Source organism: Gekko japonicus, unplaced genomic scaffold (assembly GCF_001447785.1).
Source record: "Gekko japonicus isolate JY-2015 unplaced genomic scaffold, Gekko_japonicus_V1.1 scaffold287, whole genome shotgun sequence".
NCBI classification, from domain to species: Eukaryota; Metazoa; Chordata; class Lepidosauria; order Squamata; family Gekkonidae; genus Gekko; species Gekko japonicus.
In genome coordinates, this window is record NW_015167065.1 from 198,898 (window position 1) to 264,170 (window position 65,273).

General features: G+C 45.9%; 1 protein-coding gene across 1 annotated transcript; it reads right to left on the reverse strand.

Moving 5' to 3' along the window:
• Nucleotides 1-17,630: 17,630 nt before the first annotated feature.
• On the reverse strand, nucleotides 17,631-43,130 carry ZNF507 (zinc finger protein 507). The gene is made up of 6 exons (XM_015412661.1): nucleotides 43,073-43,130; nucleotides 32,941-35,057; nucleotides 29,736-29,841; nucleotides 25,544-25,658; nucleotides 20,100-20,234; nucleotides 17,631-18,078 (listed from the first exon to the last, which is right to left on the reverse strand). Exons 2-6 carry the CDS (start codon nucleotides 35,050-35,052, stop codon nucleotides 17,715-17,717), a joined length of 2,832 nt encoding a protein of 943 aa, XP_015268147.1. The 5' UTR covers nucleotides 35,053-35,057; nucleotides 43,073-43,130; the 3' UTR covers nucleotides 17,631-17,714.
• Between the last annotated feature and the right edge of the window lie 22,143 nt (nucleotides 43,131-65,273).

The following is a 65,273-nucleotide window of genomic DNA, read 5'->3' on the forward strand; positions in this document are numbered from 1 at the left end:
GAGAGGGAAGGGGGGGGGCCTCGCTTAGTGTGTTGGGGGCGCGCCAAGGGAGGAGGATGGGGGGGCGGGCGGGGGCGTTCGTGGTGAGTGAAGCGGTGGCCCCCCTTCGTGATTGAAAGGGGGCATCTCTTTGGATTCCGAAAGCATCATTTCGGATTCGGGATACTTAGGCGACTAAGGGGGGGCCGGGGGAGGTCCATGGTGGGTATAGCGTTGCCCTTCCATTCATAAGTAAAAGCATAATTTTGGAATGTTTGTGCAACTAAGGTGGGCCAGGGGAGGTCCGTGTTGGGTGTAGCATCATTCCATTCATGATTAAAAGCATGATTTTGGAATGTTTCTGCAACTAAGGTGGGCCAGAGGAGGTCCGTGGTGGGTGTAGCGTTGCCCTTCCATTCATAAGTAAAAGCATGATTTTGGAATGTTTGTGCAATTAAGGTGGGCCAGGGGAGGTCCGTGGTGGGTGTAGCGTTGCCCTTCCATTCATAAGTAAAAGCATGATTTTGGAATGTTTTTGCAACTAAGGTGGGCCAGGAGAGGTCCATGGTGGGTGTACCTTGGGCCAGTCATTCTCTCTCTCTGGGGCATTGCCCTTCCATTCATAAGTAAAAGCATAATTTTGGAATATTTGTGCAACTAAGGTGGGTGGGAGGGGGAGGTTCATGGTGGGTGTAGTGTTGCTCCCCCCTTTTAAAACAACTTTTTGAAGATAGCTATGTGGTGGTGGAAAGTGCCCTCAGGCCATGGGCCAGAATGATACCCAGGGACATCTTGCCACAAGACAAGCCCCAAGAAGATGAAAATGACAACAGAGCACCAGTGGTGGTCACCTACAGCTCACAACTCAAGCCAGTTCAATGCATTATTAATGACCTACAACCCATGCTGGGTCGTGACACTGCCCTCATACCGGGACTTGGGCAGCGACCTTTTCTTGCTTATAACCTGCTACCCTAAAACAATAACCTACTTAGAAACACTCTGGTACCAAGGTCTGCAACAAACCAAGATGCCGACTTTGCTCTCATATAGCTCCTAGCAACAACAACACTGGACCCAGCAACATCAGCCATACCATCTCACCAAAATTATGCTTTTACATGAATGGAAGGGCAATGCTACACCCACAAGAATGTGATTTATGCCATCGTGTGTCAGCGATGCTCTTCCGCTGTATATTGGACAAACAGGCCAGTCCCTTCAACAAAGAATTAATGGACATAAAGTCTGGCATCAGAAACTACAACATTCAAAAACCTGTGGGGGAACATTTTAACCTTCCAGGACATTCAGTTGCTGACCTAAAAGTAGCAGTTCTCTTACAAAGAAATTTCAGAGAGAAATGAGAGAGACTGCTGAATTGCAACTGGTAATGAAGCTCAAGACAATGCATCCACTTGGTCTGAATAGAGACCTAGATTTCCTGTCTCATTACCAATGCTGATTTCTCCATGCCTACTGCCTCTGTGCGTATCACACCTAATCCAATCACACCGGCAATTGTCATTTGCCTGCTAATGGCATCTGAAATCTCTCCACTTTCCAATATATAGGACAGATGGACTCCCATTGTAGCTGTATCTGGTGAAGTGAACAGTGATTCACAAAAGCTACCATGAATTTTGTTAGTCTTTAAAGTGCTACTGGACGCTTACTCTTTTCTAAGGCTACTTATGGTAACCCTGTTGGGTTTTCAAGGCAAGACGGCATCCAGAGGTGGTTTGTCACTGCCTGCGCTACCCTTGGTGGTCGACCATCCAAATATTAACCAGGGCCCTCTGATGAGATCTGGCTAGCCTGGGTTATCCAAGTCAGAGGTGTGTGCGTGTGTGTGTCCGATACATAGATGGAAATGAAGGAATCCGTGGTGCATTAGAGTCCCCCCCCTTCATAAGTTTAATGAATTAATTTTGTAAACGGTATTATGCAAGATGTATACAATTGGGGGCAGTAGGATTAATGGTGGGTGTAGAATTGCCCCCTATAAATAATTTTAAAAATTATTCCATAATTTATGCAACTGGGGCAGAAGAAGAAGAAGAGATTTGATTTATACCCCGCCCTTCACTACCCAAAGGTGTCTCAGAGCGGCTTACAAACTCCTTTCCCTTCCTCTCCCCACAACAGACACCCTGTGAGGTAGGTGGGGCTGAGAGAACTCTTGACAGAAACTTATTTTTTTCAAGAGCAGCTCTTATCAGAACTACGGCTTGCCCAAGGTCATCCAGCCAGGTGCAAGTGGAGGAGTGAGGAATCAAACCCGGTTCTCCCAGATTTAGAGTCCGTGCACTTAACCACTACACCAAACTGGCTCTCATGGTGGGTGTTGAATTGTTTCCCATTCATATATATGATTTTATATGGCTTACCCCACTGGAGGGGGCGTGTGTCTATGATCTATTTTGTTTATACTGCCCATTCCCCAATAGGGCTCAGGGCGGTGTACAACAAAACCAAGTTAATACCAAAAAGTTTTAAACGGATAACTATCACAATAAAATTCCAGAATACCAAAGTTCCTTAGTTCTATAGTAACCATACAGTTTAAAAAAGAGATGGTGATCAAAGTTCCAGTTGTGCTACCACACACAGCCACCGTGCGGGGGGAGGGGGGAAGCGTGCCGGCCAGACGGACACCCCTGCTGTTCTCAACTAAATCCCTGGCGGGACATCTCTGCCTTACAAGCCTTGTGGAACTGTAATAAATCCTGCAGGGTACGGATGTTACTGGTCAGAGAGTTCCACCAGGTTGGGGCCAGGGCACTAAAAGCCTAGTTGAGGACAGCCAGATTTCTCTCGGGCTGGAGACCACAAGCAAGTTCTTATCCGCTGAGCATAATGCTCTCCGGGGGGTACACTGGGATAGGCGGTCCCAAAGTTATGCAGGGACCTGACCGGTAAGGGCCTTAAAGGTTTTAAGAACCTTGAACCTACCTGACCCAATGCTCAATCGATTGATGATATCCATCCATCCTCACTTTAGGATACTTTAATGTAACTGGAGGCAGAGGAGTTCATGGTGGGTTTAAAGTCTTGCCCTTCATAATTTTTATGAATTAACTTTCTTAAACTGCAGCTCACGCAGCACAGGTCAAATATGTGCTGGCCGTGGGGTCCCAGTAAGGGACCAGCTGAAGTTTCCGGGTCAGTCTCAAGGGTGGGTCCATGTAGAGTGAGTTATAGTAGTCCAATCTGGAGGTGACCGCTGCATGGATTACTCTGGCAAGGTCAGGGCGGGACAGGTAAGGGGCCAGTTGCCTCACCTGGCATAGCTGGAAAAACGCCTGTCTGGCAACATTTGTGATCTGGGCCTCCACTGATAAGGAGGCATCCAGGATCACACCCAAGCTCTTGGTGATGCCAGTGTTAAGGACACACTTTTCAAGAGCTGGGAGTTGGCACCCCTATCCTGAGTTCCCTCTGCTCAGCCACAGAACCTCTGTCTTTGCTAGATTCAGTCTCAGCTTTCTCTGTTTCCACCATCCCACTATGGCCTCCAATCCCTCAGCCAAAGCTATCCATCTATCAATCGTCTATCTTCCTATTAATCGATTGATGATATCCATCCATCCTCACTTTAGGATACTTTAATGCAGGGGTCATTTCGTAGAAAAAGAGGTGCAGGAGCTAATTAGCATAACTCATTAGCATAACTTATTTGCATATGCCACACCCCGACATCACCGGAAGTGTGTCAGAAGGCAACACCCACTGTTCAGGCTCCACTGGACTGTTTTGGATTGATAACTATTGGGGGGGAGGACATGCAGATCTGTCCTCGCAGAGGAGGGAGAGCTTGTACCTGAATAAAACTTGGTCTTAAAGGTGCCACTGGACTGTTTTGGACCGGGGGGCCGGGGGGAGCTCTGCAACTTCCCTGGCTGCTTCTTGCTCTGACTGAGGGCTGCTGGGAGCAGGGGGGGGGGTTTGTTGCATGTGCCCGCCCCCTGGGCTCTTTACTGCCGGAGCTCTGCTCCTGTGCGCTCCTGCAGGAAAGACCCCTGCTTTAATGTAACTGGAGGCAGAGGAGTTCATGGTGGGTTTAAAGTCTTGCCCTTCATAATTTTTATGAATTAACTTAAAGAACATTTTATGTCTTATACCACTGGGGGGGGGGGAACAGGGAATTTACGATAGTTGGAACTTCCATGCTCCAAGGACATACAGATCTAAAAACAAGACCTTGGTGCAAGTGGCAGAGAACGCCTGTTGCTTTATAAGTTCCTTTTAAGATACTTAGAGGGCTCTGACTGGCCACAGCTGCTGTGCTGGACCAGATGAACCCTTGGTGTGATCTGTCAAGGATCTCTATTCTGTTAAAATCCTGCATAGCGGATGCATTCCCCAATTAAATTTAATTCCCCAGTATGCCTCCGTAGCACAACCTGCACTGCCGTCGACCTTGTCTCACCCTACTGCCGTGTTGCTAGCTACACATATTTCCTTCCGATTTTGATAATTAAAAGAAAGTGAGAAGATATGCAAGATTACATTGGAATCACGACATTGGGGAAGATGTCTTCCTGTCTGAGGAAACATGGATTACAATTCAAGAGGTCAAATAGTGGCAACGCTGGCTAGGAAGTGCTGTAATGTTTGTGAGGTTATAAGGAAACTTTCCGTTGCAGTCAGATGGCTGCAGAGAAATTTGGGGCATAAGAATGGTGCAGAGGTTCAGGGCGAGTGTTGAGTTAGGGGGCTTTATGAGTTAAACATGCTCATGGGGGCGTGCTAGAACTGGTCCTGCCTTTTTGTGGTGGATGGGACTGTTATATTTTTAATATCTGCAGGATATCCAGTCAGATGGCTGCAGAGAAATTTGGGGCATAAGAATGGTGCAGAGGTTCAGGGCGAGTGTTGAGTTAGGGGGCTTTATGAGTTAAACATGCTCATGGGGGCGTGCTAGAACTGGTCCTGCCTTTTTGTGGTGGATGGGACTGTTATATTTTTAATATCTGCAGGATAGGTAAGAATGTAATATGTGACGCTCCCCCTCTGTTGAATGGAATTGTAGTGGTGATGGTGGGTGTGATCCTTTGCTACCCACTGTACTCTCCCTCAGTCATTTCTTTAGTTGAAGAAAGTCCTGTCTTTTATTCTACAGGAGAAGAGTGCTGTAAAGCAGGCACTTAGATTTTTTGTTGCTGCATGTTATCTGATGAAGTGAGCTTTGATTCTCAAAAGAATGTAAGAGAAGTCATGCTGGATCAGGCCAATGGCCCATCTAGTCCATCACTCACTATCACACAATGGCCAAAACCCAGGTGCCTTCAGGAGGTCCACCAGCGGGGCCAGAAGCCCTCCCACCGTTGTCCCCCAAGCACCAAGAATACAGAGCATCACTGCCCCAGATACAGTGTTCCTTCTATAAAAGTTTCCCTTGCTTGAAAGCCACTCGAATCCGACTCTAGGGTTGCGGTGCTCATCTCCATTTCCAAGCCAAAGAGCCAGCGCTGTCCGAAGATGTTTCCATGGTCATGTGGCCAGCATGACTAAATGCCAAGGTGCACGGAACGCTGTTACGTTCCCACCAAAGCGGTACCTATTTATCTACTTGCAATTTCTTGCTTCCGAACTGCTAGGTTGGCAGGAGCTAGAACCAGAGATGGGAGCTCACTCCGTCATGCGGCACTCGGGTATCGAACTGCTGAACTAGCGACCTTCCAGCCACTAATAGCCACTAACAGACCTCTGCTCCATATGTTTATCCAAATCCCTCTTGAAGCTGTCTGTGCTTGTAGCTGCCACCAATTCCTGTGACAGTGAATTCCACTTCCTTTTATCTGTTCTAAACCTACTACACATTAATTTCATTGAGTGCCCACGAGTTCTTGTATTGTGAGAAAGGGAGAAAAATATGTCTTTTTCTACCTTCTCTATCCCATGCATAATTTTGTAAACCTCTCAGTCATCATTTCTCCAAGCTAAAGAGCCCTCTTTACCCTTTCTTCATAGGGAAGGTTTTCCATCTCCTTAATCATTTTAGTTGCCCTTTTCTATACTTTTTTCCAATGCTATATCTTTTTTGAGGTGCATTGACCAGAACTATACACAGTATTCCAAATGAGGCTTCACCATAGACTTATATAGAGGTGTTATGATGCTGGTTGATTTGTTTTCAGTCCCCTTCCTAATAATCCCCAGTATAGCATTTGCCTTTTTTATTGCAGTCGCACACTGAGTCGACATCTTCACTGAGTTATCTACCACGACTCCAATATCTCCTGGTCAGTTACTGCCAGTTTAGACCCCATCAACGTATATTTATAATTTGGATTTTTGGCTCCAATGGGCATTACTTTTCACTTGCCCCCCTTGTACCTCATTTGCCACGTTGACGCCAACTCGCCTAGCCTTGACAGATCCCTTTGGAGCACCTCACAGTCCTCCCTGGTTCTTACCGCCATGAACAGCTTAGTGTCATCCACAAGCTTGGCCACTTCACTGCTTACTCCCAACTGCAAATCATTAATGGACAAGTTAAAAAGCACTGGAGCTAGAACTAAGCCCTGTGGCACCCAACTGTTTACCACCTTCCACTGTGAAAACTGCCCGTTTTCACTCTCTGTTTCCTGTTAATTAACCAGTTTTTAATCCACAAGAGGGCTTGTCCTCTTATCCCATGACTGCTGAGTTTACTTAGGGGCCTTTGATAAGGAACTTTATCAAAAAAGCTTTCTGGAAGTCTAGGTAAACAACAGCTATTGGGTCAGCCTTATCCACATGCTTGTTCACTCTCTCAAAGAACTCTAAAAGGTTAGTGAGACAAGATCTTCCCTTACAGAATCCATGCTGATTCTTCCTCAATAGCTTTTGTTCATCAATGTGCCTACTAATTCTATCTTTTAACTTACCCAGTATCAACGTTAGACTGATTGGCCTGTAATTTCCTGGATCTCCTCTGGAACCTTAAAGATAGGGGTTACATTAGTTACCTTCCAGTCCTCGGGAATGGAGGCAGATTTTAGTGATAGATTGCATATTTTTGTCAGGAAATCCACAAGTTCACATTTGAGTTCTTTCAGAACTCCTGGATGTATGGGCCTGGTGATTTGTCAGTTTTTAATTTGTCCAACAGTCATAAGACCGCCTCTCTTGTCCCCTCAATCCGACTCCGGTCTTTTGATACCCCTCCTGAAATTGGCACTTCTGGAGTAAGCAAGCACCTACCATCTTCCACAATGAAGACGGAGGCAAAAAATGCATTTAGCTTTTCTGCCATTTCCCTATCATCCTTTAGTAATCCTTTCAAACCCTGGTCATCCAAGGGTCCCACTGCCTCCTTGGCTGGTTTCTTGCTAATGTATTTGAAGAAATTGTTGTTGGTCTTTATGTTTTTTGCAATATGTTCCCTTTTTGCCTGTCTGATCACCAACTTGCATTTTATTTGCCAAAGCCTGTGTTCCCTTTTATTTATCTCACTTGGAGTAGCCTTCCGCTGCTCAAAGGAATCCTCCTCCTTTTTAACTAGAATTTTTTTATTTCCCAACTTGCCGGAATCCTTCTTACCTTTTATTACTTCCATTACTTTATTTGTTAACCATGCAGGCTTTTAAAGTACCTATTTATACCTTTCCTAACCTGTGGTATACATTTTATCTGAGCTTCCAGGATTGTAGTTTTAAATAGTCTCTAAGAAACGGAGATGAGCACTGCAACCCTAGAGTCGGATTCGACTGGCTTTCGAGCAAGGGAACCTTTACCTTTTTTTAAGCTTCCCAAAGGAATTTGACCCTCCTTACCTTTACTTTCAGGTCCTTCTTCACAAGCCCTCCCATTTGAGAGAAGTTACCCCTTCTAAAGTTAAGTTCCAGCATTTCAGTTGTATTTTAAATTATTGGTATTTTATGTTATATGTTTATATGTGATGTTAATAGGTTTTAATTGTATTTTTATGAAATATTTGTAAGCTGCCCTGAGCCCGCCTTGGCAGGGAGGGTGGGGTATAAATTAAATCAATAAAAGAAATAAATAAAAAAACAAATAAGTGTGGTTGTGATGGGCTTTTTGGGCAACTCCCTAATTTACAGTTTAGCATTTAATAGCATTGTGGTCACTGTTCCCAACTGGTGCTATCAGATTTACATTTCTCACCAGGTCTTGAGCATTACTTTGGACCAAGTCCAGGATCGCCTCCCCTTGGTAGGTTCTGTGACCATCTGCTTCATGGCACAGTCATTGAGAGTATCTAGAAATCCAATCTCTTTCTCCTGACTTGAACACATGTTGACCCAATCAATGTGTGGGTAGTTAACATCACCTATTATGACACAGTTATTTCACCTAGTGACTTTCCTTAATTTTTTTGCTGTTTTAAAATCATCCTCTAAACTTTGATCTGGTGGGTGATAATAAACTCCGAGTTAAGCTTCCTTTTGGGCATACAGTTTACACCCATAGTGTTCTGTAAGTGAATCTATTTCTCAATTTTACTGGACTGTATACCCTGACATACAGAACCACTCTAACGCCGAACCTTCCTATCCTTCTGATATAATTTATATCCAGTGTATCCTCATCCCACCACGTTTCTGAAATCCCCACATCTATGTTTTCCTCTGACACTAAGCATTCCAGCTCCCACATTGTATCTCCGATACTTCTAGCATTTTTATATAAACATCTATAATTTTCCAGACACGTTAAGTCTGCAACCTTTCTCCCACAGCCTCTAGACCTTATCAAACAGTCAATATGGTTTGTCACCTTCTCAGAGGCCAGTTCTAGAACAGCAACAGCTACCCCTTCATCTCTTTGAGATGAGCCATCCCAAACCAGAGACACTGCATCTCCTGTCGGTCCATCCCCCCCCCAGGTTTAAAGACTGCTCTGCTGCCTTTTTGATTTTAAGCGCCAGCAGCCTGGTTCCTCCTTGGGACAAGTGAAGGTCATCTCTTTTGTACAGGTCCCGCTTGTTCCAAAAAACACCCTAGTGCCTAACAAACTTAAACCCTTCCTCCCTAAACCATTGTCTCACTCATGCACTGAGACTCCTAATTTGTGACTGTCTAGCTGGCCCTGCACATGGAACAGGCAGCAGTTCTGAGAAGGCTACCTTTGAGGTCCTGGCCTTGAGTCTCCTGCCTAGCAGCCTAATTTTTGCCCTCCAGGACCACATCACTACATTTCTCCACATTGTTGGTGCCATCATGTATGATCACCACTGGCTCCTCCCCAACACAGTCTACCGGCCTATCTAGACCGCACGTAATGTCTGCTACCTGTAGGGTTGCCAAGTCGAATCTTCTTACCGGAGGGGGAGCGTCGCCGGGCTCCGGGAGCTCTCCTCCGATGCGCGCCGCCAGCACGTCCCGGAAGTGACGCGCTGGTGACACAGCCACGCTGCGCTTCAAGGGGCGGAGTTCCCCCCGGGCCCCGATTCCGCAGCGGTGGAAATCGGGCCTCCAAAGTGGGGGTTTACCTGCCCCCCGCCCCCACTTGGCAGCCCTAGCTACCTTCATGCCAGGCAGGCAAGTCACCATGTGGTCAGTACCCATGGTACGCTTATACCTCCCCAAAACCCATTGGTCTCCAAGGTGCTACTGGAGTAAAATCTACCTGTTCTACCGCAGACCAACACAGGTAACCTCTGAAGATATCTTTTGTTTTTGCAATCCCTTTCATACTGATTGTAGTGAGTATGCTATTAATGGCAACACTGCAGAAGTAGTAGGTGTGTAGCTTGAGAAACATATATACACAGTAAACCTCTGAGAGTATCAGAAGCTAGGGATCAGCAGCTGTTTCTATCATGCCATGAGCTTCCTGAAGCACACAGCGGGAAACAGGATGCTGGATTTGATCCCACAAACGGTTCTTAGATAAAAGCAGATCAAAATAGCTGGAAACATCAGACATACCAAAGCTGGAGCTCCAGATGAATGGATTTACTTGTGACTGATTGGTCAAATCTTTTTTAAAAACCAAAAGGCTGTGGAATCTGTCACTCCCACAGAGATAGTGCTAAGTGGATTTACTTGTTTCCACGCTAGAAAAATCCAATACATTTGTCACTTCTGTATGCCTCAAACATTTGGTTTTTTTTACTATACATCTTGAGGTGTGGGTCAATGGTTTCCATATTTGTACTTGTTTTACATTTTAAAATATTTATCATACTAATATACTGCTTTTTATTGATTTTCCTAAACTTCCCATTCCTCAGCTCTTGGCACTAGAGTACACGGAACTACCAGCCAGAGAGTATCCGCCTTTCTTTGTACTTTAAACTCTCCATGATTAATCCAATTTTCTTTGGAAGGATGTTTCTTACGTTGCAAATGTGAGGAGAGGCATTGTGGCCAAATGTGGACAACGGTAATATTGCCTCAAAGGTATTACAAAGCTTTCATGGATATACCTCTTAAGGATAAAAGTGTTTGTGTTTTTAGTGAGAGAAGTTTGAAACAGGACAGTTCTAATTCAGCTCCTAACCAACGTCAACTGGCTGTCTTACCTGAAAATAAATACGTTAGAATCAGCAGAGAAACAGGCATTAGAAAGAAAGAAAAAAGAGAAACAGGATTTAGAATAGAAGGTAAATTATATCCTTTTTATATAATTATATCCCGTTTAGGTTAGGCCTACACCCTGACCTGGAGGGCCTAAGCTAGCTTGATCTCATCAGATCTTGCAAGTTAAGCAGGGTGAACTCTAGTTAGTACCTGGATGGGAGACCACCAAGGAAGTACTGTACTAAGGCAGGTGATGGCAAACCACCTGTTAATCTCTTGCCTTCAAAAACCTATGAAGTCACCATAAAGTCAGTTGTGAATTGATGGCACTGCACACATACTGTTTCGGCCTACACCGCTAATGAATGGCTATCAAACACAGCCCAGCAGTCATGTACTCCTCAGGTCAATGAAGCTAATAAATGAAATGGAAATGGATCATGTACTCCATGGATCATATGCTCCATGATCATCTTCCTGATTTCATAATCCACAGCAGAAACAGGCCAATGGACTCAAATGTAGCTGGGTAGGTCACAAATTGTGTCGGTCTAGCTGGAATCTCATCTAATATCGTACAAAATCCAGGATCATTGGGGGGAAACAATAAGATCTGATTTTGTGTTTCCTTTTCTTATAATAACTATTGATCCCAAAGGGGGTCGATTTTTCCGAGCAAAAGAAGATTCCCCTCTGCAGTTTTGGAGGGAAGTTACAAAAAGATCCCCATGAAGGCGAGAAAGGAGATGGTAAGATTGGGACTGTCTCCTCTGATATGTCCCCGGGAGAGCATTATGCTCTTCTGAGACCAATCTGCTGGTGATCCCTGGCCCCAAAGATATTTGGCTGTCCTCGACCAGAGCCAGGGCTTTCTCAGTCCTGGCCCTGACCTGGTTGAACTCTCTGCCAACTTCCATCAGGGCCCTGCGGGACTTAATGCAATTCCGCAGGGCCTGTAAAGCAGAGATGTTCCACCCAGCTTTTGGATGAGGGCAGCAATGGGTTTCCATCATAGCTGGCATCTTCCTCTTTACTCGTACCTTGCCCGCTTTGGCCTCCTCCTTAACCTGACCATGAGATGGAAGAACAGTAAAGGCAGTTCTCAAAGAGCTCTCACAGGGTGTCTGTTCTGGGGAGGGGAGGGGAAGGGAATTGTAAGATTGGGACTGTCTCCTCTGATATGTCCCCGGGAGAGCATTATGCTCTACTGAGACCAATCTGCTGGTGATCCCTGGCCCCAAAGATATTTGGCTGTCCTCGGCCAGAGCCAGGGCTTTCTCAGTCCTGGCCCTGACCTGGTGGAACTCTCTGCTGAACACCACCAGGGCCCTGCAGGCTCTTATGTAATTCTGCAGGGCCTGTAAGGCAGAGATGCTCCGCCAGGCTTCTGGTTGAGGACAGCAACGGTTTCCACTCTTGCTGGCACCCTTTTCTGATCTCTAGATCATTTTGTCCCCCTCCTCCTCTGCCCACAAGGTAGCAGGGCAGTCTGGAATGGGGGGGGAGGAATAGATGCCATCTGGAGACTGTGTAATTAAGTTTAATTGATAGTTGATTTTAATTTGTATTTCTGTATGTTTTAACCTGTTGTAAATAGCCCAGAGCCCTGTGTACTCAGGGATGGGGTGATTTAGGAAGGAAGGAAGGAAGGAAGGAAGGAAGGAAGGAAGGAAGGAAGGAAGAATATGGGACAGAAATCGATGAGGTTGGGGAAGCCACACTGGAGGGGAGTGGGCGGTCCTTTGGTGGGAATGGTTCCTGGAGCGCAGCTGAAGGAGAAGCCTCTCCTATGACTGGCAGTGGTTTCCAGTGGGGAGACACATCAGTCCTAATGGGACAGTGCTGCAGTCAAAGTGGAAGTCAAAGTGGAATTTACTTCCCAGTAAACCGGACTTCATGAAACTGAGCAAACTCCGGAGGACGGCGGAAGACAGGGGGGCCTGGTGTGATGTGGTCCAGAAGACCTGCGAACAGCCATCAGAATTCCACAAGGCTTGTCATGTTGGTCTGCCGCAGCAAAGCAGAATCTCCTGACACCTAACCAGATTTTATCCCAGCATTCCATGGAGTGGAGCCCACTTCATCAGATCCTCACTAGGCATGTATGTGGCTCTCGTCCACAAAAGTTTATGCTGGAATAAAAACTTGTTAGTCTTGAAGGTGCCAGGGGACTAAAGTTTTAAAAGGTATGTTCCTAAACAGATCCATTTATCCATTTATCCCCCCCATTTTAAAAAAAAATTGTCCCACATTTTCTATCATCAGCACTTTATGAACTTGACTGTATAACTGAAACGTCTTCGGACAGCGCTGGCTCTTCGGCTTTGAAACGGAGATGAGCACCGCAACCCTGGAGTCGGACTCGACTGTCTTTCAAGCAAGGGAACCTTTACCTTTTTACCAAGGACATACAGGGGTCTCCCTCCATTTATCCACAACTACCTCGTGAGGTTAGGTTAGGAGGGTGTGACTGGCCAAGAGTCACCTAGCAAGATTCATGGCAGACGGAAGGTGAACCCCCATCTCCCAGAATGCGCCTCTCCCCATACTGTTACCATTATGCCACACTGACTGATACCTCCTTTTGGAGCATGGTATGAAAGAATTCAATCTGTGTTGAAATCATTCCTTAATTTTTGTTACCCCCGCTTATAAAGAGCTCAAAACGTAACAAGATTTAAGAACATCCACATCAATAAGCGTGTCTCAATAAACCACCTGCTGGATTTCCATCTTGTCCTTTTTTCATTGCTGTCCCTGTAGCCTTTGTTCATGAAACACAAAACCCAGGTTTTGGCATGACACAAAAACAAAGCCAGTTTGGTGTAGTGGTTAAGTGCGCGGACTCTAATCTGGGAGAACCGGGTTTGATTCCCCACTCCTCCACTTGCACCTGCTGATGTGACCTTGGGTCAGACACAAGCTCTGGCACAGCTGTCCTTGAAAAAGAGCAGTTTGTGTCAGAGTTCTCTCAGCCCCACCCACCTCACAGGGTGTCTGTTGTGGGGAGGGGAAGGGAAAGGAGTTTGTAAGCCGCTCTGAGACACCTTTGGGTAGTGAAGGGCGGGGTATAAATCCAGTCTCTTCTCTTCTTCTTCTTCTTCTTCAACTCTGCATAGTAAAAACCAACGGAAAATATACATTCTCTCTGTTCAGTGCTTATATTTCATACAATGCAGACCAAAACATAGCACTGACTGAGCTTAACCAAAAAAAAAATTTCCCAGTTTATTACCAAAATACAGTTAGTCAATACATGACAAAAAACTTTTGTAAAGCAAAATAAATTATTTTAACAATGTACAGTATTTTCAAAGGTAGTCAAAAGTAGTACTACAAAGTTTGCCGGATAGCTCAAAACAGACAATCCAAAAGAAGAACTTAAGGCATGCAACTTAATGTGCGGGAAAGAGGGTTTTTAAAAATAAAATAAAGCCATCCTATCAATGATACAGCAAGAGATGTATCTGCAGTATTTTACATGTCAGTTTCTTTTTCATCCCTAGAAGTTTTATACTTTGGATATTAAAAAAAGCAACGCCACGGTATTACAATGTCTTTTTCTTAAAAAAATATATGTACCCATGCCCATGAATATCAAATGCAAGTTTCTATTAAATATATTTTAACATTACTTTGAGCACCAACGCGTACATTTATTTATTTTAATGATTAAATAAGTGCTTTTTTAAAAATGCAGTAACTGTCAGAATTCCACTCTGTCTTTCAAGCGAATAATGTGGAGAGAGCTGCAATAGTCGTCTTTTGTTAGCGAGGCATTTGAAACGACACTTAATTAGAAACTTGTAGTTCCATGTTTCCAAGCTGTATTATAACTGAAGGACTCGGTTCAGACAAACTACAGTATAGCCCATGTGAGAGGCCAGGGGAGGGGCAGGGAGGAGACCGTGGAATCACATCTACCCATCGGGGTAACTCTACCACTCTGGACCTACTGGGATGGCCCCATCCTGGACTTCACAACTGCGTAGGGCTTTACATCCAGACCACAGAAAGGCAACCACTACACAGTTTACGCCCACCATGACTAGACTTTATGTACCTGGGCACTGTGTAAACACTACTTGCATGGTGTAGATGTGTAGCGAGTCCTAAAATAGAATAAGTGGCCCAGTAGGTACAACAGCCAGGATAATTCCATTGCTCAACCTCACGTTCCCCTGAGCCTGTACTACACTGAGGTTATCTGAACTGGCCCAGAAGTGCAGGGTAGATCCATGAAAACAGCTACCTGTACTGACTACAGGTGGTTGAACACCACGCAGGAAGAGTGCCATCTGCAGTGCATCCATTTGGGAATAAGCCTCCTGATAGCAACAAAACTGGCTCCTGAACCTGTTCGCACAGGTGTGGCAACCAGAAGTGTAAGTGGAAATTGGGCTTGATCCAAAGTTTGCTTTCTGTCAACAGAAGGCGGAACATTTTGGCCTCCCCTTAAACCCCCTGAAAGAAGTAAAAATTTAGTTTGGATTCAACCCAATGTCTCTAACGGAGTCCTAACAGCTGGAGGAGAGACTGGAATTAAAATTCAAAGGACTAAAAGTGCACCTACCTAACCTGGGAGTGGGGAAGAAGGAAACATCGTATTTAGCATTATGCATCTGAGCATTTGTGTCCTGAAATCCTGTCGTTTCAGATCTTGGAACAGAAAAACAGGCCATATGTTTGAAAAGGGTTCTTACTGAAAAATAAACCCCAAAACAAACAACCACCTGGCACCCAAACCGATTACATCGCAACCCTTTCCAAGGAAGGTAACATGATCAGTAAACTGATTTCAACCTAGACTCTTCCACATGACAAATATGTAAATCTTGAGAGTGAACAGACAGCACTGCACGGACGCTTAAAATAAGGAAGCTGTCAGTATGCTTATTTCCTGTGCAAATGGATGTCAGATTTCTAGCATCAAGGTTACAGTCAGTTTGTTCGTTATTTCAGCAACAACAAAAAAGTACTCCATTTAACCATTTAGCAGTAAGTTTCACTAAAGACTACAAGTACGAGTGGTAAGGGGGGAAAACCATGCTGAATACATATGTCTTTGTCTAGCCCTCCAATTCATTTCACCTGCTCCTTGCACACTGTATTCTGAAAAACAAAACTTTCGCATGCGCAAAAAATTAAATCTGAAGCTTCAGATAAGGATATCACTAGTTCATTTCTTCACTGTCTTCCTGTAGTGAAATAGAGGTGTGATCCATAATGGAAAAAATATAATAAAGGGTCATGGCAAATGATCACAGTTTTGAAATGATAAATTAAAATAAATTGAGTGCTTTGGTGGTTTTTGTTTTTTTTTAATCGTGCTTTAAACAAATCGGAGAAAACAGACCCTGAAAAGATGGGAGGTGTGTTCTCAAGATATTATAGAGTTTACCCAACTATTTTCCAGTTCCCTATTACATTGGAACTCTATGCTGAGTTCACAGGGCCAAGCCCGAGGACCGAAGATAACAGTAACTAACAGCCAAACATTTTTCGTCAAAGTTTTATGAGCGAAGTTCATTCTGAATAATGAAAGAGCACATTTTTTAAAAAATCAAGTACAGTTACCTTGTATATCCAACCTTCCCTAATTGTTCTATTCTGCAAACAGAGTGCAAGAACATTCAACTTCTAAATCCCATTTTTCACAGGTCTGAAACATTCCTGTGAACTGGGTTAGAAGACCATCCTTTCAACATACTGATGCATATTATTTAGAAACAAATAATGGAAGAAATAGCTCAAGAAGGAGGGGGGAAGCTCTAGTTCTGTATGTCAACAAAACGAGTTGAAGTATTTCTGCACTTGATTCAGCATTTCACGCTTCCTGAAAAATTATACACAAAATTTGCCCAATTTCACAGGTTCAGAAAAGACGGGGCGGGGGTGGTGGTGTAGCACCATAAAACCTGTTAAGCTTTTAGCTTAATTCTGCTAACGACAACGTATAAATAGGTAATAAATACACAAGAAATATGTTCAGCAGCTCTTGGAAAATAATTCAGATTTGCATACCATGAATTGGCTCGAGTAAACGGAACTGCAACATCTTGGCAGGAACTGTGAGTGATTCCGCCCACGTGCAATAAGATGATGCCGGAGGCTGCCGTCTTGAGCACTGGCGTCTGAATTCTTACCAGACACCACGTAGCTGAATTGCATGCATTGTTCTGGTCAAAGAAACAGACCTAATACATTGCTCGAGGTAAGAAATGCCTCCTTCTAAAGAGGCAAGCACATGCAACCCTTCTTAGCGGTCGACAGGATTTCTTTGCTTATGGTAGCCTCAGTTGAGTTTCCATGGGATTCCAGCAGATGCAAGTCGATGATTTCTGCCCTGTTGAATGGTTATTTTGTCAACACAAGATAAGCCTCTCCTCAGAGTTTGTTTCAACGTTGGGTTCAAGGTCTGTCTATGACCACCTGTTCCTCCTGCTTCCTATGCTCCAAAATTATGGTACTTCCAACATATTGAAATGAAAAACCATTTGTGAAATGCCTGCTTGCACATAACTATATAGGTAGTATTAAACATGCTGATGAACCTTTAGGGTACCAACAAGAAACATTTAGACATACACCTCTTATTGTAACATCTCACAGGGGAGAGAGAAGATCGGACCAGACAAACCCATAGCAAAATACCAGCTTGTTTTATGCTGCTTATACCAGTAGGAAAAGAGGTATCTTTTCTGAGAAAGAAGCAGCTAAGCTAGGAATTGTAAGGCCAAAGACTTTGCTCCATCTCTCTCCCCTCTGGGAGTTTTAGGAGACAACTGCTTCATCATTGTACTTTCAGTCGTGTCAAGGGGGGGAAAATGCTAATTACCCGAAATGAATGTGACGTCCTTCTGGTAGTTTTGAGGCAGGAAGGTAAACTCCCATAATACCTTGGTGTGAATGTCTTATTACATAAACAGACTTTTGATTAATAGCAGGCATTGAAAATGGCTCTGTCCACATGGCATAGTGTAAAATGGACCTTTTCTCTACACAGAGTATGAAACTAAGCAATTACTTCGACAAGATGTGGTGTGACCTGCTTTCTTGTTGGTACAATGACATCAGAAGTCGTGAATATCACTACAATCCTACTCACAATCCCTCACTTTTGTAAGGATTTCATTTATTGAACGCGTATCACTACAATCCTACTCACAATCCCTCTCTTTTGTAAGGATCTCAGGTAACATTTATTGAACGTGGGAAGAAACAGCACCTGGAGCCACATTTGAAAAGGGGGAGCTTTGTTCAGCTTATGCTCTGTGCTGTACCATGGTCCTTGTTCAGGATTATGTTTATAATTTCCCCTTCATGTTCCTTCATGTGGTCGAGCAAGGTCTCTTTGTTGGTGGACTCAAATCCACAAATGCAACAGCAGAAGAGCAGAACGCAATACTCTGTGCCGAGATGGGGCAGACTCACATTTTTTTCTGAATCACACGAGGTATTCGCAGAAGAACTGAGGTTCTGATTGTCATCGGAACTCGTGGTTTTGTTTGCGGTGTGGCTGGAGGAGTCTGACGGGGACAAGGCCTCAGGATGGCACGTCAAAGGAACGGAATTATCCTCGGAGCCTTCAGCTACTGTCTTCCCAGGTAGCTGACTTGGAGACCTAGGGAAGAGGGGGTAGGGAAGGCAGGTTATTTTCATTACATTACTAAATAGGGGAGCGGTGATGAATTGCAGGGTGCAAGATAAAACCACTGGAGGTTTTCCTCTTCCCCCTATAGTGCAGAACAGATACTCTCCAAGCCTAGATGACTCCTGCCTGCCTAAGTCCTGAACCACTCAGCAATTTACTGATACACCAGAATGTGACTGATTCTCAATATTCCATCCCTTCTAGGGCATATTTAGATCTCATCAGACCATTTCTGTTTTTTTTTCTTTTGCCATTGGTTAAATTACAACGTTTGTTTGTTTGTTTTTGCACACCTTGGGAGTTATCCTGCGGTTGGCTTGATTTTGCTGCTCTCGTCATCTGTGCAGGGGCCAGCCAGTTTACTATTAGATACAGCGACAATCAGCAAGTGGAATTCTTCAGTGCTATACAATATTGAAGATAATCTCTAAGGATCTGTCCACAAAGTTTTATTCAGCCTTATCCTAATGCCCGCCTCCCAACCCTCAATGAGTCCCTAAATAATATCTTAAATCCCCTTGACTTTAAAGGGAAGTTCAATGGTTTGGCACTAGGGGTGTGCAAAAACAACAACAGTATTTTTCCGCTTAGGTCTATTGGACCCCAAAAAATGTCCGTATTTCCAAAAAATCCCGGATCCCAATACCAGTATGGTACTTGGATCCGGGATTTTTTGGAAACCGGAATTTTTTCAGGTCCAATAGACCCAAGAAGAAAAATACAGATTAAGAAGAAAAAAGCCAGCCCGACCTTGGGGCTGGCTTGGCTTCTCCTGAAGCACAGTTTAAACCACGCTGCAGGAGAAGCTGGCCCCAGGATCTGTGTATGGCCGGGAGGTCTCTCCCACTGCAAGCAGACCTGGCTGGGAGGGCTTCTCCTGTGGCACGGTAGCTGGCCCCAAGATCTGCATGTGGTGGGGAGGTAAGAAAGGATCAGCTGGGGCAGCGTGGAGCTCTCAGCCCCTGCCGCTCTGCCTGATCATGGGCTGGCTCTCAGCTTCCGCCGCCCCGGCCAATCCTGGGCTGCCTCCTCTTGTAGTTTGGTTTAAACCGAGCTGCAAGAGGAGCCCACCAGCCATTCAGTATAGCTGAATATACCTGAACAAGAAGAGGGACCCGTGATACTCATGGGGGGGGAGAGTATTCCCCATGGCTCCCGTCCTGCAGAAGCAGGAGGACCTCAGCGCTGAGGAAGTGAGGCCCGCGATTCCCATCGCTGCGCCCACCAAACCTTCTCCCCCGCCCACCCCAGCAGCGACAGCGAGGCGTGCGTGGCTCCCAGCTGCCGGTCACGCCAAGCCCCCCCTGCAATGGCTGCGAGACACCATTTTCAGTGCGTTCCCTGCGCATGCGCAGGGCACACTTTTTTACTTTTTGGGGAATTTAAGTATCCCCTGTACAGTTTTTTATAGATTTCAGATTTTTCTGCACATCTGGGGATTGCCCCAAATGTGCAGGAAAATCTCCCTGCCTCCCAAGTGCCCTCGATGTGCGGATTTAGATATCTGCACGGAGGGGGCAACTTGACTATTGGATATATAGATAAAACAAACAAACAAACAAAAAATGGCTTTATTCAGGCTTAGGTATACTGGTAGCCGATCAGAGTCTCAGGTCTGTATTCAGCTTAAATAAAACCTGAAAAATACCGGTAAGGTATTTTCCAGGTATTTTTTCAGCTTGGTTTATGCCGAATGCAGACCCCTATTTGGCACCAGTTTTGTCACTTGAGAAACTGCATGCAACGCATATATAATCCCCCCCTCCCAGCAACTATATATACCATAATGTTGGGCACCAACCTGCTCTTTGAACTCAGGGACTGAAAAACTTAGTTTTAAATCTTTGTTGGAATTCCAGAGCTGCCAATAGTGAAGCAGTCCAGATACTACATTTATACTGTAAAATCAAGGTTATATCCTGTGCATGCCTTGGGCTTTGTGTTTTATATCATGGTTGCAAACGATAACTCTAAAATACAGATGCACGCACCGGCCACTTTGCGAGATTGCATCGTTAATAGCTTTGTTCACTTGTTCATAGTTATAATTTTGGTCGCTAGCATGTTTCCACATATGAGACTTTAGAGAAGGAGGATGGCTACACACATATCCACATAGGGAACATCTGGAAAAAAAAATTGAGAGATGTGATTACCAGTAAAAAAAAATAAGCACATCAATGTGTTATCCAAAATCTAAAAGAACCTGTCCATCGGCTAGTTCCTTACCACATATTACATCTTACTTCTTGAGAGAAACGGTCATGTTAGGAGACACACGTCTTCACAGAATGAGAACTATAACTATGGAACAAATTTCCCTGATGAAGCTCAGTGAAATGTTGGGAATGATCTATTCAACAACTGTGGTTATTATAGTATTAAAGCTTTTTGTATTTTTTTTCTGAGCTGTGGTGCAAGTATTCTCTTTATGGTTTGCTGTACACAAACAGACACAAAACCAGACAGAGGTGGTGTGTATAAGTATGATACTACACAGTCATTTGTTCCAGATTCAGTGCCAAATCAGCTTGTTTTAAACTCATGTTGCATGTTACAAGAACTAGGTACTGTACTTCTATGTCAAATCACATGTACAGAACTTTAAACATCGCACATTGCAAGACAAAGATCTTAAGGCAAGTGCCATCACCTGAGTGATTAAAATGAAAACAGAAAGAATCAGAGCAGGAGGCAGAAACAGAAGATGCCTAGAAAATCCCCACTCAGCTAGGATTTGACATATTTTCAGAGCACCAAAGAGTAGCTCCAAACAATGATGGGATCTAAGGAACAAGATGGAGGAGGAGGAGGAGATTGGATTTATACCCCGCCCTTCGCTACCTGAAGGAGTCTCAGAGCGACTTACAATCTTCTTTCCGTTCCCCTCCCCACAGCAGACACCTGTGAGGTAGGTGGGGCTGAGAGAGCTCTTTCAAGAACTGCTCGTGAGAGAACAGCGCTGAAGGAACTTGTAACTGACCCAAGTTCACACCAGCAGCTGCATGTGGAGGAGTGGGGAATCAAATCTGGTTCTCCCAGCTTAGAGTCTGCGTTCCTAATCACTACACCAAATTGGCTCTTCTCTCAGAATAGTAACGGGGACGTTCTTAAATTCACGGAATAAATGGACACAATGTTAACTTCAGCTCTTTGTTGAATAGGCTTCTCAAGGGGAACACGTTACATGCAAAATATTGATCAAATTGTACATCTTTTTAAAAAGATGTTTTATTTCAGTCTCCCTTACCTAAGCACTACCAACCCTGGTTTCCAGTGTTTCTGTACCAATGGATCAGGATGATAAAATGAGCTTCCTTACATCCCCCAGATCTAGATATGTCTTCACGCTTGCAAGGTTGAATGTTTTTCCAACTGTAGAGCTAAGTGGCCGTTTTGCTAAAATACAGTACTCAAATAGATTGTGTGATTGTGGATCAGGTGCAATAGAGACCTTAGATCATCTTATGTTATTTTGCCACCAATGGATTGACCCCAGATCCTGCTGGATTACTCCTATTTTACAAAGATATCACCTCCCTATGGAACCCTGGGTGATAACCATACTATTAGCTGATGAGGACCCCGAAACGACTCGCTTGGTGGCAAAATATCTTTCGACAGTGCTATTTTCAAAGCGGCTTTGAAATGTTATAAGTACCTTTTGCATACAATTTTAAAATTTTAAAACTAATTTCCATAATATCATGGGATTTTATAGAATTCATTGAAGTTTATAAAATGTGGTCTGATACTACTGATCGAGGGCATGTTTATTAGCCTTTATTGTAAAGACGTTCTGCCTAAATTTCTTGTAATTTTATGTAATGCGTTTTATAGTTGTTGTTTGCATGTTTGGCTTAAGACCTTGGGTCAATGAAGCTAATAAATGAAATGAAATGGAAACTATATGCTTCTGAACAAGTGCAAAGCACTTAGCAAGTGCAGTCCGCTTGAATGTGTTTAGGGGGACAAGCACAGTGGTGGTGGAAAGTGCCATCAAGTTGCAGCTGACCGACAGCAGCCCCCTGCAGGGGGTTTGGCCATTGCCTGCTTCTCTATAGCGGCACCAGTCTTCCTTGGAGGTCCCCCATCCAAGTATTAACCAGGACCGACCCTACTTAGCTTCTGAAATCTGATGAAATCGTGCTAGCCTGGCCCATCCAGGTCAGGACAGAAGCACCATGACTCCCTGAATATACCTAGGGCTCCCGGGCAGGCTGAGATTCCCGGACCCCTCTTTTTAAAGAGGCAGAACACGGCACAGAGCCACCAAAACCACCAACTGTAATGACCAAAAGGTATATTAAAAATCAGAATTAATTAAAAAAAACCAAACAACCTTGATAATCTATGTGGCGGAACGGGCCTGCTCCGGCTTATAGGCCCTATTCCGCCCTGCCCTCCAAGGTTCTCCCAACACCTGTAGAGGCTTTACCTCTCTCTCCGGTAACCCGCTACCGCCACCTGACCTTTGTAAGGAATTGCCTGCTGGGAGGGTCAGGACTCCCAGCTTCCCTTCCCATATCCGAGGCCTTGCCTCTGTGTCTCCCGCTGCCCAGCACCTGGTCACCACAGGGACAGTTTACTGCCTTGTGCATCTTTGGAAGAATAGCCCCTTGCCAATGGCCTGCTTTTCCCCGGTGCTCCTCTTAAAATACTGTGTCCAAGACAGTGGAGGTCTATGTGGTACAGAGAAGCACTACCAGCACCAAAAGTTATTAAGTATTTATTAAAAAGAAAATGTTCACAAGCATACTTTTAGACTGAGCAAGGGATTCAAAAGAAATTGTTAAAATGCAAATCCTCTGTCCCTCTCTCTATACATGCCCTATCAGGTGCTAAAATATCGGACAGGCTCCTAAAGCTTAGGAAGTCACAAATCTCTACAGAGTATCCATTACCTTGAAGCTTTCTGTAGCTCTCTGGGCCAGCACATGGTTAATGGCCAGCTCCTCCAGACCTCAGCTAAAAGTTCTGTGTGCCCTGATGGATCCAGCACAAAAGAGAACTTCCTCCTTGCTCCCTGAGTTTTATCTCCTCTCTGTTCCCCACCCACTGACCAGGCCAGGCCAGGCCAGTGAAGCTTTTCATGATGTCTCTAGAATTTTCCTTCCTGAAGCCTCTCTAGTATCTAATTCCTCCAAACCTCTGTTCCCTGGGGAAGGGGGAGAGCTTGACCCACCCATTATCTCTCCTGCTAACTCTAGTGGCATTTCTTTAGAGGTAGCTGAGGTGAGCCTGGAAAGCCATTGACTGACTTCCTCCTCCCTGCATATTCTCTGCCCAGAGGGGGATTTTTTTTTTTTAACTCAAAATGAAGGTTTTGCTCATTTTAAACCTCCAAAGAAAAAAAAATGCATTTCTTCACAACCTATGCTAAGGAGCTTGTGAGTGGAGGTACAGCCGACGTTCCAGCGACCCAATGCCCAACTATTTATGCATCGCAAACAAGACCACAGCCTTGGCTGAGCAGCCATCGTTACCTACTTGAACTGTTCCATTAGCTGCACTGCCTGATGCTCCTGGGGATGCCGCCTCATGTGGCATTTCAAACTATTCATATTTGTCGTGGCGAAGTCGCACACTCGACATCTGAAGAGACAACAACGAGTGAATGGTTCCAGACCCGCTGACTCAAGCCGCCAGCACGAGGAAAGAATGATGGGGATTTTGGAAGGATGACCATAGCTTGGGAAGCGGCCTTATATCGAATCAGACAGACCCACAGACCTATCAAGGCCAGTATCGTCTCCTTTGACTGCTAGTGGGTCTCTATGGGCTCAGGTGGAGATCTTTCACATCACTCGCTGCTTGATAATTTTAACTGGAGGTACCGGGGACCAATGTTCCCTCTAAGCTGTGGAATCTTGTGAGCAAAAATCCTACTTTGTGAGCTACAGGCATTAAAGTTGTGAGCGAGCAATTTGGCTGCTGCGTAAATGAGTTTGCCCTGGAGCCATCCTTTCTGAGCGAAGTCGAAAAATGTGTGACCCAGAGGCTAAAAAACTGTGAGCTGGCTCACACTAACTCAGCTTAAGAGGGAACACTGCCAGGGACCGAACCTGGGCCCTTCTGCATGCAAACCAAATGCTCTGCTGGGGACTGGACATGGGACTTTCTGCAAAGTACATGCTCTGCCACTAAGCCACAGCCCCTCCCCTACAAAAAGTTCAAAGGATGTTTAGCTATTTAGGTCTCGTTCTGGAATCTTTATCAATCCAGTTGGCTAAGGATATGCAAGTTGTTTGCCATATAAGGAAGATGTTCAAGTGCTCATTTGTTACAGGCCTTCTGTGGTGCTGCCTTCCTTTAAGAACTTAAGAAGAGCCTTGCTGGATCAGACCAGCGGTCCATCTAGTCCAGCATCCTGTCTCACACAGTGGCCAAAGCAGTGCCTCTGAAGGGCCAACAACAGGGCACAGAGGCCAAGGCCTTCGTAAGAACACAAGAAAAGCCTTGCTGGATCAGACCAATGTTCTATTTAGTCCAGCATCCTGTATCACACAGTAGCCCAACCAATTCCTCTGGACAACCAACAACAGGGCATAGAGGCCAAGGCCTTCCCCTGATGTTGCTTCCTGGATCCGGGATTCAGAGGACTGGTGCCACTGAGCGCGAAGGTTCCCCTGAGTCACCATGGCTAGTAGCCACAGATAGACCTATCCTCCCTGAATCTATCAAATCCCCTTTTAAATTTGTTTATTCCTGTGGCCATCACTACATCCTCTGGCAGCAAATTCCACATTTTAATCACTCTCTGTGTACAGAAGTATTTCCTTTTGTCTGTCCTGAACATACTGCCCATCAGCTTTGTTGGATGCCCTCGCATTCTAGTATTTTGGGAGAGGGAGAAAAAATTGTCAACTCTCTCCACCCCATGCATAATGTTATAAACCTCTATCATGTTCTCCGGTCTTTCCAAACGGAAGAACCAGAGCTGCTGCTTGTGAACAGTGGGATTTTTGGGGAAGTGGCCCTTACTTCCAAAACAATTGGGGCTGCAAACAAATCGAGTCCAGAGTATGACCTGAAGTCACGTGATGCAGCAGGCAGGTCAGGGCCTGGATGGCAGATGTCCCAGGATCTCTTACGTACACCTCCCCAAGTTCTACAGAAGAGGGCAAAATACAGAGGGAGTAAATGAATGACTTCTTTTTATGACTTCTCTACCAAGTGAACTGAAAAATGAAGGAACCGCATGACAAGCTCAAAGATGCTTATGAAGAACGTCGGTGGATTCTAAAAATGCTGTCAGAGTGAATCAGTTAATGACGCATTGCTTCAAAAGTCGGCTGCTTGAAATTGCCCCCCGTTTTCTATCTTTAGAATAGGCAATGGTGGGAGGAAACAACCTTATGGGGAAGAAATTCCTTTAAAAAACAAAACAAAACAAAGTACCCACTTTCATAACCGGGAATACTGAGAAACTCACCGGTACGGTTTGTCAGAGCTGTGAATCCGTCTGTGGTTCCGTACCCCGACGTACGTTGTGCTTGTGTAGTCGCAAGTGTCGCATCTGTAAAGCTTCTGGACTGAAATCCTATCCCCTGTACGGGACACAATAGACGAAGTTTATGTATGCAGAATTACTTTCACTTCAATGCAGAAAGATTCCTTTGTGGATAAAGGCAGCTTATCTTAGCTAGGCTGTAACCTCCCGATCCAAAAGGGTCCCCCGACTCCCCACTTGGAGCTGACCTATAAAGATAGGTTTGAATCAAAAAATATTTGTCATGTTTCTGTTTTCTGATAAAGTAATCAGACCTGGCCCAACGTCACAAGCAAACCAAGAAAGTGGTGCAGTCGGGTCATTTTAAACTTCGGACTGAACTGGTCTTGTGCTTGTACAGGGGAACACAGACGTCAGATGTGAAACTTTAACCTGCTCTCAGGGGCTATCTGCTGATCACTGGATGCGGGAACCCAAAGTCCTGCCTTGACAGCACCACTGACCCCAGCAATTGATCTGATACTTGCAAGACGACCTCCTCTCACATTGTCCAGCCCGCCAGTGAGTCTGCCTTGCAGGGCCTGACCTCTGTGCCCTCGCCTTCAGAGGTGGGATGGGCGGCAACCAGAGATGGGGTATTTTTCAGTAGTGGCCCCTGCAGTGGCTGCTGGTGTGACCTTGGGTCAGTTACAAGTTCTTTCAGAGATGTTCTCTCAGGAGCAGTTCACTAGTGGCCCGACGCCTAGACTGCTTTCTGTTAGGCACCAGGCCAAAATGTTTTTGTTCGCCCAGGCGTTTAACTGTGGAGTTGATCCTTCAGAATTATTCTATCATTTGCTTTAAGTCTGAAGTACACTGTTAAATTCACTGTGTGCTGCTCAACGATTTAATTTTAAATTCTCTGGCTGTTTTTTGGGGTTTTAAAATTTTAATTTTAAATTCTCTGGCTGTTTTTTTGTTTTTGTTTTTTAAATTCTGGGTTTTAATGTGTGACTTCTAATGTTATATTGTTTTGTAAAATGTCAGTGGCGGGTTCCCCAGGAGAGGTGAGGTAAAAATTCCCAAAATAAATTATTTGCAGCCATATTTTTCAGGATACCCAAAGCAACTGGCTGCAACTGAGAGCTGCTTCCCAGGATCCCACAGTTCGGTAGGTGCTCTCAGACGCTGAAGAAGTAGTAGTGTTGTTTTTTTATACCCCTCTTTTCTCTACGCGAAGGGGTCTCAAAGCGGCTTACAGTCGCCTTCCCCTCCTCTTCCCACAACAGTCAGCTTGTGAGGCAGGTGGGGCTGAGAGAGTTCTGAGAGAACTGTGACTGGCCCAAGGTCACCCAGCAGTCTTCATGCACTGGAGGAGTGGGGAATTAAACTCAGTTCTCCAGATTACAATCCGCCACTCTTAACCACTACACCATCCTGGCTCATGCTGCAGGAGATTCTGGGTATTCCTTTTGGATCATGGGGTGTCTCAGCTTGGGATGCCAAATTCTCCTGGGCCAGCTTTTTGAGCAATTAAGCCTTTCATTGCATACAGCAAGAAAGGAAACACCACTTGATGGCAACCAATAATACTGCCCAGATGATAAGTATCGAGTTACCAGCAGCAAGACATTTGCACGCTGTTATATCTGCAATTGCTAGCTTAATTTGTGGCTTTTACAAAATGCAATGGTATATCTGCCTCCCTTCATGCTAATCCTATAAAGTTACGTCCTTCAAAGCCCATTGACTTTGAGGGTGTAACTCTGCTTAGGGCTGGACGGTGAGATCCCTAAATCACTCCTTGGGCAACAGGAAAGTCATGTTTCTTAGAAGGACGTTCACAAGGAGACTTCTACATGCCATTAGAAGAGCGAGCGTTTGTCCCCAAATGAGTCATAGAAGCTTGTTTTATTCTCTAAAGATTCCCTGGATTTGTATAGGTTATCTTTACCAGAAAAAGAAAAGTGAATATTTTCAGAACCTACTCTGAGCTCTGGCAGGCGATGAATAAAATTTGAGTCAGCTGCACATTTCAGCAAGATGATCCCTCTGTGCTGTTACTCAGGTCAAGAGTTTTGAGAATTGCTTCTATCCCCCTTTTTGGGGGGTGGGTGGGGGGGAGGTGTAGAAAGGGAAGAGCCAGCTCCATGATGTATACCAGAGCAACTGATTCCAACTGAATAACAAAAGCAGGTGTTCCTTTAATGCACCTTCTGATGATGGTCCTCTGTTATTAGGCATTTACAAGGCAACTGTATGCAGTAAACACCCTTTATGATTTCATATGTGTGGAATGAACGCTCCCCGCACAGCTCCCTGGCACGAAAACAGATGCTGAGCCATAAACCTCTTGGGGCTCAGGCTGTTTTATAGAGGTGACATCTGTCTGACAAGAGGACTTCCTCCCTGCGACGCTCCTGTAATTTGACTGCCAAGAGCTTCCCAAAGACTTCTGAAAGCTTAAATTCTCATTTAATGAATGCTATTAAAAGCAGAACGTTTGCACTCCAGCCTCATGTTCAACCCTGGCTTTTGATTTATTATTGTTATTTACGGAGAGCTTTAAAATTCAGAAACGACAACCACCGCCGCCCTGAATTCAGAGTTGGGGGGCACTTGCAGCCCTTTTCTTCCTTTTTGCAGACAATTAACAGCATTTCCTTCTGACTTCAGGATTCCCAAAAGGCCAGACCGGCTTCCTTAAAAGGAGGTGTGGGTGGGGGCAAATGCAAGCTTTTTCCTGAACCTTTTTGGCCCAGTTTCAAAGCCTTGAGCTGCTTGGGGGAAAGCACCTTCCTTAGACCATTTTCTATGTGGTGGGTGTAACCTTTAAAGGCTCCCGTCTTACACTGCTCCAGCCTGCAAACAGCATCTCTGCATGCCAGCGTTTTCTGTTCCGGGTCATGTTGGCAGTGACGCTCAGACGCTGCATTTTTTAATCTTAGTAATTTCAGTTGCTGCACGGCGTATCGTGCTGGACAAAGGGTTCTTCAGCAGCCTGCCAATGGGAGGCCGGGACATATAAAATTTGGTGTGGTTCCTGGTGCATTAACAGCCCAAGGTGGCTGCTAGGTCTCAGCCCTCGATGCTCCTACACCTGCATCTTACATCCAAGGACTTGGCATAACCTCAAGTCTCTAAGCACAAATGAACGCTTCCCCACCAACACAAAGTAACACAGGGGGAATGGAGCAGGGAGGCTTCCATTTGTGACCAGCACAGTCACACAGGATCTCAGCCTCCGGCTCCATTTGACTTTGGCAGCAGCACTAGCATGTCTTGAAATAAGTGAGGAGACCTTGCCCAAGTAGATCAACAGAAAAGCAAATTAATGAAAGTGTCAACTTGAAAGTTACATGGAATGTAAGATTTCTATATAGGATTTGTTCCTGAGGAAAGACCAGAGGTCTGAAACACTCAATATCCGGAATAAGTGTTGATTGATTGAATTTGGAGCAGACTGCCTTTAAAAATACAAGACTATTAGAGGGATATAGACTTTGAGAGTCTGGAGCAGACTGCTATGTGAAATGTTATTGACCTTTGTAGCATGCCAACCGTACGGAAGCAAGCTACACTACCTCCTTACTTCTCGAGATTCGGAGATTATTGAATTGACTGCCAAGTTCTTTTATGGTCTTATAAAACGGAAAAATGTCCCTGATCATTCTAATTGAGTTCAATGAGTTTGTATAACTTAATTCAAGGTTTTGCGGTTGGGAAAATTTTTTATCTTGCTATAATTTAAGCTCATACAAATAGACATACCTTTGTAATGTTTTAGAAGTTATCTATTTTTCACAAATTTTATAGGATTGTTTTACCCTATGGCAACTGTTTAATATTTTATGCTAATAAAGGTATTTGTTTGTTGTTTGTATTGACCTTTGTAATTTTTCTGTGAAAGAATAAGTGGTTGTTTTTTTTCATTACCCGACACTAAATGATGTTACGGCTTTAAAACAGTCTCTTTGGTTATTGTATTGTTCTACGGGCACCTAGCACGCATCTGTATATATATATTTTTTCATTTCTGACTGCTCTGGACTATTGCCAGGACTGATCAGTGGAGGACTTGGGGTGGTGGTGCACATGCACACAGAGATGAGCACATGAAGCTGCCTTGTACTAAACTAGCGCTATCGTCAAAATCCAGTGCTATCGTCAAACAAGTCAAAAAGACAGACAGTACCAACACTTTCATCCATTTCGCTGCAGGTTATCAGTTTGTTAGACGACGATGTCGAATACACCTCTGGAAGGCTGTGCTGCTCCCGCTCATGGCTTCGTAGCTGACTCTGGAATACCAAAACAAAGAGCGAGAGATGTTAAAGAGAAAGTTTGTTACGGAGCGGTAAATCCCTGGCACTGAACTTGTAACTACTGTTTTCACATTGCATCCACTTCATCCCTTCCACCAAGCAAGGTGCTGTGACTCTCTTCCACAGGTTTCCCTTCAGGGTCTTCCGCTGACTCTTCGGTATCAAAGGGACACTTAGCAAAAAGAACTCATCAGAACTAAACCTTTATGTCAAGTGTTACCTGTTTTTTCTTATACGTCAGGCATGTACGTACGCAAGGGCTCTCATGTCACAACCAACTTATGGTGACCCCAGCAAAAGGATTTCAAAGCAAGTGAGAAGCAGAGATGGTATGCCATTGCCTTCCTCCGCAGAGCCTTCCTTGGTGGTCTCCCGTCCAAGAACTTCTGAGATATCTGATACGACAGGGCAATGCCATGCTGCCTTCCCTCACTATATGTCAGGGAGCCCAAACAAATGGCAGCGAGTTTACAACTGAAATAGACTTTAAGAGAGTTTAACAGCATGCTTGGAGACTATGGAGGTGGTACAAGTCTTCGTTTCTTGAAGCTTTATTGGCTGCAAGAGAGAACTGGGAAAACCGGGTTTGATTCCCCACTCTTCCACATGCAGTTGCTAGTGTGATCTTGGGCCAGTCATAGGTTCTTTCAGAGCTGTTCTCTCAAGAGCTGTCTCAGCCCTGCCTACCTCACAGGGGGGAGGGGAAACGGGAGTGTAAGCTGCTCTGAGACTCCTTCAGGTAGTGAAGGGCGGGGTATAAATCCAATCTCTTCTTCTTTTTGTTTACAGAATTAAGCAAAATAGGACGGGCCAAAACAATATCTGTTATTCAGGACAAATGTTTGCTGAGACTTGCAAGGTTCTATCTCCCACCCTGAGATTTGCAGGAGAGTCTCTCCTCTATAAGGAGCTGCGGTGGCTCAAGTGGTTAAGACACTGAACTGCAGGCTGTGGAAGGTCAGTAGTTCAGCAGTTCGAGACCCGGGTGCCGCATGATGGAGTGAGCTCCCATCTCTAGTTCCAGCTCCTGCCAACCTAGCAGTTCGAAAGCAAGAAATTGCAAGTAGATAAATAGGTACCGCTTCGGTGGGAAGGGAACAGCGTTCTGTGCGCCTTGGTGTTTAGTCATGCCGGCCACATGACTACGGAAATGTCTCCGGACAGCGCTGGCTCTTTGGCTTTGAAACGGAGATGAGCACCGCAACCCTAGAGTCGGATTCGACTGGCTTTCGAGCAAGGGAACCTTTACCTTTACCTCTCCTCTATATACCCAATGCCACTGAACTGTCAAAGGGCAAAGGAAAAAACATTTTCCATTACAGCCATTATAGAAAATCCTTCCCAAGGAAGTCTTCAGTGGCTGCCATAGTTAACGTTTAGTACTCCAGTGCATTTGCCTTCCAAAAAGGCTGACCGTCTCAGTACCCTGCCGTGGAGTCCACAGAAATGGTTTGAAGACTTTATAAAATTACATTTATGGCTAGACTGCCTATGGAAATTCAGTTTTGCACATCCATTTCCTTTATTTTCAGCCTTTACCCTTAAGGGATTTTTTTTTTTGGGGGGGGATTGGCATTTGCTGATCACTAAAGCTTGGAAGAAAAAAAAGTCAACGGACTTATGTTGACTGCTAATATTTAGCAAGCAAGCAACACTGTTCTCTTTTGAAGAAAATCTGTTCGACCCTCGACTGGTACCGTAATGATGATCACTTCTGAAGAGGTGCACGTGCACACAAAAGCTTATGCCCAGAATTAAACTTTGTTGGTCTTAAAGATGCCCCCGGACTCAAACTCTGTTCTGTTGAGTCAGACCATCACAGCTACCCCACCTGAATCGACACTTCTACATGCTTAGGCTTTAACCCTGAGTAGGGTTTTTAAAGCGTTGTGCGACAGTTCTGAGCGCATTTATCAAAACATCACATAAAGAAGGTCTAAGATACAACATCAAAGAGTACGCCACTGGTTGAGAACAGCGAGATCTGAGTCCGGTAGCACCTTAGAGACCAACACGATTTACGGAAATAAGCTTTTGAGAGTGAAAGTCCCCTTCATCGCATAGGCTTCTGACTCTCAAAAGCTTATACCCTGAACATCTTGTTGGTCGCCAACATACTACTGGACTCAAATCTAGCTCTCCTACCGCAGACCAACATGGCTAGCCCCTGAAACTATCTTCATGGCTGAGAAGGCTGCTTCATGGCAGCTTTTTTTATAATCACTCTCTACTGCAGGCTGTGGAAAGTCAGTAGTTCAGCAGTTCAAGACCCGAGTGTGCCGCATGACGGAGTGAGCTCCCGTCTCTAGTTCCAGCTCCTGCCAACCTAGCGGTTCAAAAGCAAGAAATTGCAAGTAGATAAATAGGGACCGCTTTGGTGGGAAGGTAATAGCGTTCCGTGCACCTTGGTGTTTAGTCATGCCGGCCACATGACCTCGGAAACGTCTTCGGACAGCGCTGGCTCTTCGGCTTTGAAACGGAGATGAGCACTGCAACCCTAGAGTCGGATTGGACTGGCTTTCGAGCAAGGGAACCTTTACCTACCAGTTGAAGCCGGAATTTTACCTGTTGTAACACAGCAGGCTGACTCCAACACAACATAGGCAGAAACCTAGCTCGGACCATGCTGCCTCCTTGACCCACCCCGTTGGATAAATCGCATAAGCTTTGGCTCCTTTCTCAGCCTTGGATTTCAGGGGCCTTTACTCTGGCATCGAAGGTCACCGGGGACTCCAATGCTGGTGCTCCCCATAGTGCCTCTTGTTGTTCAGTCGCACAGTCGAGTCCGACTCTTCGCGACCCCATGGACCAGATCCCGCCAGGCCCTCCTGTTTTCCGCCGTCCTCTGAAGTTTGCTCAATTTCATGTTCGTTGCATCGATGACACTGTCTAACCATCTCATCCTTTGCCGTCCCCCTCTTCTTTGACCTTAGTGCCTCTGGTACAACCTATACACAGGTCGCTTACCATGCCTTTGCTACAGCAAGCGACCATCTTCTGATCCATTATCTTGAAAGCGACCGAGAGTACCGCCGCCGACAACATCAGAAGAATGCAGAAGCCAGAGTCACTCACCTTGTAATGAAAGGACTCCTCGCACTGTTTGCACTGGTACATCCGGGTCTTGCAGTGGTTGATCATGTGGCTTTCTAAGTCCTTGCTGTTGTCCGCGATATGCTCGCAGATCGGGCACTGGTAGGGCTGCCTCTGGCGGTGGACCCGTAGATGTTGCTTGATGTAGCCCTTGTTGCCGCTGCTGTAGTGGCACAAGCGGCACCGGAAGGGACGATCCACATTGGGGATGTATTCTACCAAGTTGCTTCCCAGTACGTTGGCGTCCATCGCAGACTGGCATTGCACGTTGTCTTGCAGCTCTTTCAGGATGTCGTCGTCGGAGGCATTCTGGTCTGTCCTCTCTTTCAGCTTCTCAATCACGGTGAGCAGCGACATGCTGATGCCCATTTTCATGGGGCCCTCAGCTAACTCCTGTTTATCCTTCTGTATCTCCACAAAAGTGCAGTCGGCTTGGTTTAGGCCAGGCAACTCCTCCGCTTTAAGGGAAGTGACCAGTTTAGAATGGGACGGGTAGCTGCCCTCGGTCTGCCGTTGACCCGTATCCGAGCCTAAAGAGTTTGCCTCCGCAAAGGCCCGGAGGCTCGACCGGGTTAGCTCCGCGGCTCTGATAGGCATCGTAACCAGAGCTTCTGCGGCTAGGGAGTGCAGCCTCAAGGACTCGGAGTTGGTTCTCCTTCGTGTGGGAGGGGCATTTTCATCAACCGCTCTAGCCCTCCCGGGGCTTAAGTCGGCATCTTTCTTCTCCGTGCTGCTCCATCCTATTATCACTTCTTCAAGGTCGACAGAATTTTTGTCCATATGGAACACGTCCCCCGACCCATCGCGAGCAACCCAGCTCTGTTCGGTGATGATCTTCTTCTCAGTCTCCATATCAGCGCCCGTCAAGTAAGCCTTCTGTAGGACGGGTTCTTCGGCGCTCGGCAAACGTTCCACTATGACGTTGACGTGGCCTTTCTTGTTCGGGCTGCAGTTAATGATCTTCTGGGCCGATGACAGCAGGCTCTCACTTACCAAATTATCTTGTTCCAGATCGGTGTCCGACAGAGCCTCCTCTGAGAGTTTTCCCTGGGGAGAAAGTGGAGCTGACTGACTCACGACCGCTTCCTGTTTTACAGTTTCTTCCACGGGTGATGGCTTGTATGTCGTTTGCTCTGGGCTGCACAGATGGAGCTGAACGGCCTGGTCGCTGGAGAGATCGAGCTTGCTATTTTCTAGCGCAAGGACGACGGTGTCGACGTTGTGAGGAACGCCCGACGCGGTGGAATCCGGTAACGCGGCTTGCTCGTTTTCATCTTCAAATATAGGATATGAGCAATCGACTTCCCCGGCATGCTTCCAAGCGTGCGTTTTCAACATTCTTTGCTGGCCACAAGTGTAGCTACAAATTAAGCAGCGGTAGATGCCGTATTGCTCATAAGTGTACCATTTTCGCCTCCCCTTCTCTGTCAGAGGAGGAGACTGAAGCTGTGCCACCAGATCAGGGCCCGCTTTGACAAAACTTTCCACTGGCCCATGCACAGCAGTACCAGAGAGACTCATACATTGCTGCTCTTTCGATGGAGCGAGGATTTTGTCATCATTGTCTGGGTGACATCTCACATGAGTTTCAAATTCTTCTAGGCTTACAGTGGCAAAGTTACATATGGAGCACATGAGTATTACCTCATTCTGCTGACCATGTTGTTTCAGGTGTTCTTTTAAAAGATGGAGAGAGGGAGACAGGGACTTGCAAAGGCTACACTGGTAGCAAACCACTTTCCTCTTACTCTGTGGGGGACAGTCAGTCATGTAATAGTCTTCGATATTTATTGTGCCCAGGGCGGGCAATTCAACTGCTTTAGCGGGGATCTCCGGGAGGTCTTGTGAGTCAACTGAAAGCACAGCGGCTTCCGGATGTAAACGCTTCTTCCCTATCAGAAGGCATTTCTGGGACTTCTCATTCTCAACAATTCTGCTTAGCTTTTGGATGACCTGGATTAGCGGATCAGGGTTACACTTCCTTTGGTCTTCACCACTTTCCAAGGGCGGGCTGAGGATGGCCTCGGAAATCACTACAGCTTCCTGTTCCCCAATGCTTGAGACTAATGCTGCGATATTGCTTCCTTCTTCCATAATACCTGAAAACAATTTGGGGGGGGGGGAAGACGTTGGTTACAAAATGAAATGCCAAACCTGATGAGCACAAAGACTAGTCATATTTCTACAATACGATCCTAAACGTGTCACTTCAATGGGTTGGACCCCAATGGCTTCCCTTTTGGCAAATGAGCAATCGTCCCTCAGAAGAGGGAGCTGTCCTCCTACCAATGGAACAGGGGTCCACAAATGTTTTCAGCCTGCAGGCACCTTTGGAATTGACACACTTGGTGGTGGGTGCAACCACCAAATGGGTACCACAGGAAGTAGAGTCACACATATACAGGAAGCCCTGCTGGGCAAGACCCCCACCTGGTCCCAGCCACTTTCTAAAAACACTTGGCAAGCTCCAGGAAAGGTATCAGCGGGTACCACGGCACCCACGGGCAATGGAAGGACTCCTCTCATCTAGAGAAAGCACTTTGGCTCAGTGGCAGAACACTTGGCTTTTTCACGCAGAAGGTTCCAGAAGGTCCAATCATGGGAATTCCAGTCTAAAGGTTGTCCAACAATGACAGTGTTGGGGAGGGGAACCCTCTCTGCCTGCAACCCTCAAGACGGCTGAGCCATAGGGACCAATCACCTGACTGGGTATAAGGAAGTTTCATCGCTTTGGCTGAAGATTCCTTATTAGAAGTGAGACATGGGGGCCAACCCATCAGGTCTTGTTTTCAGACAAACAGTCTCTGGATTATTGTCTCAGACACCAATAACATACCTTCAACTTATGCAAACTCTACCAGTTTCACTGACTTTCCAGTTTGGTGTAGTGGTTAAGTGCGTGGACTCTAATCTGGGAGAACAGGGTTTGATTCCCCACTCCTCCACTTGCACCTGGCTGGATGACCTTGGGCAAGCCGTAGTTCTGATAAGAGCTCTCCTTGCAAAAGAGCAGTTTCTGTCAAGCGCTCTCTCAGCCCCACCTACCTCACAGGGTGTCTGTTGTGGGGAGGGGAAGGGAAAGGAGTTTGTAAGCCGCTCTGAGACTCCTTTGGGTAGTGAAGGGCGGGGTATAAATCCAATCTCTTCTTCTTCTTTTACCTCACAGGGAGTCTGTTGTGGGGAGGGGAAGGGAAAGGAGTTTGTAAGCCGCTCTGAGACTCCTTTGGGTAGTGAAGGGCGGGGTATAAATCCAATCTCTTCTTCTTCTTCTTCACTCCATTTAACTGACTCTTCAACATTTCTTAAGACCCTTACATGAATCTGTTTTCAAGATGAGATATACGACAAATTCTGGAGCCCACTGCAATATATATATATATATATATATGCACCCTATTTCATTATAGTTGCTTTGCATTTGAACACATGAATGCGTGCTCCTTCAAAAAGCAGCCTTCCACAGCGAGGGGCTGTTCTCTTTAACAGATCTGGAAGGAGAGAGCTGTATGCTAGCCTTCCTTCTCAGCAATCCCAACACTTGCCTCCAGGTCAAAGTAGACATGAAGCAGGAAACTGTGCTTAGGATCTCACCCTGTGCTTAGGATTCTCAAGACGGTGGAATAAAAATGAGAGGACATTTAACTATTTCTTCTTGTGACTTTCTCCTGTTTCCTTTTGACCCTTCTGAAGCTGCATTTTATTCCATACGGTTAAAAATAAGACAGGAATTACTTTTCCTCATAGCTCTAACTACAGCTGTGGGAATTGGGTGACCTACACCACGGAAAAGAAGGGCTGGCCATCAGTGTTCCCTCTAAGCTGAGATAGTGTGAGCTAGCTCACAGTTTTTTAGCCTCTGGCTCACACATTTGTGTCTTAGCTCAGTAAGGATGGCTTAAGAGCAAACTAATTTATGCAGCAGCCAAATCGTTTGCTCACAACTTTAATGCCAGTAGCTCATAAAGTAGAATTTTTGCTCACAAGACTCCACAGCTTAGAGGGAACATTGCTGGCCATACACCCTCTCATCCACCAACCCTCCCCCAGTTTTCAGAGCTAGTGGCTACTAATTTGTGTGTGTGTGTGTGTGTGTAAATTACAGAGTCAAGTCGCTTCCGACTTATGGTGACCCTATGAATGAATGACCTTCAAAATGTCCTATCATCAACAGCCCGGCTCAGTTCCTGCAAGCGGAGGGCCGTGGCGTCCCTGACTGAGTCAACGCATCTCGTGTTGGGTCTTCCTCTTTTTCTGCCGCCTTCAACTTTTCCTAGCATTATTGCCTTTCCCAGTGAATCTTGTCTTCTTGTAATGTGGGCAAAGTACAACAGCCTCAGTTTAGTTATTTTAACTTAAAGCAAGGACAAATAGATTTAAAAAATAGTTTTTATTCGAGAGCTATTATTGCCTTAAAGGCTGTATGAAATTGGAATTTGGGTGACATTGGTGGTTTTAAGTTGCTATGTGAACCTTAAGGGAGTTATGGGACAGTAGTGAATGGTGTGTGAGTGTATATGAATATTGTTGTAGATCACCGAAATGATTGCATCTTTAATTTCGTTGTACTATGTACAATGACAATAAAGTATATTATTGTTGTTGTTGTTATTATTGTTATTATTATTCTAGGGAGCGCTCAGGCTTGATTTGATCTAGAACCAACTTTCTAGATCAACTTCCTTCCTACTAATTAGCTTCTAAACAAAAGGCAAAAGGTCCTAATGTTGGATCATCCCCATCAGGTCTATTTTGAAGTTTTGCTGGGCTTGGGCTTTATTATAGCAGAGGCACACAGTGATGACATCATTCCTAGATGCCAATGCTGTATCCTCATTCTGTGCATCTTTTGATCTCTTACAAGTGACCTAGGAGTTCCTTTCAGTTAGCAAACTGACCCCCCCACACACACACACACACAAGCAGGAAACAGACGCGAGAAAATTAATTTGGCATAGACTGGAATGGTTAAGCATTCAATCCAATCGGCTGACAAAATATTTCGAAATGGTTTAGATGCTTGAGATGACTGTGGCTCAAAAACCAATCCCAGCAATAATTGTATCTAATTCATGTATACCCTGCCTTTCTCCCCAAAAGGGACCCAAAGCGACTTCCATCATTCTCCTCTCTTCCATTTTATCTTCACAACAGTCCTGCGAGGCAAGTTAGGCTGAGAGACCCTAGCCCATTGCTCCAACCACTACACTATACTTTTTTGCCGTCAAGTTACAGCTGATTTAGGGCTTTTTGAAAGCAAGAGGCTTTTAGAGGTGGTTTGCCATCACCTGCCTCCACGTCAAGATCCTGGTATTCCTCGGTGGTCTCCCATCCAAGTAGTAACCAGGGCTGACCCTGCTTAGCTTCTGAGATCTGACGAGATCAGGCTAGCCTGGGCTATCAAGGTCAGGGATACTCAACCACACTGGCTCTCAATCAACCACAACTATGACATTTAGGCATAGCCTGTAAGAACTATGATGTACTTTCAGGTGGCTTTGTTTAGGCTGGAAGGATCGCAATGTGGCCAAACCACACAGTGCAAGCTCAGTATGCTTCAGTAGCAGAAACTGATCTGAAAAACACTCTTGCGAGACTGAAAAATTCTCCAATTATCCCCAGCCCTGCAAGACAAGCTTTGCCATGCATTTCACACTTTAAAGCCTGTAAGTGATTGTTCAGCTTGGCACGGAATGTATTTAATTTTGCAGACTGATTTACCGCAAACACGATGCCACTAAAGAAGCACAAGTAAATGTGTGTCTGTCCCCACCCTCCATGGTGTGAAAACGGTAGAAAAGTCTCCAGCCACAAGTGCCTTCATTTAGTTCACACCACAGTGACAACAGAATGACAACCCGGGAATAAGATGACATTATAGTATGACAGTTATTTCTTAAGATTTAGGCGGATTTTTAAATAACACGATTTTGGATCAAATAAGAAGAAAATGCATCAGTATTTCGTTTTTAAATCTAAGTACAGAAGCTATTTCATAATACTTCCAACAGGTGCTGTGCTCAGCCAAATATTCTCACACATGTCAGAATAATTTTCAGCCTTCAAAATGCACATGCTCATTTCGGGTGTCTGTTGAAATAAGAGCATTGCCTGTGAAACCTCCTGGCACTGGAAACAACTGACAGTCCAATCCCAAACAGGCTCTCACCCTTCTAAGCCTGCTGAACTCACTCTGCTCCATTCCTGCAGGCACTTGTTAGAAAGGTGCAGCTTACTGAGAGACCATTTAAGCTTCTCTCACCTGGATCACCCTGCATTCAAAATGTTCCACTCCTCAATTTTTCTTATTGAGAGATAAGGGGCATTAGAAACAGTGTTTCTGATCTTTCAGAATGAAAAGTAACTGTATGTGTGTATACATGTGGGATTTTGAATGAAGGACAATCTGGGAAAGAAAAGGCCTTTCGCCCTCACACACCACTGGTCCTACCTACATACAGCCAGAACTCACAGACTGCCGCTTTATCTGAGAAGAAGAGATTGGATTTATACCCCGCCCTTCACTACCCAAAGGTGTCTCAGAGCGGCTTACAAACTCCTTTCCCTTCCCCTCCCCACAACAGACACCCTGTGAGGTAGGTGGGGCTGAGAGAACTCTTTACAGAAACTGCTCTTTTTCAAGAACAGCTGTGCCAGAGTTATTGCTTGCCCAAGGTCATCCAGCCAGCTGCAAGTGGAGGAGTGGGGAATCAAACCCAGTTCTCCCAGATTAGAGTCCGCGCACTTAACCACTACACCGAACTGGCTCTCTCCCCTTGAAGGAAAGAAAAGAAACCCTTGAAGGAAGTGAATAACAAAATGATACAAAATATATCATTCTGACCACAGTTATACGTTCATAATCAGCACTGGTTTCAGGGGAACTTGTGTGCAGGTAACTGAACATCAGATTGCAGTCACTATAATTAAGGGCAGTGGCATGCCCTAACGAGGAATATCCCACAAGCAAAAGCAGCTATAAGACCAGATTAATGAATTATTAGGTGATTTGGAACTCGCATTTGGTTTTGGTTTTTCTGGCAATCAAAACATCCTCCTGTAATCCTTACAACAGGTCCGTAAGGTAGGTTGGCATTCTTAGCCCTGTACTGTAGACAGGGGACCGAAGCTGAGAGACATTCTCTTCTTCATCTAATAATTTTTATTGGATTTCCAATCAAGTTTACATACACAACAATTACAAATTGACATTCTTATTGAGCTCAGTGGGACTGACTTCTGAGTATACAAGTTTAGGATTGCACTGCAAATCACAGTTCTCTTGGCGCCTGATCACCTCTTTTGTCAAAGAACATACCCTTCAAATGATTTCTGATATCGTGCATTTTAAATACTACTATATCTCACAATCAACAATTTGTTTTTGCACAACTTAAAGCAGGGAGCAAGCTTAATTTTTTTTTTTTTGGCACCAAGTAACAGCTGATTTATAGCGACCTCGTTGGGTTTTCAAGACAAGAGACGTTCAGAGGTGGTTTGCCACTGCCTGGCTCTGCACAGCAATCCTGGACTTCCTTGGAGGTCTCCCATCCAAATACTAACCAGGGCCGCCCCTGCTTAGTTTCCGAGATCCAATGAGATGAGCCCCTAGCCCAGGGGTGGCCAAACTTGCTTAACCTAACAGCCACATAGAATAAACTTCATATCTGAGAGCTGCAAGACATGAGCAAATATTACACACATGTTTTTTATTGAAAAATAGACAAATTTGCTTTTTATTACCATTAAGTTAGACTGTGCAAAAGAGCCACTTGTGGCTCCCGAGCTACAGTTTGGCCACCCCTGCCCTAGCCTATCTAAGTCAGGGCAAGCATTCTTAATACACAGTAGTATAGAAGGAACTTTTTTCCAGCAACATTTAGCTTTCCACAAAAAGGAAGAACCTTTCTTTGTTTAATCTTAAGAAGCCTGCTATTAACACAACCATCCGAAACTCTAGAATGATAAAGGCTTTTTTAGTCTGCTGTGACATTCTGGTATTGAGAAAAGCGTTAATGGTGTTCCTTTCACAACACACTTGAGGAAGGGTGCCGGGAAAAGTGCTTCCAGTTCCTTCATTTGCACTTTACGCTTCCAGTGAGATAGATAACCAGAGATCTTATTACCATTTCCAACTCAGAATCAGAAAATGTGCGTGTGTGTGTGGAGGAAGAGAATAGAATTCTCTTCTGAGTTCACAAGAAGGCTGTGATAACCAACAAGTTGCAGTGGGTATAAAACAAGTAGACCAGAAGTGGGGAAAGACTCAGGGGAATGAAAGGAAATCCGATTCAGGAAATGACAGTTCTGAAGTAAGGTGTGCATTCAATTAAAGAAAGAAAGGAAGAACTCAGCAGTACTGGCTTTACATGGGAACACTGAGGACTGAAATTCCAACTTAGCCTCAGCGTTTATTGGATACCCCTTAGGACCTGTCCTCTTCCTCTCAATCTGCTGCAAGGATCAGATAGGTTTTGTAAAGCACATCCGTACAAAATGTACTATTAACATTACATCTTTCTCAAGCTACTTTCCTGGGCAATTTTTAAAAATGTATCCCTCTATTTTAAATCCCTGATAGTTATTTCAGGAGTTTTCTTTCAAAGAAATGGAAGGTAAAACACAAGAATGTCTGATAGCCAACAAGTATAATAAATTACAACTTACAAACAAAGGAGCAGAGAAGGGGAGAGCCTCAGGGGAACCTCTCTAGCTTTAGGGGACTAATTGGCTGGGAGGGAGAAGGAAGATAATTGTGCATGTGGGTAACTGAGCTGAAGTTGAGGGGAATCAGAGAAGACAGACAAAGATTGCTAGTAGGTCCACTACAAATAAAGTCCCCAAGGAGCAGTAGCATAATCCATTTTTTAAAGAAGTAACTACAGGAACAAGACAGAAATTTCCCCCCTAAGCTTCAAGGATGTTCGTAGGGCTGAAAGGGACTAACACCATGCATAGTGGATATGTAAACCTTCTTACACTCTAAGCTTATTGAGGCAGGGATTTTACTATTTTCCCATCAACATGGCTAGTGCTCCACAGAGGAATAAATAAAATGGATCTGCAGCAGTGTGTGTGTGTGTGTGTGAGAGAGAGAGAATTAGAACAGGTGCTCCAGCAGAACTAGAGGAACACCTGCTCCTCTTCATGCCAGGTTAACACGGCTTTTCCAAGTAAGCACTCTTAAGGAGGGGCACTTTATTAAGCAAAAACAAGGGAGGGGAAAATCTTGTGGCACTTTGAAGACAAACATGGTTAATATTTCCCCTAACCCCCAAATGTCACAGCAGATTAAAACCGTATCGCTCTAGAGCTTTCCACTGCTGCGTCAATAGCGCATTTCTTAAGATTAAACACAAAAAGTTCTTCCTTTTATGGAAGAAAGCGAAATGCTGCTGCTAAGAGCTTCTTTCTCTACCCAATGTACTTATGTATTAGATATTCTTGAGTCCCAGGCTTCCACTGACTAGAGCCCATGTCAGAAATATGAAACATCCACCAGCAGTATGTGGTACTTAGATTCGAGCCCAGCAGCACCTTAAAGACTTGACTTCTGAACGCTTACATCCTGAAACTCTTGTTGGTTTCTAAGGTGCTACTGGGCTCAAATCTAACTGCTCTACTTCAGGGAAACACGCCCATTTGCTGAAACTGACAGTGTGTGGCTATAAGTATGCATAGGGCGGGGGGAGAGAAACCGTAGACCAGTTTTGGTGCCACACGCTCTGTGATCTTTCTATACGTTTTGCAAGATAAGTACAGCCACAGCTTGCAAGAGCGGATAACAAGATCTATAGATGAGATAGAATCTACTAACTGAGGTTAATACTTCACGACTTTTGATGTGGACTCCGGTCCACAGACCCTCTTGGAACGATATATCTGACCGTCATTCAGATGTCTCAAGACTCTCTTCCTCCTTTGGGGGGGTCAAGCTCTGAGGGGAGGCTCAGAGGACTTCCCAAAAGGGGGGGAATCATCACGAAAAGGCCCCCTCCCGCACTCCCGGAGACCTTGAAAAGCGCCTTCCGCTCTTCGCCGCTCGCCCCCTCCCTGCCCCACCGCCTCCTCCCGCCCCCAGATCCCCCGCCTCTAACCGCGCCGCCCTCTCACCCACCTGCCCCCAAGAACAAACGATACGAATGTCCCTTTTCCTCCCTGCTTCCTTTCGGGAGAAGCACCGCTTCAAGATGGCGACGATGGGCGCGGGATCACGTGACCCGCGGAGCCCGATCAGGTGACCCGCGAGGGGAAAGTGTCCTCTCACTTTCCGCCCCGCCTCCTTTGCCCGCCTGTTACTATGGCGACCGTGGCGCGACTGTGCCAGTGCTCGGGAGGGTATTCGGGCTTCTCCTCCGAGGCTTGAACGGGGGTGACAGGCCGAAATTCGCCAGGTGCCGCTTCAGAACGGAGCTCCCAGGAGAGGAGGGAAAGGCTTCTTGCAGAGGAGAGAAAGGCACATTGTTATGTATTAAAACAAACAAACTGGACTGGACATCACCCGCTGGACCATGCCAGCGCATTGGCCCTTGCCTCCACATATCTTTTGGACTGCGCTGCACAATAATTCACGACCAGGTTTTCCCTCAGCGGGCAAAACAATCCTAGAGGTGAATGTCTGCTACAGTGCAACCACAGCACAAGTTCCAGGGGGATGCTGCAGCACATGGGCTCGAATGGGGCTTTGCTGTGCCACAAACCTGTCTCTGGTCGGTCACACAGGCCGGATATGGGGGGGGGCGTGGCTAATTGCCCCAGCGCAGTTTGATGCGCGATTACGCAATCAGACGCACCGGTGCGGGTCCTTCCCTCGGCGCCGGCGGGTAAACGAGGGACCGGAGGGGAATGCACGCGCGATCACACCACGAATGTCTGGAGGCAGCCCGTGGCAAACATTTACTAGTACCTTTGAGGTACTAGTTTTTTAAGGCGCATTGTCTGCGGTAAGCCACGGGTGCGCTCCACTTCCCAGATGTTGGGGTGTGATCGCGCCTGGATAATCCGCCCACCCTCCGTGCCTCTCCCGCGGCAACTTTGCTGTGTGACCGGGGCCTCAGTTGCTTTTACCACCCCAAGCCTCATGGCTTTTTGCCAGGCTCCTCTGCAACCTGTGGTGGAGTCAGGCAGGGAGTGCCAGTCTAGTGAGGCGATGAGCCGGTTTCCAGATAACTGCTTCAGGTGGCATAATGCGGGGAGACTTGATGCCTTCCCAGTGGCATTAGAGGGGACTGGCACCTTCTGCTGAGCCTGTGCTGCCTCAGAGTTTGCTTGGACACAGATGGCGTGGGCCTAGGGTTGTTAGGTCCCTCCTGGCTACCAGCAGGGGATGGTGGGGTAGAGTTGCCAAATCCATGCTGGGGAACTCCTCTAGATTTGGGGATGGAGCCTGGGGAGGACAGGGACCTTAGTGGGCTACAATGCCATAGAGTCCACCCCCCAAAGCATCCATGTTCTCCAGGGGAACTGACCTCTGTAGTCTGGAGATGAGCTGTAATTCCAGGGGATCCCCAGGTCCCGCCTGGAGGCTGGCAACCCTACACGGGCCTTAAGGGGATGGACATAACTTGCTTGGGGCAACAAAATACCCTGAACTGACCCCGAGACAATGACTGTTTCAAGCCATAGTGGCACAAGCTGTGACAGGTGGGTTCTCCTATACTGCTGCCAGTCTGGTGACCCTTGGGAGACTTAGGTATTGAACTGGTTCTTCTTCCCCATTTCCCACCGGCTACCTTAAGACAGTAGCAATCGAAACAACACTCCCTCCCACACAGCTGCTGCTGGAAACATATTTCCCAATGTTAAATACTGGGTTCTAGATGCATTGCAGTGATCAGCTCTAGTTTATTAAGTGATTTCAGCAAACTACAAGGACAGCTAGCAGGGCTTGAGCCCTGCTTATAAAGCGTGCAAACACCACACCCAACACACACCCACTCCCAGTGACAGGCTATTTACATTACACCGCTTACCTATTGGTTTGTTCCTGGATCCAGGCGAGCTATTGTTCTAGAGAAGCAAGCTCAACCCGTTCTAGATACAGCTTGAGGAATGGCTTTAGGCTCAGTACATAACACCCAAAATGAACCATACGCCTTCTTCCCTTGTGCATTTTCTCAAACCTTCCATGCAGGGAGGAAATGTACTTTCCCAGTGACATTTTATTCCTTATAACCTCACATGTTTCTCTATTGCCAAAGTTCAAGAGTGCCCTAACAACAACTGGGGAAATCCACAAGTAAGGCTAACCTGCTATGCATACATTGTTTGCTTAAACCTAAACATATACACCATCCACAAGGCAGCGAATAAATAATCAGTGATAGCTAGAATAAGTCGAGTAGGTTGTTATAGTTGCTTTTTAAGCCACCATCTTGACAGGGCTTTTTTTGTAGAAAAAGCCCAGCAGGAAAAATGCATTAGCATAATAGGCCACACCCAACAGGAGAAACTCATTAGCATATTAGGCCACACCCTGACAGTGCAGCTCACTAGCATATTAGGCCACACCCCATGGCTTCCCCCTTGGTTAGCCTGGGCGCCCCGCGGCTCCGGGGAACCTGGGCAAGCCAGTCCTTGGAGGGAAGGGAAGGCAATTTAATCTGCTTTCCCTTGGGTTGCCCGGGCCAGGCGCCCCACGGCTGCAGGGAGCCTGTGCAAGCTGGCCCTTGGACAGGCCGGGGAAGGCACGGGGAGGCATTTAAATTCCTCCCCGATCCTTCCAGGGCCCCCCCTGGCCTGCCCGCCTCGGAGTCACGGGGGGGTCGCTCTCCAGGCCTTCCCTCTGTAGCCATGCATGCAGAGGTTTTGGCTGTAGTGGGCGTGGCCAAATCTGAAGCCAGTCAGAACTCCGTTCCTGTGCGTTCCTGCCCAAAAATAGCCCTGGTGATAGTTATTTTCAAACTGTTAAAACCAACAAGTACAAATCTTAACATTGTTTAACATAGCAGTAACCAGGCCTGTAGCTACAGTGGGGCCTCTCGGGGCCCAGCCCCCTCACCACCAAGGCTCCCTGACTTTCCATCTAGCCCAAGCCCAACTTCCAATTTTTTATTTTATTTATGGCGCTCGCTTGGGTGTATGTGTGCAAGTGCCCCCTGACTTATTTAAAGGCCTCCCAAATTAAAAAAAATCCTGGCTACAGGCCTGCCAATAACTGTGCACAGTGAGAAAAGATGTGCCTATGCAACTGCAGGTTAGGGTGGGGGAAAGAAACCAAAACCCTTGGGAAAAGATCAGCGTCCTTGCTGCTCTTCTAAACCCACAGCTATCCTATCCTCACTTCCTAGTGTTCTACTGCTTAGCAGGCTTCTCCTCCTAGTAAACACGCAGAGGATTGGACTTCAGCTGCATTTATGGAAGCGTCATATTCAAGGCTGTATTTATATGGCTACGGCTCAGAGCTAGGGCATCTGCTTGGCATAAAGAAGGCCCCAGGTCCAGTCACCGGCATCTCCAGCTAAAAGGATCAGGTAGTAGGTGATGTGAAAGGCCTCAGCCTGAGACCCTGTGGGGACCCACTGCCAATCAGAGCAGACAATACTGACAATACTGATGGATGGTTTGATTCAGTATAAGGCAGCTTCATGTATATGTACTGTTACGAGCAGTATTAATTTGTATTGGTAGAAGTGAGTACCCTCCATTCTAGGCTTGCCAAGTCCCCCCGAGGGGCGGGGAAACCCCCGCCCCAGAGGCCCATTCCCCGCCGCCGATGGATCGGGCCCCGGGGGGAACTCCACCCCGACGTGCACATCACCAGGAAGTGATGCGACCACGCCGGGCATGCTGGGGGCGGGGCCACAGTCATCCGAGGGAAAACTCTATGGTTTCCGGTCACGTCACTTCCTGGTGACATGGATGCGGCGCGCGTGCGCTCCAGGATCAACACGGGAGTCCCCTGCTTCAGGATAAGGTACAACTTGGCAACCCTACTCCATTCTGTTTGTATATACTTTCCCAAAGTTTCTGTTACCCCCTACAATGGAAAAAAGTTCCCCTGGCATAGCTTCAAAGTTATGGAAATCTTACATCTCTGTATGGGGCACTGTCTTAAGGAGTTACCAATCTTAGTCTGGAGTAGATTCTAACTAGTTTAGCTTCTGCCCTGCAGTAAGAACAAATTATTCCTTGGTACACAATAACAGACGGTTGTGAAAATCAGTAAAAATTATGCACTGTCAAGTTGCAACCAACTTGTAGCAACCACGGGACATGAGGTGTTCAAGACAAGAGACAAGTAGAGGTGGTTTGCCATTACCTTCTGCATAGCAACTCCAGTCTTCTTTAGTAGTATGACCCTATGCAAGCGCTAACTATGGCCAACCCTGCTTCCAAGCTCTAACAAGATAATGCTAGTCCGAGTTCTTCAGATTGCTGGTTAAAAAAATAGCAACATGTAACCTGATTAGGGTTGCCAGATACCCTGGTGGAGGCGGGGGTCCCACTGGCAGCCCCTGCCCCCCCCAGCTGCCATTCAGCTGGCCAACAGGATGACTTACCTGTAGACAGAGAAAGGCCCAGACCTTGTAACCAGTGTTGCTCAGGAAGTGACATCATCATGCCAGTGCAATCCAGGTGACACTGATATTTGGGCAAAAACTCTATGGTAGAAGCCAGTTTTACCACAGAGTTTTTGCCGAAATACTAGAGTGTCATCTGGACAATGCTGGCGTGATGATGTCACTTCCAGTGTGACTAGGGTTGCCAAGGATTACCTCGATCAGGAGCGGGGGACTCCCGGGTTGCTCCTGGAGCGCGCACGCGCGCCGCATACACATCACACGGAAGTGACGCGATCACGCAGGGCATGCTGGGGGCGGGGCCATGACCATCTGAGGGAAAACCGTAACCATACAAACCGTAACGTTTTCCCTCAGATGGTCATGGCCCCGCCCCCAGCGTGCCCCTGATATTTGGGCAAAAACTCTATGGTAGAAGCCAGTTTTACCACAGAGTTTTTGCCGAAATACTAGAGTGTCATCTGGACAATGCTGGCGTGATGATGTCACTTCCAGTGTGACTAGGGTTGCCAAGGATTACCTCGATCAGGAGCGGGGGACTCCCGGGTTGCTCCTGGAGCGCGCACGCGCGCCGCATCCACATCACACAGAAGTGACGCGATCACGCAGGGCACGCTGGGGGCGGGGCCATGACCATCTGAGGGTCATGACCCTGCCCCCAGCGTGATCGCGTCACTTCCTGGTGACGTGCCCGTTGGGGTGGAGCTCCCCCCGGGGCCCGATCCAGCGGCGGCGGGGAACGGGCCTCTGGGGCGGGGTTTTCCCCGCCCCCGGGGGGACTTGGCAAGCCTAAGTGTGACACTGGTGATGAGGCCTGGGCCTTTCTTTTTCTCCAGGTAAGGTCCCCCCCCATCCCCTGCTGGTCCCCAGGAGGGACCTGGCAACCCTAAACCTGATAAACCTGCTCAATTGGGTGATAAGTATGTTTTGGAAATACTAAAGTATGGGGTTGCCAGGTCCTACGTGGCTGCCTGTGGGGGCTCCAGGCTGCTGGTCGGGATCTTCTGACGTGCATATGAAGTGCATGCGCCATGATGACTTCATCCAGAAATGATGTCATTGTGTTGCTGCCATCGGGGTGGTGGTGATGCTCTACTTTTTGGGCAAAACAATGTTTTTTTTGCCCTCAAAACCATAGAGTTTGCCCAAAAGCTAGAGCGTCACCCCCCTGACGTCAGCAATGGGTTGACATCACTTCCAGGTGATGTCATCGTGACAGGGACATGTCCCTGTTCTGGGGTGGGGCTTCCCCATCTGGCAACCCTACTAAAGCAAGTTAATGTTGTAACCATACAAAATGCTTTCTCTGATTCCCCCCCCCATATGAAAATAACAGGTTGATATGGATGCCTCCGTAAATCTTTCCACAATACAAGAGTGCCTTGGTGATAAACTGTGAAATCCTGACCCCATCTAAGTCAATTGGAGCCTTCCTTTTTGACCTTTTCGAAGCCATGCTTTCATCCGCCTTGTCTCCTTATTTTGGGGTCTCAGGTTCAAAGCATTTCCCAGTCATTAAGATGAATGGCATGTTTTAATGTTATTAACGAGTTAAGTAGCGGTGAGTTCCTCAAGAAACATAAGATTAAAGGATGTAATACATTTTATGTATGGTTTTTAGTAATAAATTTACTGAGCCCCATGCATTTTCTGTGCTTGGAAACATGAGCGCACCGGAACCCCTTTGAATACTTTATAACAGGCGCTTCATAATAAATGTAACACCTAATTGGGGTCCCGTTTGCTATAAATCTGCTCTGTGTAAATCTACTATACAGCATACTTCAGGAGCATGTGGCAGTGAGGTGGTCTCAGCTGCTGAGTGCACGGTGGTGACGTGGGAAGCCAATTTAAAACCAAAGGTTGATGGAATATGCTGAGGCCCAGAGCCATATGGTTGCCAACCTCCAGCTGGGACCTGGAGATTTCCTGCTATTATTATTGATCTCCAGACTATAGAGATCAGTTCCCCAGGAGAAAATGGCTTCTTTGGAGGGTTGACTGTATGGCATTGTACTAGGGTTGCCAAGTAAATTTTGCTTACCGGCGGGGGAGCTCACTGGGCTCCAGGAGCTGTCAGACGATGCACGTGCGATTTGCGCGCGCGCACCGCCAGCACATCACCGGAAGTGACGCGCGACGTCAATCACGTTGAAGGCGTGGCCCCGATCGTTGGAGGGAAAACCATAGAGTTTTCCCTTCGACGATTGGGGCCACGCCCCCAACGTGATTGACGTGGTTGCGTCACCTCTGGTGACGCAGCCACGCTGCGTTTTGGGGAGCGGAGTTCCCCCCAGGGCCCGATTCCGCGGTGGTGGAAATCGGGCCTCTGAAGCGGGGGGTTACCCACCCCCCGCCCCCACTTGGCAGCCCTACATTGTACCTTGCTGAGGTCCCTCTCCTCCCCAAACCCCACCCACTCTAGGGTCCACCCTCAAAATTTCCAGATATGTCCCAACCCAGAGCTGGAAACTTTACATATGAGGAATACTAAAGGTGTCATAGCCTCGATTGCGTTTGAACTTAAGGGGCTTAAAGCCTTCTTAATGTTTTTACTCTCGTCTAGAACTCAGCAGAGTTTAGCAGTAACTAGGCCTTAATCTGAGCTAGCGTTCTCCATGGCGGCGAGTCTGGGTTGCCAGCTTCGAGGTAGGGCCTGAAGATCTCCCCAAACGACAACTCACCTCCAGACTAGAGAGAGAGAGATCAGTTCCTCTGGAGAAAATGGCTGCTTGGGGAGGATGGACTACAGGGCAGTATGCCCTGCTGAGGTCCCTTCCCTACCTACACCCTGTTCTCTCCGTTCCCAAATTGCCAAGAATTTCCCAACCTGGAGCTGGCAAATCTAGTCAGAAGAAGAAGAAGAAAGAAGAAGAGAAGGAGGAGGAGGAGGAGGAGGAGATTGGATTTATACCCCGCCCTTCACTCGGAGTCTCAGAGCGGCTTACAAACTCCTTTCCCTCCCCCTCCCCAACAACAGTGAGGTGGGTGGGGCTGAGAGAGCTCTAAGAGAACTGCTCTTTTTCAAGAACAGCTGTGCCAGAGTTATGGCTTGCCCAAGGTCATCCAGCCAGGTGCAAGTGGAGGAGTGGGGAATCAAAGTTAGCTTGGGAGAAGGAACTGGGCTACACAACAGAAATGGATAATTGGACAAAAACATGGAAAACACTAAAGTTTTTGAGAGCAACACCTTATAAGGAAAACATATATAAAATGTATTATAAGTGGCATTGGACACCGGAAAAAATTTCCAAATGTTTTCCAAGAGCCTCCAATATTTGTTGGAGATGCAGGAAAAATATAGGCACATATATCCACATTTGGTGGAGATGTAATAAAATCCAGACTTTCTGGAAAAAAGTTAATAAAATAATAGCAAAAATATTAAAAATCAAAATACCCTTAGTACAAGAAACATATTTACTTAATATGATTCTGGACGCAATAAAAGAGCATAAGCGCATAGTTGTATATATATTAACAGCGGCTAGAATTTTGATAGCAAAGCGTTGGAAGTCTAAGAATATACCTTCCATAAAAGAACTTAAGTTTAAAGTGTTGGAAGTAGCGGAAATGGACAAAGTAAATATAGAATTACAAAACGAACCAGATGAAATCTTTTGGGATAGATGGGGAATAATATATGATTGGCTAAAGATAAAGAAAGTGTAATTAGATGTGGAAAATAGACCAGTTAGAGGAGGATATACCTAGAGAGGGTGTTAAGGTAGAAATTGTATAAGAAAACTTTTCAGTTTCTGATGTGATGTAGTTGATAAAATGAGTGCTATGTATGGAAACATACCGATATTGGAAGATGTTACGGTTTATAAGCTTTATTATTATTGCGTATAAATTGGAAAAACCAATAAATAAAATTATTTTTTTAAAAAAACAGACACCTTGTGAGGTAGGTGGGGCTGAGAGAGCTCTGAGAAAACTGACTGGCCCGAGGTCACCCAGCAGGCTTCATGGGAAGGAGGAGTGGGGAATCAAACCTGGTTCTCCAGATTAGAGTCCACTTTGCTGCTCTGCTCCACGTATCTATGGACAGTGTACCATTCTTGTGCTATGGCAGTTGTTTGCAGCTAGATTGCCTTGCCCATGCAGGATAATCCAGGTGTGGATTCTATTTATTTATTTAAAACATTTCTTAGCAGCCTTTCTTCCTTACGGAGCTCACGGCGGCTTACAATATAAATGAAATACATAAAATAGATTGCATAAAACCCAAATTTTAAAACCACACTGACTGTTATATCTCAATAACAATGCAATATCCAAGGATGTCTGGATGCTGCCAGGTCCTCCCTGGCTACCGGTGTGTGTGTGTGTGTGTGTGTGTGTGTGAGAGAGAGAGATGGGGGGATAGGATTGCCAGTTCTGGGTTGGGGAACTCTTGGAGATTTGGGGATGGAGCCTGCAGAGGACAGGGACCTCAGCGGGGGCACAGTGCCATAGAGACTACCCTTCAAGTATCCATTTTCTTCAGGGGAACTGATCTCTGTAGTCTGGAGATGTGCTGTAGTTCTTGGAGATCCCCAGGTCACACCTGGAGGCTGGCATCCCTGATAGACCCAGTCACAATTCAGTTGAATTGATTCTCTTGCTCCTTTATTAGATTGTAAAGGTTTTATACTTTGTAAGCAACCCTGTGGCCCCACTAGGTCAAAAACTGGTGAGCTATAAGTATCTTAAATGAACAAATGGTAGGAAAACCAGTTTTCAGTCTAGGGCAGTCGTTCCCACCCTTTTGCAGTACCGAGGACCCCTGTTGAACATCAAAAACAATGTTTTTATGAAGCTAGAAATAATGTCCTTTGAAACAGATGTCAAGGCGAAAGGAACATTCAGTGTGACAGCAGCAGCAAATTTGTTGTTCAGTCGCACAGTCGAGTCCGACTCTTCGCGACCCCATAGACCAGATCACGCCAGGCCTTCCGGTCTTCCGCCGTCCTCTGAAGTTCGCTCAATTTCATGTTCGTTGCATCTATGACACTGTCTAACCATCTCATCCTTTGCCAGATCTTCTTGCAGTCCAAGGGACTCTCAAGAGTCTTCTCCAGCACCATAGTTCAAAAGAATCTATTCTTCGGCGCTCGGCCTTCCTTATAGTCCAGCTCTCACAGCCATACATGACTACTGGGAATACCATTGCTTTGACCATGCGGACTTTTGTTGGCAGGGTGATGTCTCTACTTTTTATCATGCTGTTTAGGTTCGCCATCGCTTTCCTCCCAAGGAACAGGCGTCTTTTAATTTCATGGCTGCTGTCACAGTCTGCGGTGATCTAGGATCCCAGGAACGTGAAGTCTGTCACCACTTCCACGACTTCCCCTTCTATTTGCCAAGGAGTGATGGGGATGGATGCCATGATCTTAGTTTTTTTTTGATGTTGAGCTTCCCCACTTTTGCACTCTCCTCTTTTATCCTGAGCAAGAGGCTCTTTGGGTCCTCTTCACTTTCTGCCATTAGAGTGGTATCGTCTGCATATCTTATTGTCTGCATATTGTCTGCAGCAAATACACCAGTCCTTTCTTTCTGTCCTCTCCTCTATCGGCATGTTTTAAAATTCTGAGCTCAGGAAGTGGGCTGAGCTGCAGATATCAAATCAATCTAGTACTGGGCATCTTGCTAGTGGGGTAGAGTTGCCAGCTCTGGGTTGGGAAATTCCTGGAGATTGGAGGGATGGAGTCCGGGGAGGGTTGGGTTTGGGGAGGGGAGGGACTTCAACAAGGTGTAATGCCACAGAGTCCACCTTCCAAAGCAGCCGTTTCTCCAGGAGAACTGATCTCTCTTGCCTGGAGATCAGATCTAACTCCAGGAGATCTCCAGCCACTACCTGCCGCATGGCAACCCAATGTGAAGCCAGTATGTGTAGGGATAATTGTGCTAGACTAAGATCTAGGAGACCAGGGTTCAAATCCCCATTCCACCAAGAAACTCGCTGATGCTGAGTGACCTTGGGTTTGCTGTTTAGGACTCTGGTTGCAAAAACAGTAAAGACAATAATAATAATATGTGTGTGAGTGACCTTGGGCGAATCACCGTCTCTCCGCCTAACATTCATAATGCCCCTGTTTAAATCAATGGTGCAACCTCATTTGGAATACTGTGTACAGTTCTGGTCACCACACCTCAAAAAGGATATTATAGCATTGGGGAAAGGCAAATAGAATGATAAAAGGGTTGGTTTCCCTATGAAGAACGGTTAAAGCGCTTGGGGCTCTTTAGCTTGGAGAAATGACGACTGAGGGGTGACATGATCGAGGTTTACAAGATGATGCATGGGATCGAGCAGGTAGAGAAAGAAGTACTTTTCTCCCTTTCTCACAATACAAGAACTCGTGGGCACTCAATGAAATTGCTGAGCAGTCGGGTTAGAATGAATAAAAGGAAGTACTTCTTCACCCAAAGAGTGATTAACACATGGAATTCACTGCCACAGGAGGTGGTGGTGGCTACAAGCATGGACGGCTTCAAGAGGGAATTGGATAAACACATGGAGCAGAGGTCCATCAGTGGCTATTAGCCCCAAGGTATAGATAGGAACTCTCAGTCTGGGGCAAGTGATGCTCTGTATTCTTGGTGCTGGGGGTGGGGTGGGGGGCAACAGTGGGAGGGCTTCTAGTGTCCTGGCCCCACTGCTGGACCTCCTGATGGCACCTGGTATTTTTGGCCACTGTGTGAGAGTGTTGAACTGGATGGGCCATTGGCCTGATCCAGCATTGGCTTCTCTGATGTTCTTATTCATCATCATCGTCGTTGTTGTTGTTGTTGTTGTTGTTAACATCATTATTTAGATTTATTAATGGCCCTATCCCAGCTTGCGCTGGGCTCTGGGCAACGTACAAGGCATGATGCCATAAAATATACAGAAACATTAAAATTCAATATATGACTTAATAAAAATTACAATACAGAATAAAAGATCTAAGATGGTGATTTTTGTATACTATTTATCACAGTTCTGGACTACCGGCCTCTTTTCTGGGCAGGGGGAAAGGGGGATCAGAGCAAAAAAACCCCAACAACTGGGGGTGGGGGGGAGACAAAGGAAGGGTGCCAGCCAATGAGGCAACCATTGCTGCCTTCAACCAAAAGCCTGCCGGGAGTAGGGTTGCCAAGTCCCCCAGGGGGGCAGGGAAACCCCCCCACCGCTGGCGGATCAGGCCCCGTGGGGAACCCCACCCACAAAGCACATCACACGGAAGTGATGTACACACATCCGGGACGTTGGGGGCGGGGCCACAATAATCCGACGGAAAACTCTATGTTTTTCCGTCGGATTATTTTGGCCCCGCCCCCAACGTCCCGGACGTGCTTACGTCACTTCCGTGTGACGTGCTTGCGGCGCGCGCGCACACAAAGACTCCCAGAGCAAGCCGGGACTCCCCCGCTCCAGGAGAGGTGAGTACTTGGCAACCCTAGGCGGGAGCATCTCTGCCTTAGAGGATCTGTGGAATTGGATAAGATCCTGCCGGGCCCTGATGTCATTTGGGAGAGGATTCCACCAGGTCGGGGTTAATAGTCGGAACTCTATCAGTTCCGGAGAGCTGTTAAGACAGAATTATTCCGCCAAGCGTTTGACAACTTGGATTGAGCATGCAGCACTTTATAGTCGCCATTCTGAATAAGTTTTATTGAATGTAAAGTATGTTTTTAATGTTTGTATTGATTGTTTTAGATGAGTTGTTTTACTGTATGTTGTTGTACGCCGCCCTGAGCCGCTTCAGCGGGAGGGCGGGATAAAAATCAAATAAATAAATAAATAAATAAATAATAGGGTTGCCAGCCTCCCGGTGGCAGCTGGAGATCTCCCACTATTACAACTGATCTCCAGGGGACAGAGATCAGTTCACCTGGGGAAAATGGCTGCTTTGGGAGATGGACTCTATGACCTCACTGAAGTCCCTCCCATCCCCAAACCCTGCCCTCCTCAGGCTCTACCCCTAAAATTTCCAGTATTTCCCTATAAGTACATTATGCAAATAAAAATGGGGAAAGGTGAACCGTATATGCCACCATGAGCTCTTGGGAGAAAGGTCACACACTTCTCCATTCCCATTCCCATTCCCTTGCCCACGCACCAGAGGTACCTGGTTCGACTTCTCAGGACAGAGAGCGACCAAGAATTTTGTCCCCCAATCCCCTTCCTCTTGGCCATCATGAGATGCACATTCTGTGGGTGAAGAACGGGTGCAACAGCAATCAGTGTCCTCCACAACATCCCCCACTTACACGATGGTTCCATTAATGTTACTTTTGTGCCGCTGTGTGTAGGCACTCACGCAAAGAAACAATTTTCATAGGGCCTCTTGATGTACTCATCGTCTTATCAATAAAACACTGCGGGATAAAAAGCCGTTTGAAACAATCCACACTTTTCCTCAGAGACCTTGAGGTGGCAGCAACACTACGTTCAATTTCTCCCGTGTACGTTCTAAGTGTGAGTTTTTTTTAAAAAATGTCTTAAATCAAAGGAACCTGTTTGTTATCATTTTATGGCCAAAGCATTAAGTCAATAAAACTTATCTGGAATGTCATTTGCATTGTATACAATTTTTACTAGTTTATCAACTGTGTTTTAAAAGCACGTTTAAAACAGCTAAATGAAGAAACCGGTGATAAACTGCCGGGAACCTGGGAAGTCTAATGCTTATATTAAAGCCAAAAGTGTGTTCTGGAACAGCTCTAAAATACTCTTTTGGAAGGGATTTGATAGCCCAGTAATGTCTTGTGTCTCGCCTAACTGTAGTTAATGTCCTAATGCCTGATTAAATATTTCCCTGTCGAGTGTCAGACCTTTTTTATTCATGGTTATATGGGAAGGTCATCTAATAATATGACTTCTTTCAGCAGAGGAGACTGTGTTTGTTTCTTTTAATAATGAGGAATAATGAAACTTATTTATGCAGAAGTCAGAGAAATTTATTGAAGAATTACCACATGAGTAACGTGAAAATTAATAATAAAAAAAACTTTTAATAGCATATTCATTATGGCCAAGCTTGCCGGTAATGAAACAGCTTTAGGAAAGTTCGGATACAGCATGATGTAAGAATGCTTATGTCAGTCCCAGGACTTGATTACTATGCATTTCTTGTTTGTCAATTATTATTGGATTAGCAAATTATAATTAGGTAATTACTTAAGATGAAGAGCACTATTAAATAATGTTAAAAAGCATTTTTTTCAAAATCAGATTTTTGAAAATGTCTTGCTGACATGACATTTATATCCCAGGAAGGTACACAATTAACAGCATCCATTGTACTACTTTACAGTTCAGCAGTTTGGATTAAAGGATTAAGAATCATAATTTGGAAGGATCTGTATATTGCGCTTTCTTTACAGCCAACATGCCCATTTATAGGCATATTGCCAATAGTGCAGAGGCTATTTGGTAGTCTTTGCGCTACCAAGTTTACAACATGCACTGCCAATCGCAGCTGGTCCCATGTACCATATTGTTTGGCTACTGGGAGCTGGGCAAGCCTCAAATGGCAGGCAGATTAGACAGAGATTGATGGATTGCCCAAAGCAAACTGGAGCTCCAAAGGGAGAATTCAACATGGAAGTGCTGAATTGGAATTCATCAAAAAGATTAACACTCTCTCCCCCAAACTAGACTAAGGGCCTTGTTTTCCTCACAAGCTGTAGGAACCTTAGTACAGCCCACTCTTTGCAGATGTTAATTAATTCAGCCGTATCTTGATATGGTGTCTGTACTGGCCGATTCAATCTGCTGAACACCTAATATGCTTCATTAGATTTTATGTTATTCCTGCCCTGCTAATTTATCAACATTTGGGAGTGGTTCTCACAGACTCTGAATGGACTGATTACTCTTTGAATGGTTCTTGTTTTATACTGGCCTCCCATTGTGACATCCTGACCTGAATTGCTGAGGGTTGCCTGATCTTCTCAAAATTTGGAAGCTAAGCAGAGTTGGCACTAGTTAGTATTTTGGATGAGAGACCACCAAGGAAGTCCATGGCTCCGATGCAGGAGCAGGCAATGGAAAACCACCTCTGAACGTCTCTTGCCTTGAAAATCCTACAGGGTCACCATAAATCAGCTGTGACTTGACGGCACTTTCTACCAGCACCTCCTGGTATATTCTGTATGGACACTCCATAAATCTGATGAAGTAAACTCTGACTCAGGAACAGTGCAATCTAGAGAGAGAGATATATATTGGGTTTATACCCTGCCCTTCACTGCCCAAAGGTGTCTCAGAGCGGCTTACGAACTCTTCCCCCTCCACACAACAGACACCCTGTGAGGTAGGCGGTGCTGAGAGAACTCTTGATAGAAACTGCTCTTTTTCAAGAACAGCTCTGACAGAACTACAGCTTGCCCAAGGTCATCCAGCCAGGTGCAAGTGGAGGAGTGGGGAATCAAACCCGGTTCTCCCAGATTAGAGTCCACGCACTTAACCACTACACCAAACTGGCTCTCTAGGCTTGTCATCTGTTTTGGAAGTGAAGGACTTCGCACTGTGTCTTAGCCTCAGACTTCAAAGGGGGTCTATAAGAGAGTCAAAGAGATAGGGAGGCCAGGACACTGTTCTATTCTTCCCTTAACTCTCTGATAACTCCCTTTGATGTGTAAATTGCTACTCTCAGGGAGTCTTCCTTCCTTCCCGGATGACACGTTCTCTCCACACTATGCCAGCCTTCTCCATCTTGGCACCATGAGGGCAGGACATGATTCCTGCATCTCTATCCATCCTAGCTAGACTACATTAGAATCCTGTCTATATTCTATCCTGTCCAGAATGGAGTTCCTTACAATAAAGGACTCATATTAGTTTTGCAAAGATAAAGAGGTTCTAAACTAACCAGATGGGCTCAGCTTTATTATGTGCTTTGAGCAGTTTGCTTCTTAAATAATCCTTCAGTCTCTGGGTTGGGAAATACCTGGAGATTTTGAGGGTGGAAACCGGGGAGGACAGGAATGGAGGAATGGAGAGACCTCGTCAGGATATAATGCTATAGAGTATTTCTATTGACCTCTAGATGACCAAGCCTGGAGACTAAGCCCTATGAGGAAAGGCTGAGGTACTTGGGAACGTTCAGTCTGGAGGAGGTTGAGAGGGGACATGATTGTTCTCTTTAAGTATTTGAAGGAACTGTTCCTGTCGGCAACAGAGGATAGGACTCGCAATAATGGGTTTAAATTAAAGGCGGGAAGATACTGGCTGAACATTAGGAAAAGTAAGAGTTGTTCCACAGTGGAACCAGCTGCCTAGGGAGGTGGTGAGCTTCCCCTCACTGGCAGTCTTTAAGCAGCGGCTGGACAAACACTTCTCTGGGATGCTCTAGGCCAGTGGTGGCGAACCTATGGTACGAGTGCCAGAGGTGGCACTCAGAGCCCTCTCTGTGGGCACGCATGCCATCGCCCCAGCCAGGCCCAGACCATCATTAAAGTGTCGAATTCTCTGCCAAATAATTTTAAGTACATGAAAGCATTTGGGATTGCTTTCCTTACTTTGTTTGGATCATCTTAAGCTAATGTATGAGTTGTTTTTTCTACAGTAAAACATCAGTATTCAGGTTAAATTGCCGTGTTGGCACTTTGCGATAAATAAGTGCATTTTGGGTCGCAGACTGGGCACTCGGTCTCTAAAACGTTTGCCGTCACTGCTCTAGGCTGATCCTGCATTGAGCAGGGGGTTGGACTAGATGGCCTGTATGGCCCCTTCCAACTCTTCCTTTCCCTTCCCTTCCAGAAATCAGTTATCCTGGAAAAATGGCTGCTTTGGAGGGTGGACTCTATAGCATTGTACTCCTCTGAGGTCCCTCCTCTCCCCAAGCCCTGTTTTTCCCAGGGTCCATCCCCAAATCTCCAGGAGCTTCCCAACCCAGCACAGGCAACCCTGCAGTCATTATGCACAAAGCAAAAGCCATCTTTCAAAACCATGCCCGTGTTTAACCAGTCTTCCTCGTCCCCTCCCTTTTTTCTTCTTCCACGAAATTTTAAGTAAAAAATATAGTTCAAATTGGTGTCAGTATTTAACTTTATTTACAGGCTGCTAATATCCCCCCCAGTTCATTGCATGTCATACACTGAAGTGCAACAACGAAGAGTAACCTTTGGATAGGCCCGCTGCTCAGGTTCTGATAACCCTGGAAAATGGGAAGAGAGGCCTTTCAACAGTGCTTCAGTTCAACATCCCGCTGCAAGGATATTTCATAAATTCGTATAGCCAAGCTCATGCTTGCTTACGATGTTGAAATACACGTATTGCTTTATTTCTATTAGCGTTCACCGTTTTGAATGCTTAGAGCAATAAACATCCTTGCAATAATCCAAACACATGAAACGTTGCCAGAATAACATAACTGACAACAGCAATCCGGAGAATTTTCTAGTGGTCCCCCCCCCCCCCCAAATAACATTCATTATGCATTGTAAGAAGTGGTGGTAACAGGGGGATTGGACTGAGAAACAGCCCATCCAAACATACTTTATTTAGAAATTTGTAAATAGATATAAGGACATGTTGATTTATATGTATTTAAAGATATTTTCAACATCTATCAGTGGCATCTCAAGCAAAGTAACGCCCTACGAAGTCCATTTCATGTATTTATTTATTTGTAATCCACCTTTCTCATTTGGACGCAAGGGCAGTTACACAGAACAAGTCAATACAATCGACAGGATGGGACTTTTAATAAACAATGCAATAGGATTAGGGTTCGGCGGTGGCTCAAGTGGTTAAGACGCTGAACTGCAGGCTGTGGAAGGTTGGTAGTTCAGCAGTTCGAGACCCGAGTGTGCCACATGATGGAGTGAGCTCCCGTCTCTGGTTCCAGCTCCTGCCAACCTAGCAGTTCGGAAGATAGAAATTGCAAGTAGATAAATAGGTACCACTTCGGTGGGAAGGGAACAGCGTTCCGTGTGCCTTGGTGTTTAGTCATGCCGGCCACATGACCACGGAAACGTCTTCGGACAGCGCTGGCTCTTCGGCTTTGAAACGGAGATGAGCACCGCAACCCTAGAGTCGGATTCGACTGGCTTGCGAGCAAGGGGAACCTTTACCTTTACTAACTAACCAGAAGTCTAAAGACAGAACTGAAGCAAAGCATAAGTTTTAACATGACAGGTCAAATGATGCAAAATTCCACGGTACGATTCCTAGTTTCGGCAAGCTGCACACAGTAGTATTGACCACAGTCCCTAATAATTTTTTCCAAGTATACTTTGCAAATCATTTAGTACAGTGTGACTCTGTGGCCTGTGTAGGAAAACCCTCTTGAATAATTTAGATTTGCTTCGTTTGTGGAAAGCCGTGAAGAGTGGGAGCCTTCCTGCCCTCCCCGGCAGGCCGTTTCATAAGGTGTGGGTCACAGTGGAGAAGCCATGTGTACGGGCAGTGGTTCATTTTGCCCATTTGCAGGTTGGCATCTGCAGAAGACCCTGCTCCAATGAGTGAAGGTGGGTTTAGAAGGGCGTAAGTGTGCACAAAATTGCACTGTAGGTTTACCAGTGATATGCGTGATATTACCGGGTATTCTCACTGGGTATTGTAAGAACCTCTGGTGCATGGATGCTGTTTGGAGTGGATGTGGGCTAATAAATGGAGGCTTGATCCTGACAAGATGGCAGCGCTACTGGAGGGCGGAAGGTTGGACCCAGGATTTAAAGCATCACCTGTTCTGGATGGAGTTGCACTCCCTTTGAAGGGACGCATCTGTAGTCTGGGGGGTGCCCTTGGACTCGGTCCTTCTGCTGGATAAGCAGGTAGTGGCTGTGGCCAAGAATGCCCTTTACAAGCTTCGACTGGTTGGCCAGCTCTGGTCTTTCCTGGGCAGAAAAGATTGTTTTCTACTGTTGTGCATGCCCTGGCTACATTGAGATCAAATTACCGCAATGTGGTCTACGCTGAGCTGCCCTTGAGAAGTGTTTGGAAACTTCAGAATGCTGCAGCCAGGATGCTGAACTGGAGAGGGTAGGGATTCCAGGGCCCCCCAGTGGGGGTCCTCCGCTGCCTGGCCCCACCTCTCTGCCACGGATCAGCTAGCTGGCAGGGGGAATTGCCCCCCAAATGAGGGAGGAACACCTGACATTTCAGCAATGTGCCTACGTGACTTCAACATGACCCAGAAGAAACGTAGGCACATCGGGGATGTTGGGGCAACACTCTGGTTTTTGGCCAAAAACTCTATGGTAGAAGTTAATTCTATCATAGAGTTTTTGTCCCAAAACCAGAGCATTGCCCCGACATCCTAATGTGCCCACGTTATTGGAAGTCATGTGGACATGTCAATGAAAAGTGCAAAGAAACTCCCAGCTCCTGGTAAGCTCACCCCCCCCCCCATCCCCTGCTAGCTGCCTGGAGGGACCTGGCCGCTCTAGGAGTGATATAGGGACTATATCAGCCCAGTCTTGGCCCATCTACACTGGCTCCCAGTTTGTTTCCAGTGGTGGTGCACTGCAATGCGCAAGGTGGTGTCTTGACCTTCAAAGCCCTATACAGTTTGGGACCAACATACCTAAAGGACCACCTACTCCCTTATGAACCCGACAGACTTCTGCAGTCCTCTTGGGAGGCCCTGGTTCGGGTGCCCCCGCTTTCTGAGATTAGGCAGCTGGCAACCAGGGAGGGGGCCTTCTCGCTCATGGCACCAAAGCTCTGGAACTCTGTCCCTAGGAAGATTCGTCTGTCCCCTTCTGTTGCCATCTTCTGCCAGTGGGTGGAGGCTTCTTTGTGTCATTTATTATTCTCTCAATGATCCCTCCTCCTCCTCCTCCTTTTAATGTTTTCAAAGCTTGAATGATATAAATAAGCAAATGCATATGCATAAAGATTCAATTGCAACAATCAAATACATAGAAGGATAATTAAAGAAGGAAATTTCAACCAGGTATAAGCAACAAGAACGCTGAGAAAAACAGCAATATATATAACCTTACAAAATTGGACAAATTAGTATACAGCACATTTATGGCTTCTAAAACAGATTTGAGTTCCTTTCGGGATGCAAGGTATTCTAGGACTGGGAACCATATTTTAACAAACCATGGCTGCGGTCACACGGAGCATTAGCCACGCTAGAGCGACGGAAGACAGGTGGAGTTTCCGGGCGCGATCTCACCGGCACATCTGGGAAGCGTAGCACTTCTGTGGCTCAACTGAGGCTTCCCGCCAAAAACACGCAGCAAAAAACTAGTACCTCGGAGGTACTAGTTTCCAGAAACTGCGGGGCAAGGGCAGGCGTCTGATCGCATTTCCGGAGGCATCCGGCGCCCGCCCATGTCCACTTGCGAAAAAGGGTTTTTTCCCCCCACGTCTCCGTAGATGCGCACAAGCACCCAACGGAGCATGCACAGTCGTGGTGTACACAAAACCCCCCCATCCAGTTTGCCGCACCGCGCGCTTCTTTTTTGCGCGCGGTATTGTCTTGCGATCAGCACCTCTCCCTTCCCACGGAACCTCCACGGTACCTCAACGGGAGGTCTGATCTCTTTACCACGCGTTAGTTTGCCCCGGGGCAAACTGCCACGCTTCTCCCCCGCAGTTTCCTGCCCGTGTGACCGGGGCCCTTGAAGAATAAGATTCTGTTTCTCCTTGTGTTAAGGATTCTGATATCCATTATACAATATTCTTGGATTTTTAAGAACCAGTCAGAGATTGTGGGACGTTTATCATTTTTCCAAAACCTGGCAATAGCTGCACGTGCTGCTGCACAGAGTATTTCTTTCAGGTCAGAATAAGGTAAATGACAATAAGTATCTGGCCAATTATTCAATATTAGGAATTCCATTTCCACTGGTATTTCAAAATGAGTTATTTCATATATGTGTTTAGTAAACAATTTCAAAAAGTTTTGCACCACTATACAGTCCCACCAACAATGTCTGTACGAGCCCAATTCTTGTCAGCCTCTCCCTCCTTCCTAGTCAATGTTTTAAATACTGTTTTTATGTTCTGTATGTACTTTTAATTCTGTTATTGTTTTAATTATGTGTGTGTTGGGGGGGGCGTTGATTTTAATGTTTTTAAAATGGGATTTTGTCAGGTATGTTTTAATTTGTTAGCAGCTTGGTGTTCCTTGTAAAGGCCAGATACAAATTTTGTAAATAAAATAAAATATTACTCCCTAATATGATATTAACACATGTGTATATATTAATACGTGTATATAATATATGATATTAACACATGTATATATAATATATGATATTAACACATGTGTATATAATATATGATATTAACACATGTGTATATAATATATAAAGGTAAAGGCGCTGCGGTGGCTCAAGTGGTTAAGACGCTGAACTGCAGACTGTGGAAGGTCAGTAGTTCAGCAGTTCGAGACCCGGGTGCCGCATGATGGAGTGAGCTCCCGTCTCTAGTTCCAGCTCCTGCCAACCTAGCAGTTCGAAAGCAAGAAATTGCAAGTAGATAAATAGGTACCACTTCAGTTGGAAGGTAACAGCGTTCCGTGCGCCTTGGTGTTTAGTCATGCCGGCCACATGACCGCGGAAACGTCTTCGGACAGCGCTGGCTCTTCGGCTTTGAAACGGAGATGAGCACCACAACCCTAGAGTCGGATTCGACTGGCTTTCAAGCAAGGGAACCTTTACCTTTATATAATATATACTATATGACACTTATGTAATTATTTACACCAACCACTTAAATATACATCTATGTACATGATTCTTTACAAAGATCTTTATTTACCAGTATTCGAGTCAGTGGAGGCAAAAAGGGAGCAGTGAGATTCAGGTGCGAATTCCCCCCACCCCATTGCCACAAAATCTCACTGGGTGACCTCAGGCCTCTCACTCTCTCTCAGCCTAACCTACCGCACAGGGTTGTTGTTGTGAAGAAAAATAGAGATGAGGGGAGAATAATGTTGTAAGCTGCTTTGAGTCCTGTTGGGAAGAAGAGTGGGGTATAAATACCTAAGCAAACAAATCTGAGAATCACTGATTTTACAGTGAGATCCTGTGCAGAGTTTCTCCTGTCTTAGTCTGTTGATCTTCATGGGTTTAGACGGGAGTAACTCCAGGGGCTGTAGCTCAGTGGCAGAGCATCTGCTTGGCATACAAAAGGTCCCAGGTTCAATCCCTGGCATCTCCAGTTGAAAAGAACTGGGTAGCCAGTGATGTGAAAGACATCAGCCTGAGACCCTGGAGAGCCGCTGACCTTGAGGGACCAATGGTCCGATTCAGTAGAAGGCAGCTACATGTGAGAGTTCCATTCAGCAGAGGGGCTATGGCTATGGCTCAGTGGTAGAGCAACAGCTTGGCATACGGAACGTCCCAGGTTCAATCCCTGGCATCTCTGGGTTAAATCCTTGGCATCTCCAGTTGAAAGGACCAGGTAGCAGGTGATGTGAAAGACCTCAGTCTGAGACCCTAGAGCAGGGGTGTCAAACATGTGGCTCGGGGGCTGAACGAGGCCCCCGGAGGGCTTCTGTCAGTCCCGCAGTGGAACTGGCTGTCTTCTGCTTCTTCTTCCAGTTCTGCTGCTGCTGCTGCGTCATCGTAGGTTTGCAGTTTACAGATACATACTTGAACAGCAGAGTCAAGATTGCAGCAGCACAGACATCTTGATGCAATAATTCAGAGCAAGAGGTGTCGGTTATCAGACACTGTTAAATAAACAAAATATTGCAAGAGTGCTAATGTTTTAAGCATGTTTTTATTTTAAGTTAAAAAAAAAACAATAATTCAGAGCAAGAGGTGTCGGTTATCAGACACTGTTAAATAAACAAAATATTGCAAGAGTGCTAATGTTTTAAGCATGTTTTTATTTTAAGTTAAAAAAAA

What these genes read in the sequence shown, in the direction of transcription:
- ZNF507 (XM_015412661.1), bottom strand. Translation starts at nt 35,052, where the DNA reads ATGGAAGAAGGAAGCAATATCGCAGCATTAGTCTCAAGCATTGGGGAA. An exon ending in CGAAATGGATGAAAGTGTTG is followed by an intron (nt 25,659 to 29,735) that starts GTACTGTCTGTC and finishes TGTCCCGTACAG; the next exon opens with GGGATAGGATTTCAGTCCAG. An exon ending in GCAATCTCGCAAAGTGGCCG is followed by an intron (nt 18,079 to 20,099) that starts GTGCGTGCATCT and finishes CCTCTTCCCTAG; the next exon opens with GTCTCCAAGTCAGCTACCTG.